The sequence below is a fragment of the Diplotaxodon limnothrissa genome, linkage group LG16, assembly GCF_057381915.1.
Source record: "Diplotaxodon limnothrissa isolate DT_005_m linkage group LG16, D_limnothrissa_male_GT1.1, whole genome shotgun sequence".
In the NCBI taxonomy this organism is placed as follows: Eukaryota; Metazoa; Chordata; class Actinopteri; order Cichliformes; family Cichlidae; genus Diplotaxodon; species Diplotaxodon limnothrissa.
Genome location: NC_140611.1, coordinates 13,610,787 through 13,681,471, shown reverse-complemented (window position 1 = coordinate 13,681,471; position 70,685 = coordinate 13,610,787). Strand labels below are relative to the sequence as shown.

General features: G+C 40.2%; 2 protein-coding genes across 2 annotated transcripts; both read left to right on the top strand.

Moving 5' to 3' along the window:
• The first annotated feature begins 15,289 nt into the window (after positions 1–15,289).
• On the top strand, positions 15,290–22,282 carry tnfaip6 (tumor necrosis factor, alpha-induced protein 6). Its single transcript, XM_085374733.1, has 6 exons — positions 15,290–15,389; positions 16,673–16,810; positions 17,530–17,691; positions 21,646–21,874; positions 22,051–22,091; positions 22,182–22,282. The coding sequence occupies exons 1-6, from the start codon at positions 15,290–15,292 to the stop codon at positions 22,280–22,282; spliced, it is 771 nt and encodes a 256-aa protein (XP_085230859.1).
• A 4,729-nt stretch (positions 22,283–27,011) lies between these two features.
• On the top strand, positions 27,012–48,076 carry rif1 (replication timing regulatory factor 1). Its single transcript, XM_085374198.1, has 37 exons — positions 27,012–27,169; positions 27,639–27,687; positions 28,566–28,700; positions 28,787–28,865; positions 28,956–29,052; positions 29,208–29,338; positions 29,499–29,593; positions 30,711–30,900; positions 30,999–31,091; positions 31,268–31,406; positions 31,495–31,646; positions 32,454–32,571; positions 32,649–32,828; positions 33,221–33,331; positions 33,821–33,883; positions 34,533–34,633; positions 35,829–35,915; positions 36,001–36,074; positions 37,417–37,597; positions 39,876–39,983; positions 40,082–40,231; positions 40,485–40,584; positions 40,668–40,957; positions 41,052–41,254; positions 41,406–41,499; positions 41,581–41,712; positions 41,935–42,077; positions 42,165–42,254; positions 42,338–42,392; positions 42,633–45,264; positions 45,379–45,545; positions 45,635–45,763; positions 45,841–45,927; positions 46,513–46,628; positions 46,739–46,889; positions 46,980–47,103; positions 47,220–48,076. Exons 3-37 carry the CDS (start codon positions 28,585–28,587, stop codon positions 47,507–47,509), a joined length of 7,068 nt encoding a protein of 2,355 aa, XP_085230324.1. The 5' UTR covers positions 27,012–27,169; positions 27,639–27,687; positions 28,566–28,584; the 3' UTR covers positions 47,510–48,076.
• Positions 48,077–70,685: the final 22,609 nt, after the last annotated feature.

Below are 70,685 nucleotides of genomic sequence, written 5' to 3'. Positions count from 1 at the left end.
GAGATCAGGAAGTACTCCTGCTGAGGAGTATATACACTCTTCACCATTTAAAGAGGGAGAGAGGGGGTTGCACCAGAGGAAACAAAAACTGAAATTAAAAATAAATAAATATATGGAGATGCACAGAGTAAGTAAATCTTCAAATTAAGACTGACAAGATTGACAAAATGGAAAACCCCCACAAAGTACAGAGTGAACACAAGAAAGAAAGTTAATCAGAAGCCATTAAGTTACTACAGAGAGAATTGCCCCCTAAGGTATCACTCCTGTGTTAGCTCAGTTGGCCACCTGTGAAACTGGGCTAATTTAAAATTTTTACCCCTCCAAGGAGTTGCTATAGCTCAGTTGGTTCAGCCAGTGATCTGCATGTTGTACATTTGCCTTGGATCAGTCCTGTAAGCCACCCCTCTGCCTGCTCTCTACTGTGGATGTCTAAAGATGGCCAAAAAGGTTTTATTATTATTTATGTGGATCAGCCCCACAGTATATCATGGCTCTTTAAAGTTCATATTTTGCCTCCTGGTCCCTGAGGTGTTGAGCCCCAGCGCCCTCGGTATGGGAGGCATGTACAATATCCACAGAAACCTCAGAATCTCAGCTAAAAGCTCATATAAACCATTTCTACGACCACCAAACACAGTGAAAATAACAACAATTAAAAGAGCAGGTATGTCACTTCACAAAATGTCCATAAACACAAACAACCGAGCCTTATGTGCACAGAACCATGGCTAACCAAGTGAACAATACATTTTCTAAAAGCAGAGATCTCACAGATTCCAACACTGGAAGTTTCATCACGCTCCGACCAAAATTCACTGAACCAGCTGCAAAAGAAGACCACAAATATGTTTGATGCTCGACAAAAATTAACGTGAAATCAGACTTACCTTTTCCACCACTTCCAATGCGGGGTATGATCCTTGGTCATGGCATGTAGTTACTACTTTAAGACACTCCAGGTACGTATAAATCAGCTGTGCAGACGTGAAACCAGTGATCGTTTGATCTCCACTTGAGAGTGAGCGTGTGTGACAGCTTGTGTGTGGTGCCTCTGTGTGGTACTGTGTGAGAGTGTTTGTGTGTGGCTCTAGCTGCTGGTGCCATGTCTCACGGTCTCATGGGTTGCACACGTAGCGCTCACCTAGGGTCCTGCAGCCAGCTGTTCACCTGCCGTGTTGCCTGTGGTCTCGCAGGTTCACGTAGTCATTGGGTCCCTTCTCTCCAGGGAAGAGTTGCTTCTGCACGCTGTATTCCCCTGGCGCATTGCCTGTGTTTCGCCAGTTTACGCAGCCAGCAGGGACCCGTTCGGTAGCTCAGTGAGCCCAGCTTCCTAGCTGTAAAGCACTTCACACAGTTCAGTACGAATAAAGAATAACAAGAGGGAAAAAGTGTTGTAGCTTGTAGCTGTTGCTTATCTGGTAGCTGGAGGAGAGTGTGTTTTTTTTGTTTGTTTTTTCCTTCTGGATTCGGCTGGCCCTGCCCCCTTGTTACACCAGAGTATGGCCACCCTAATGGGCCATAATGGTGTCGAGTGCAGCATATCCATGCCGTTGGAGGACGGGCAAGATAGATGCATTTTGTGCGTTGGTTCTGAAGATTCCTTATTAGCCAGGGAAGCTCCATAGTCCTGCTTAGACTGTTTATTTTGCCAGCATGGACTAGAGAGGCCGTTTTTTTGCCTCTAAGCACACCGGCCCCCCACTCACTAACGTTCGTAAGGCTAAAGCAGGGAGAGTGGCTACCTCACAGGTGTTTGCCCCTCCCTTGGCCCCGCGTCTGAGCTTGAGCTGGTGAAGAGTGAATATCATCAGGAGGATGTTGACGCTGGGTCTGTCCACTTGGCCCGCTTCTGGCTGGCTCCCTTTAGGTTTGACCTATATTGGTTTGACCTATTTGATATCATGGAGCTGCAGGGCCCTCGAATGGAGGTGCCACTGTTGCCTGATTTCCAAGACCTGGTGCACGGCCACCAACACCGGTGGTCCCCTGCCTGCATAGGGTTTGCTGCTATGCACGGCCAGGAGCAGATCGCCTGTGGGCCCCTTACCCGAGACAATCGCTGTGCTGCTCAGGATGTCACGGCTGTGCTGTGCGGCAGGCAGGATGAAGGACCCAAAATGCAGGACAAGGAAACAGAGAGTTAATTTAGGGTGCAGCTTTATTGCTGGATAAACCTCATTACTCATTACATTATTTGAGGTTCTCGAAAAGTGCTATATAAATGCAATCCATTATTACAACAAACGTGACAAAACAAACTTCAAATGCTGAATTAAAACCTAAACTGGGGAACAGATACCTAGAAACTAAGAATACTCTGGACACGAGGAGACGCCAAACAGATGAAAACACAGACAATAAATAGAAGAGGAAAACGAGGGAATGAGGACCGGACGGGGAACACAGCTGACACTAATTAACAGACGGGACCAGTGAGACGCAAAACTAGAAACATTAACATAGGGCAGACTGTCAAAGTAAAACAGGAAGTAATGAGAAGACACACACAGACGAGACCAGGAATAGCAGATATGAAAACATAACAGAAACATGAGATACAAAAGCACAGGGAAGGCACCGTAACAGAACTGTGAACTATAATTACAATACAAACAGAAAGCCATAATTCAGAAGCTATAACTTAACTCAAAAACCTGAGCACTAGATCACCAGACCCAGGACCGTGACACAGGAAATGTCACGAGGCCTGCTTAGGCGCTTTGCGAGTGTGTGGAGGCTGTGCCTATTATCCTGTTGATTCCTCTGTGTCAAAGACTGCTTCTGGCGGGGGATAGCTGAGGACTTTAAGGCTGCATGTTCTGAACCTTATTCTAGAACCCATTGTGCTTTTCAGCCGCAGAATCCAAAGATACGTCAGTCCTCTCTGAGACTGTTTTTTGTGTGACCAAACCAGCTGCCTCCGAGACTAAGACTTGTCATGGTCTGGTAAAAAATGTTTTCATAGACATTTGCATGGAAAATGCAAATGTCTATGAAAACATTTGGAAAATGCAAATGTGACAACCCTGCCTTCTTGCCGTAAACCCTGTCCGACTTCCACCTCTCCCAGTAGGGCGAGCTGCAGTAATCTCCCACTGAGGGCTTGAACTGAGAGTCAGCTTAGTATCTGGTGGCCTATCCGATCTTTGCCGCGGTATGTCAGGCGTACCCGGCCAATTCGGACAACGGATTAGCTGTTCATTGCCTTCCATGCCAGGATCCTGAGCAAGTCCAAATCCTGGTTGTCCCACTGGGTGGTAGAGGCAATCCAGCAGGCTTATGCCTCTGCAGGAGTTCCCCTCCCCTCGGGAGTGCGGGCCCATTCAATCCATGGGGTAGCCAGTTCTCTGGCCTTGTGAAGGGGCCCTCCCTCTCTGCCATTTGTGCGGCGGCAACATGGTCCTTGGCTACTGCCTTTACTAGGTTTTACCACTTGAACGTGGCAGCCAGCCCCTCTTTCGGGGAGCAGGTGCTGGGTGCCCGTCAGCAGTAACCTTTGTCTCCTCAGTCGGCCTAGCATTTTGCAGGCTACAATGAGCAGCTGCTTAATTGCAGTCCTTGTGTCTTGTGGGACTCGTTCACGTCAGTCTTGCGTGTGGCAGACTGATGCCTCTGCCCACCTTTGCATTTGGCGGGGCCTTGACAGCGGTGGCGTGTATATATTTGCATTTGTATATAGTTTGTCGGTACACTTTCACTCTAGGGTTTCGGTTGCACTGTCTCCTTGCGGGGGTGTCTTAAAGAGTTACCCCGTACATATGGAATATGTAACGGAGTGGAGAGATAGTCTTGATCTGATAGAGAATGTACGGTTACACTGTAACATTGGTTCTCTGAGTAAGAGCCTCTCGCTCCAGCTTCAGGCCACTCGGAGACGCGTTATGATCAAATTGTCACCAGTTTCACATCTGCACAGCTGATTTATACATAAGCTTTGGGGCGTGGCCAAGCTAGCCAGAGTGTCTTAACGAAGTATCCGCACGCTACAACCAAGGGGGGGGTGTCACACTCCATGCATATGGAATATGTAATGGAGTGGAGAGCTAGTCTCTCACTCAGATTAACTCCAGATTAACTTGAACACACCCATCAAAAATTATCGGCCCAGTTACAGACATTTGATTAGACGAGGGCAAGTGTCATAAATTTTGGGTGTGTTTGTCACCTTGCAAGTTCTTATTGGTGGAACTGATGTAAACATGGTGATTTTATTATGATTCTGTGGGCTCAAATGATTAAAAAGAGGGGTTAAATATTCCAAATCGGCTAATAGAAGCCGAAGTTACAGCCCTTCATTTTTTAAAGGGAAAAGGCCTATTTCCAAATTGCCATTACACAAAGGGAACTTTGCGTAAAAAGGGCCGATGTGTGCGTGTCTGGGTAATTCCTCCAAAAATATTCAAAATACAAGCATTTTTAGGCATGTAAATAAAGTTAAATCATTTCTGCTTTTCAATACCTATGAAATTTGAACTGACAGATGGTGCCAGAATGTGCTCAATGGCAAAATACCTGACTATGAGTTTATAAAACCCACTGTAACATTTCTGTTTCACTTCAGCAGTATCAATCTTTGCATGCATATTGTCCATTTGCTGACTCTTGGTTTTCTGGAGCCTATTGTTTTCTGAAGCATATTTTCAAAGTGGTTTTATCCGATAAAATCCAGCCTCAGTTACTTTGACACAGTAACATCTGTTGTAATATTACACCTCTGATAAAATCTCACAAGTGTTAGCTTTATTTTAAAACCAAGATTGTTTACACAGAGTTTAAAATTCCAGAGAAATGCATTTCATTTTAGACGTCATTTTCGAGCAGGAACCTCAGAAAGACCCTTGGGGCTTGAGAGGTTCTGCCAATCACCCCCCAGGACACTTGGAAAGCACTTATAAATATTCTACGTAAATAAAAATGACTCCACTCTCTTTCAAAGTCACTGATCAGTTGGTCCTGGCTTCACACACATCTGTTCATTCTAAATGTTTGATACAGATGATGAAGCAGTGAAGTTTTCCTAACAGAGGTGTGGACTCGAGTCACATGACTTGGACTCGAGTCAGACTCGAGTCATTAATTTTATGACTTTAGACTTGACTTGAAAAAATGTTCTAAGACTTGTGACTTGACTTGGACTTTTACACCAATGACTTGGGACTTGAATTGGACTTGAACCGGTTTACTTGAAAAGACTTGATATTTTACCCCAAATATAAAATTTAACATGCATATTATATAGAGATTGAAAATGTGACGTCATTCACGGGTAGAACCGCAAAGGATTCTGGGAACTCGTGGCAAGCGGTACTAGCGCACGCAGGCTTTCAATTGAAATCAGTCACACAGCGATAAAAAGAAACACAAAAATGTCAAGAAGCTGTTGTATTATTAACTGCAATAGCCGGTCGCATGACAGCCACGGGAAGCCGACGGGTAAAGAGATCGGTTGTTATCGGATTACGTCGTTGAAGAGAAATTGTTCAAGCCATGTTTCCAAAGTAACAAAGACGCGACGGATGGTCTGGATTGCAGCCATTCAAAGATCAAATATAACGTCCCAGAACCCTCCAGCTCACAGGTTAGTCTGCTCCAAGCATTTACACAAAGGTCAGTCTGCTGTTGTAGTTAACATAAGTGGTGATATAGGTTACAAGCAAGTCTGGCGCTGAACAGAAATTGTCGCTCCTTTGTTTATTGTGCATAAATAGTGAATTGTCCTGACACAATATTGCGTTTCGCTTCTGTTATTATGGTACATTGACAAAAACATATACTTTTATTCACAGGATAAAACAGGTTTTTTGTATCACTAATTGCCCAGTACGATTACAGCATACAATATTGTTGTCACTGCTACATTTCTGTGATGGGTACCAGAAATTATTTCCACTACTAATTAATTACCGTTGAGCTCAAAGGTCCTATTAATAAACGGTTAACGAATGTGTATTTATGACGACGATTTGTGAGACTGGTAAACTTATGATATGTACGATGGTCTTTCGTTCTACACGGTGCATTTCAAGGTCCTGCACCCATCCGGCGGTAAACTGTACCTGGGCTTGTTGCAGTGACCTGAAGTTACTAAACTTCATGAGTGTGTGCACTCACTCCAAGAAGCGTATGATTATAAATATGCATATAAATATGCTAAGATGAGATAGCTGACTTCATCTAACTAGCAAATGTTGTCCAGGCTACGTTGGTGATGCAGTTTTTTTTAATGTGTATGATATTTTTGTCATGCGATTTTAAAGCCGGTCCTACAACCGCATCCAAGAATAACATGCAGCTTATCTCAGAACTGTCGGTGAAAATTATTCTTGGAGCTAGGTTTAATTGAGCTGCATTTTAAAGAGGTGCAATTTCACAATTTGTGTATATTTTCTAAGTTCACTATTTTGTCATGTGTTGAGAAAAACACAGATTAAAAAATTACATGGTCTAATATTTACATTTAGCATAACTGCAACATTATTTTTTCGTTTTTTTTTTTTAAAGACTCGAAAGGACTTGAAATTCAAAGTTTCAGACTTGTGACTTGACTCGGACTTTTACACCAGTGACTTGAGACTCGACTCTGACTTGCCTGACATTACTTGAGACTTGACTTGAGACTTGAGGATAAAGACTTGAGACTTACTTGAGACTTGCAAAACAATGACTTGGTCCCACCTCTGTTTCCTAATCACTTCGTTGATGTAGATGGTGAATGCCACGAGGTCAGTGAAAGATGTGAGAGTTCATACAGACTGAGGAGAAGATAAATCAAATCAAATCAAATCACTTTTATTGTCACATCACATGTGCAGGTACATTGGTACAGCACATGTGAGTGAAATTCTTGTGTGCGAGCTTCACAAGCAACAGAGTTGTGCAAAATACAAGAATGTAAACAAGCAAAATACAAGAATGGCTACATCTGAAACTAATAAATATATGTACAATATATAATAGTGTATGCATTTCTGGATGTGTATACTAAATATTTTTCTACGTGTGTGTGTGTGTGTGTGTGTACACATATTTTACAAGTTAAATAGAGTAAACAATAAATAAAATATATAAAAAAATATACAGAGTTGAGACATGTGCAAAACAGTGGCATTACTGTACAGTATGGAGTGCATAATGTTAAAGTTCCAGCAGTGAAGCTGAGGTGTCTATGAAGTGTTCAGCAGTCTGATGGCCTGATGGAAAAAGCTGTCTCTCAGTCTGCTGGTACGGGACCGGATGCTGCAGAACCTCCTTCCTGATGGAAGTAGTCTGAACAGTTTATGGCTGGGGTGACTGGAGTCCTTGATGATCCTCCCCGCTTTCCTCAGGCAGCGCTTCCTGTAGATGTCTTGGAGGGAGGGAAGCTCACCTCCAATTATCCGTTCAGAGCACCGCACTACTCGCTGGAGAGCTTTGCAGTTGTAGGCGGTGCTGTTGCCATACCAGGTGGTGATGCATCCAGTGAGGATGCTCTCAATGGCACAGTGATAGAAGGTCCTGAGGATGCGGGGGCTCATGCCGAATCTTTTCAGTCTCCTGAGAAAGAAGAGGCGCTGCTGCGCCTTCTTCACTGTTTTGTTTGTGTGTACTGACCACGTAAGATCCTCAGCCAGGTGTACACCAAGGAACCGGAAGCTGCTCACTCTCTCCACAGCAGCGCCGTTGATGGTGATGGGGGTGTGTACTTCTCTGCACCTCCGGAAGTCCACTATCAACTCCTTTGTCTTTGCGACGTTGAGGGTGAGATGGTTGTCTTGACACCAGTGGGTCAGGGTGCTGACCTCCTCCCTGTAAGCCGTCTCATCACCGTTGGTGATAAGACCCACCACTGTAGTGTCGTCCGCAAACTTCACAATGATGTTGGAGCTGTTAGTGGCTGTGCAGTCGTAGCTGTAGAGTGAGTACAGGAGAGGGCTCAGTACACACCCCTGTGGAGCACCAGTGTTCAGTGTGACGGGGGATGAGGTGATGCTGCCCAGTCTGACCACTTGGCGTCTGTCAGACAGGAAGCTAAGGATCCAGCTGCAGAGGGAGCTGCTCAGTCCTAGATCCTGCAGTTTCCTGTCCAGCTTCGAGGGAACGATGGTATTGAATGCTGAGCTGTGATCTACAAACAGCATTCTCACATACGTGTCTCTCTTCTCCAGGTGTGACAGGGCAGTATGGAGTGTCAGGGCTATGGCATCATCAGTGGACCTGTTGTGGCGGTGTGCGAACTGTAGAGGGTCCAGTGAGTCGGGTAGTGCAGAGCAGATGAAGTCCCTGACCAGCTTCTCGAAGCATTTGCTTACGATGGGGGTCAGGGCTACAGGTCGCCAGTCGTTCAATGAGGAGATGGTGGAGGATTTGGGTACAGGGACGATGGTGGCCATTTTGAAGCAGGCTGGGACTACAGACAGAGAGAGGGAAAGGTTGAAGATGTGCGTGAACACTCCAGCCAGCTGAGCCGTGCATGACTTGAGGACGCGGCCGGGAATCCCGTCCGGACCAGTAGCTTTGCGTGCATTCACCTTCCTGAAGCACTTCCGCACATCCTCCTCAGACACAGTGTGCGCACTGACGTCATCCGCGGTGCGCACACTGTCCGGTCTCATGGTGTTCGCTGTGTCGAATCTAGCGTAGAATACGTTTAGATCCTCACACAGAGAGGCCGTGGTCTGCGGTGTGCTGGTTTTCCCTCTAAAGTCTGCGATCGTGTGGGAAAACCTAACCTAAGATAACCTAAGTATCCAGAGAATCTGGGTACTAAGGTCCATTGCTCCTCCCTTGTTGATCGGTGGAGGTTTAACTACACATTTAATCCTGGAGATAGCTTAATATAAGAAAAAGAAGTGCAAGTTCAACAGTATCTCTTAAATTTTTCCACATGCTGCTGTAGTAAAGGAAAGCACAACTTTCGGAGCTTACATTTTAAGAAATAAAATTACAGAAAAAGTGTGGTAGCTCATTGTCTAGACTGCCCTGTCATTATAAAACAGAACCTTTCTGTTAATTCAGAGAAATCTATTACTTAATTACTGTCCTGTAGTATGCATGGCCATTGTGGAGGTCTTTATTAGCAGAATAATCTGTAAAATGTATGAAAATACATCGACCATATCTTTGACACCTGTGGTATATGCTGTTTAAAGAAATGGTAAAGGAAACACTGAAGCATGTTTGCTCTTTTTATGGCTGCTATGCAGATACTTCTGGAACTTCACTCAGTTAGAACCTTCCTAACTGCCAAAATCACTGTTTTTTCTGGTTCCCTTCATTTTTTTGCTGTTTGAGTCGAACCAGTTAATCACTTCCACCACTCTAAGGACTCCCCTCTTTACCTTTGTCGGTGGCAGACTATTCTGTTAATAGTCACAGTCAGGCTTTCTGGCAATTTGCTGTTCTTCCTTGTGTCCAACCTACTGCCTGTCTGTGGACTAACTTGTGTATGAGTATTCATGCATAAGTGGCTGTGTGTCATAGACCACCAGAAAGAGGAACACCCTGACCACCACTAGCTGTATTTTGACATAAATTTTGCCAAAAAGTGAAGTCATGGAAGTCAGTTAGCACAGTCGTAAGAAAAACAGGGTGAATAAACCAGAAACAAAGCTTAATTGTCCTCCTGCGTCTGCCTCTCCATCACTCCATCTTTTACCAATCTGGGTCTGTTGTATTTGATGTACATGTGGAAGTAGTTGACAGTTATACAGACCTCTGAGAAATAAAACTACCTCTGTTCCAGAAATGTGTCTGACATGTGTGGAGAGGGTATAATGGAGTAATTACTCAACACGTCCTCAGGGACAAAATTTCCAGGAACTGCTGATCGTTTCCAAATTGAAGTTCCTCAGAAGGTCAGGTAACACCGTTTGACCTGATCTTTTGTTTTATGTTGGTGACAGCATGTTCTTAGTAACAACAGTAAGCTTGAAAACGCAGCACCAACACATCATCACTATGATCAACACATCATTGCTCAGCATTAGTACTACTGTATGTGTATTAAAGGTCGAAAAGACGTCAGCATCCTGGCCAAATGTCACTCCAGTGTTAACTCTCGTCTGAGAACACTTAGCAGTGAACAACATGCATAACCTTCATTTTTTTTAATAAACTTACTTCGGTTTTTCATTTCCAGTATCTCTGAGCCACTGGGAATCAAGCTGATGGACGCTTCTTCTTTTACACCTCCTTCAGCAGATCATCTGCCTCCATATCATCCTATCTCTGTCCCTCTCTCTAACATCTTCTTCTGTCACAGAAGCCTCTGTATCCACGAATCCTTTCCTCTTGATTGGCAACTCTACCTTCAGTCCAATATATCCCCCCTCTCCTCCTCGTCACATATCCAAACCAACTCAGCCTCACTTCTCTAACTTTGTCTCCAACTTGCTTAACCTGAGCGGTCCCTCTTACATATTCTTTTCTAATCTGCTCCATCTTGCCACCACTGTCACACTTTTATCTTTCAGATCATTAGACAGATTTTATTGTTAGATAAGGGTAACCTAAGTAACCCTTATCTAACCTAACCTAATACAAATTGTAGATTTTAAATAATAATCTCATTTATCAATGGAGAAAAACTGCTCAGACTTACCTGGCCCTGTGTGAAAGAGTAATTCATTCATTCATTTTTCAAATGAATGAATTCTACGTGGAATTAGCTCGTTTGTGATTTGTGTTTACAGCTTAATCAAAACAGATTTAAGTGACCAGTTTGCATTGAGTTAGATTTTTAAATTTTTTAAAATTGGTTATGTTTTTGTAGCATTTGTAGCATGTGTAAACACCATGGCCATATTATTTTCTGCTTTGGTCATGAAAAAAAAGATGCTTTAAGGTTTAGATACATGCTAAATTAAAAAAATAACTCTGTGTGGTCAGCATTGTGTTGCCCTTCCTTTTTTCTGTTTACATTTAACATGTTTTTTCGCCCTCATGACAGACATGATGTCAGTAGTCTAAATAATTTAGTACACTTTTATTGTTATTTCATCATGACGCAGACTACTCACTCTGAGCAGTGTAACCACTTTTGCTGCTGCAGTTGTAAAACACATGGAAATGATGATGAATCTCGTGGTTAAACGTGGCTGTGATGTACAGTATGACACAATTATGTTGCCTGAGAAGGACTTTCCATGTGTGGGATGGAATGGGAGGGGCACATGGAGAATTAAGACCTATACATGATTTCCTCCCAGATCTGGAATCCATTCAGACAATTTTGCCTGGAAGCCATTGGCGTGATTGTGTGTGTGATTCTGAGGTTAAGCGATATCATGTTGCTTATGGGGGTGTCAGTGACTGGATTCGGTGTAGAGTGCTTCCTGTAAACCATGGACTATGTTTAACTATACCTAACTATGTTTATTATATTTTAGTCAGTGAGTTGTCGCTTTGCCATTCAACACAAAAAAATCCTAAACAGATACCTTGTTTAACCCTTTAACGTCCCGTTCTTTTTCTAGTAGCAAACAATAATCTCGAATTTCTTCTTCGGAGTCTCATGATGCAACATTAACAAGCTAAGAGTAGCATTTACTTCCATAGATGACTAAAAAGGTAAAAGACCAGTACACTGCTAAGCAGGTATTGCCGTCATAAAGTAAGGAACTGTTTTGCTGTTGGATATCCTAAAATGATTTATGCATTGTGGTTTACAAAGATGTGTATCATTTGATTGAGAACTGACAATGCCATTCAGAGTGGACCATTAGGATTTCACTCCACTGTATTCAAGCTGGTGAGTATCAAAGAGAGGAAAAATGTCTCTCGGGGCATTTATTGTGGTAAGAAGGTCCCACAGCCAGCATGCAGGTATTTGGTTTCATCGTGTATTTGTAACTTTCCTTTTTTGTAAAGCTCAAAGTCAGGACTGTAAAACCTCCTTAGTTATGCACTTACATGCACTTTTTCTTTTTCACTGACCTCTTTTCACTCTATATGTGTTTATATGTCACTTCACCTTTAATCATTTGTTATTATTATTTTTCTCTGTCTTTAACAGTGTGTGTTTTGTCCTTTCTCCGCCAGCCTCAACAGATTGTGACAGACTGTAATTTTACACCCAAGTGCTTTCTGTCTAACATCTGCACAGTCATGAAAGTATTGGAGAGCAACTTGTGGTTCAGTATCTCAGTCAAGGATACTTTGGCGCGCAGACCGGAGCAGCCAGGAATCAAACTACCAACCTTCCAATTAGTAGATGACCTTGTCTACCTCCTGAGCTACAGCCACCCCAAGTTTACAGCAGCTAGTATTCCCAGGTGGTCTCGCATCAAAGCCTTCTCAAAGCCAGCTTGGCTTCCGAGATCAGACGAGATTGTGCGTGTTCTGGTTGGTAGGTTTTAAGCCTACAATAATTATTATTATTACAAAGTAAAGACCCTAGAGTAATACAAAGAAAACCCCAACAATCTGATACTCTCCTATTAGCAAGCGCTTGGTGACAGGGGGAAGAAAAAACTCCCTTTTAACAGAAAGAAATCTCCTGCAGGTTTAGGGAGGGGCAGCCATCTGGGGTGGTGGCAGGTGACCCCAAGTTGATCTCTGATGTGTTAACTGGAGTGTCAATGTTATATAGAAAGCACTAGGGTGTATAAGAAGTGCTTCTGTGCATGTGGGTGAAGTAGGGATGTTGTTTAAAGCACTATGTAAAAACCTGTCCTTTTACCATTAATATAAAGCACCACTGTTGCAGTGATTTGGTGATATGTATATAAAATAGAACTGAAAGTGAAATCAAATATATTAGGCCTACTATTACAGCTTTATGCTTTAATAGTAGTCAAAATAATAAATGTTACTAGGCAAATATTCAAATCCTCAAAATGCTCTAGGTTTCTAAAACTTCTTGGCTGTCCTTGATGTGGCTCTAAAGAAATGTATAAGAATTATTCCTAAATTGCTGTGAAAACACAATTCCAATTTTACTTCAGTGCCCATTGACTGAAGCTGTGCAAAACGAACATCTGGAAACCCCCACACAGGACTGTATGCTGTTACATCAAACTCCCCTCTGTGGCATGTGCTATTGAGCAACTTTCCTGACAGGACTGCAGAGAAACAGAACAAGAAATCCTTTTTCTATGTTGAATGAGTGAATATAAAAGATAGAGGCACCATCACGCAGGCCCGTGACACCACCCACTGGTTCTTGACACAGCATTTTAGGGGGAAAAAAAGCAGGTTTTGCTAAACTCAGAAAACTAACTAAAATATGATGGGTCCTGATCGCTTTGAAAAACTGGTGAATGGCCTCATCAGCAATTCATCATCAGTGCATCACAGGTATACGAGTTATTTTAACGTGCATCGAATGTAAAGTATACTTTTACCATTTCATAGCAACAGAAAGAAACAGAGCTGTGGTTTTACTCAGAATTTTCTGAAAATTAGTCCAGATAACCAGGAAGTGATTCATACGTCATGAATTACTTTGACCGTCAGTTACTAGTAAATATTACAGGCTCCAGTTGCCTAGGTAACCCATAAACGTTTTTACTACCCTGTCATCAGTCAACCAACCATATGCTTTACTTTAAATTGTCAGTTGTATCTCAACTGCGCACTTTTCGAAAAAACAGTTTACCTCGGGACTTGACCACTTCGTGTTGTGCTGCTCCATCACGTCTTTGACTTGCTGCGGACTTGGTCACCATGCAGCTGTGAATCATCTTCATTGTGGACTCTCCGCTTTAGTAAAGTATCTTCAGGGTAAAATAATTAAATAAATAAAACAAGTCTGTCTTATTTTTTATTGTTTGCAATTTGTGCATATATTTAATGGATACCTCCTGGGTACTGGTGTTTCTTTAATAAGGGTTACACTCACAAATGTTTTGGAAACTTTCACAGTAGGTTTGTGCTACTGTTAAACATAGTATTATACTTAAATTAAGCACTATATTTAACTCTGAGTGCTGATTTCATTGAATCCATTGGCCACTTTTTGTTAAAAAAACAAAATAAAGTACTTGTGGCCAGTGCAGTAATACTGAAGCTCCACAATGTGAGCCCAATGTGTCCTAAAACAATGTCTAATGTCACAGTGGCTACATGTTTTTGCAGGCTGGGACACCTACCAGTCAAGTAGTCACAACCTTAACATTAAGCCTTGCCACAACACAAATGTTTAAGTTATATACATATGTAGTTATCCCCCACTGTGCAGTTGTCTTATAGGAGGAAATTAGCGTTAAAGATCCAAACAGATTTTTTTTGTTCTTGAATTCAACATGCTGTAAAGTTGTGTATTTCTCTCACAAACACAACACACACAAACACAGAGTTCAGTGGAGACTGACTCAATTTTGAACCAGCCTTCAGCGGTCATTAGAGGAACTCTAGTTTTTGGCACTAAGTGTTGGAATTGATCCTGTACGTGAGAGTTGGGCTAAAATCTAAAAACACAGCACACAACTTTTCACGAAACTCTCATCTTTATAATTTAAAACTTTATAATTAGTTATTTAGTTCACTGTTCAATGAGAATACAAACACCTAGCTAATGCTGATGACACTCACAGAGAAATATACAGTATAATGGAGCATGACAGCCACATTAATAAAAATTAAAGCAACAATGTTAAAAGTGTTATCAGTTTGAATGACTCCTACATGTTTTCTAAGGCAGTGTAAGTCTTTCTCATAATGAATTCTTATATACAGTAATGTACAGTATTTTATTTATAAATGACTTTTAAAACTCAACAACTGTTTTGTTTAAATCATTAAATATACTGCTCAAAAAATAAAAGGAACACAAATCTGGTCTTTGTGGATTAAAAATTCATGTAAACAGTCCTTACTGACACACAAACTTGTTTAGAACAAAATGATATAACAAAGGTGACTGCAAACCAAAATAATCAACCCACATCAAAAATCAAAGGTAAGATGGTTCAAGTGCTCTCTGACTTTTTATTATGCAGTGTGTAAATATAACTTTACACGCTCCTCTGTTGTTAAACACATTTCCACAAAGTCTAACCCTTTACAAAACCTCTGAATTGACTTGCTTTATTTTTAAGAAGGTCTTTTTCTGACAACACAAACACCTGTTGTAGTGAACAGACAAACAGTACTAACTCCAGCATTTATCCTTATTTGTGCTGGATACTGTAAAAGTAGTCACTGGCTGCAGTTAATTATCTCACACCAGACTACTTGATACCTCCCACCTCTCCTGGGAGGCACCAGCAGTCAGCGTTTGGTATATAAAGCCAGAAGCAGCAGAGGGGCATAGGAGAGAACTACTGGAAACATCTGGAGAGAACAGCTGTGCACTGAGGGCTGCAGGATGCGTGTCTTGGCTCTTCTTTGGTTACTCGGGTTTGTGCTAAAGGAGGTGGAGGCATGGAGCTACAGTAACGGAATTTTTCATAATTCAATTTGGCTAGGTAAGACCGAAAGATTCCTTTTTTTCGTGCTGTGGTAGCTAGAAACATTGAAATGTTTTTTCAGAAACTGTTATCCAGTTCAGATAAGAATAACTGCATCCCCTTAGAGCTGCGAAGTCAGTTTTTGGTTATTCATAAAAACTAGTTCAACCTCCAGCTACCTGTGATTATTAGAAAGTTTTCTCCTGTGTTAATCCACAGCAGAGGTTATTTTCACATAAAGGCTTGTTGTCAGGAGGATTAATAGGCTATACAGTAGTCCAGCTGCTTCCCTTGTGCCAAACTGCACGTTTATGACCTGGCAGGAGTGCTGCAGGAGGCCAGTAAACAGGAGGAAATGACTTCATCTCTGGGCTTTCCAAAATGTCCAGATCACAAGAAAGTTCAATACTGTTTCTGCTAATCTGGGTATGTGATTGCTTTCCATTATTGTGACATTAATAATGTTACTGAGGAGTTTTGAGGAGTCTGCAATAATGCTAATCAAACAAACTGCTGTTTTAATATACATACATATATATGTGTGTGTGTGTGTGTGTGTGTGTGTGTGTGTGTGTGTGTGTGTGTATACCTGAACATTTGTTTGGAAAGAAAATATAGATTAATGAATTAAAAAAATTTAAATACATTAAATAAATTCAATATAATAAATGATAGATAAATGAATGATGAATTTGTATGCCATTTATTGTCTGTATATCTTCATAAAATAAAATCATAAAATTCTATTCATTTATATACTCATTTATTTCCTATGTTTCCAACTTTACTTAGTTTTGATTTAGGCAGTTTCAGTCCTTCATACAGAAGCAAGACTGAAGAAAAAGAATTCATGCAATATTTGTTACTTGGTTACATGTTTATATGAACTTTTAAGTCAGTCATTGTTACAGAACATACTGATAAATATATGCACAAAACATTACATTCATTAAAAAGATCAAAATATCAACTGTTGGCTAATTTAGAATGTTTTCTGCCAAGTTTTGCAGTCAAGCATGCGTAAAAGCACAGGATCAGCAGAAGACTCCCTGTTGATAGGACGAAATTGTTGGTGGCCTTCCAATTTCCAATTTGAAAAAGAAAGAGAGAAAGAATCACACAGTCTTTTTCATTCTCTCTCACAATAAAAACATGGTGTCCAAATTGGCTGTAACCACTGGGTCCTTTTAAACATGCCTCAGGCACAAAATGACTATGCTATGTAGATGACCTAGTCTTTATCTCTGTATGCAGAGAATCCCAAGGCTTAGACTTCCTTTTCTGTTCTCTGTCTTTGACAGAACAAGCAGCTGGAGTTTACCACCGGGAATCACGCAAAGGAAGATACCAGTTGACGTATAAAGAGGCCAAGGCTGTCTGCAAGTATGAGGGAGGGACGCTGGCCACTTACGAACAACTGGAGGCAGCTCGTCAAATAGGTCTGCAGCAGTTCATCCGCAAACACAACACACACACGGAGTTCCTTCCAGAGAAAGAAAGTGTGTGTGGACTGTAATTCATCAGAAGTGATTCACTCAAAACACATGCAGGCGCTTCCTTAATGTGTAGTCCATCAAACATCCTGATGTAACATCTTAACCGCCTGGAATGCTTTTAACTTGTAGGAAAAGTGGTGCATGTGCTGACATGGTAAAGGTCAAAAGGAAGAAGTGAGTGAAACAATTCTTTCCATGAGTGTTTCTATGGGTGCCTGTTGCCTTAATCCCATCTCCCATCTCGCCTAATTTTAAACACTCCCTGTATATTGTAAAAGTCTGTTAGCAACTTCTTTGGTGGGTAGTGTCACTGTTCCCACAGCACAGAAATGGACTCTGCCTCTGGCCTTACAATCAGCCTTACTGTCAGCTATTACAGCTGAGTTTCTCCACAGGAGTCTACCCAGGAGGCCATGTTTTATCTGGCCTGCTCTGGGGGGGCTGCTGATTGTGACTCTAACTTAAATTCCTCTGTGTGTGCACACATAGGAAAAACAGCCAAATCTTGGTCCCCAACAGGTTTTGACCAGCTGTTCTCTGGTTCTTAGCAGAGTTAAAAGACTTCTCATACTTTGTAGCATACAGTAGTTTCTTTGTGTCAGTATTATCAACAGCTCATGGGGGATAGTTGGGGAAAAAAACATATTTCTTCTCATGTTCAGGCTTTCATGTCTGCGCTGCTGGATGGTTTGACAAAGGACGCGTTGGCTACCCAATCGTTAAATCCGGATCCAACTGTGGTTTTGGGAAGGTTGGCATAATTGACTACGGATACAGGCTGAACAAAAGTGAGAAATGGGATGTTTACTGCTACAACCCAAACTGTGAGTATGACGTTCCCTTTCTGTTGTGCACTGTTTAATATTTTAACATCATTCATTAATCAAATGACTATGTATAATTGGAAAGGGTGGCTCTCAGTCCCGCATAGAATTATCACCAGGTTATGAAGCAGCAGCAGAGCTGCCAAAAAGATACAAATGTGCCAAAAACAATTCCTCTGGAGATCACTTGAGGTTGGCTCCAGAAGTGAGACAGACTCCTGTTAAAATAGAAAAAGTTTACAGTAGAAATAAACATTTTTACAGCCTTTAACCAAAACCAGTTTTATCATCAATAGCTAATTTTAACCTTCATAACAACTGCACAGTTTATAATTTTACTTAAACTCATCCATTTGGATACTGGTAAAACTTGCACCATGTTCCAGTAACCTCAAAACATGGAACAGGATTTGTATCACTACAGCACAATACTTGGTGCTTAAAAACACAGCTGCACATTCATGGATAGAGTCTGGTCAGTGCTCTGCATATTGTTTATTTAGTGAGTCAGTACAGATTAAAACCTTTACAGCTTTACCACTGTTTATCTTTACTGCTGTCATCTTGAGGTGCCTCAGATTTAGCACAGTTTTGTGTCAACCATGGAGGACCATAAAGGCAACTAGTGCAGATGAGACCATAGTGGGACCATTTTTTGTCTTGACTCACAGCCATAATTTCAGTCATGGTCAGAAAATGAATAAACCTGGTGGATGCCAGTGGAGCTGATGAATAACAGATAACTAAAACACATTCTGGCTTATGAGCTCTAACAGCTCAATGTTGACCCTGAATAATGCTGCATCATTTTCTATTGAAAGTTTAGTTTCTCTCCAGTTTAATGTCTCATTGTACTCTGAAATAAAAGGATAGTACAAATAAGCAATCGGAAAAACCCAAAAAACCAAATAAATTTGCACACTAAAACTTTTGACTCATCAAAGTAGCCACCTTTGGCAGATGTAACAGCTGAACACACCCGTGGCATTCTTTCTACAATAGACATCAAATATTCTTCATAAAGTTTTTCCGGTATCTCTAACAGAAGTTCCCATAAATGTGGCACTTGTAGGTTGCTTTGCTTTCACCCTTCTGTCCAGTTAATCCCAAACCAGCTCGATGAGGTTTAAGTCTGGAGACTGCGGTGACTGTTTGTTTAAGCATGTTTTCAAGCTTACCCTCTTGTTCTTTTTTCCTGAGGTAGTTCTGGCTTGGACTTATGTTTTGGGTCATTATCTTGCTGTAGGATGAACCCCTGACCAACTAAACGCATATCAGAGAGCATGCCAATGCAGAATGCTGTAGTAGCCGTTTTGGTTGAGTCTTTCTCTCAATCTGTAAGTTCACCGACCCTCAATCCAGCAAAACAGTCCCAGACCATCACAGTTCCTCCTCCATGTTCGACAGTTGACGCCGCACACTGTGGAACCATCCTTTCGCCTACTTCACGGGGTACAGAGATCCTGCATGATGAAATGAAGATTTCAAATTTTGATCCATCAGTCCATAATACCTTCTTCCAGTCTGCAGTAGTCCAATGATGGTGTTTCATGGCCCGGGCAAGCCTCTTTGCCTTACGTCTTAGTAATGGCTTTCTTGCTGCAACTCGTCCTGTCAAACCTGCAGCTCAAAGTCTTCTCTTCACAGCTGAAACTGAGACTTGCTTACTACGACCACTATTAAGCTGTGCTTGAAGCTGTTGTCCTGTGAGCCCGCCAATCATGTAAGCTGTTAACTCTCAGAAACTTGTCCTCTGATTCAGTGGTGTCTTTGGGTCTGTCAGACCTCTTCCTGTCACAGTTTGTTTCTGAGTGCCTTTTGATGGTGAAGGAAACTGTACTCACTGACACCTTGACTTTCTTTGAAATTTCTCTATAGAAAAGACCTTTTTAAGTGTCATGATGGCCTGCCTCTTTTCAATTTTTAATTGCCTTTTTTCTTGCCATTTTTGTAGCAACACACTACTTTCTGCAGTGGAGTACTGTTCAACTGATACAAGGGTTTGGTACCATAGTGTGTTCTAACACTGCTTTTATGCAGGCAAAGGGGTTGTAACTAACCCAGAAACGTAGGAAAACTGTAGGAATTAGCTGCTTTCAAGGCTTGATCAACCTCCATATTTGAGGAAATGTTCAGTTGCTCCATAATATATCTCACCTACTTACAGGTGTCACGATCAAGGGATAATTAGCGTCATTCATTTCACCTCTTGGTGGTCATGATGCCTGTGTATGTGTGTGTGTATATACACACACATCAAAATTTGTATCCTTGGTGAAATTTTGTTCAAGTCACCACTAAATACGTAATGAAGAATTGGAATTGAGACAACCTTAGAAAGAAGCAACACTTAAGTGGCACTTTAGTAGAAAACAAACTGTTGCAGGACTGTCTCTTGCTCTCTTACTCCTAGCTAAGAACATGTTGTCTTATATAATGTATATGACAATACACACACTAATATGCAGAATAATAACATACTGATGGAATTTAATGTTTCTTTTAGAAAATATTAATTTCATTTAAACCAGTTTATGAAACTGGTTATAGTTCTCTCATCCCAAAATTTGGCAGTTTAGATCACCAGGTCAGCCAGCTGTGGAATCCCTCTCACCATGTCTGGATCAGACATTTTGACTAAACTGTACCCTTTGATAGATGTTAGCTTACTGTTGCAAATCTGAACAAAAAACGAAAGATTCTGTAAGACATTAATTTTGTGTCGCTCAAAGCAGTGATTGTCACCGTCTCAACATGTGTGTTTGATTTTTGTCTTGCTCAACAACAGGATTCCTTTTCTCTGTTTTGAATTTATTCAGAGCTCACATGAAAGGGACATCCCAAACTTAAATGTTTCATATGCTGAGGCACAGTCCCAGCAACAGACTAAAAGAATAAATTGTTGACACTACATTCTTCCTCCCCATTGGGTTATATTACCCAGTTACCTTTTTGTAAAGTCAAATCCGTTTTTTTAAAGTAGGTAAAATCATATATTGCATGAGTATATTCTAGAATAGTCATGTGCTGCTTTTTACAGGTGTAAAATAAAGTATAGAAGGGAAATATGCAGCGAACATTGATTTTAATTTCAAAAGCCACCATATATCAATGTACTGCAAGAGCTCCTACCAGCCTTCTTCAGTGCTGGTGTACCCTACGATAACAGATGCTTGCCTTGCTATTAAAGTGATACAGAATTGCTATATTGAGGTTATGTTCTGTAGTGCCCAGCACAAGAATACCACCAAAGAACAGTTTTTACCAGTGGAACATTCAGCTGAGCTCGGTGAGCTTTCACAGATGTTGACTTAAAGTATTAAACTAACTGTAACCATGTTTGAGTAAATTCTCAAAAAAGTAATGAGTATAATAAAGTATTACACATCGCTTCTTACCTACACAACAGCTGTAGACTACTCCACTATTTTCCTTCTACTGAAAATGAACTGAAATCATTTGATTGTAGCCAAAGTGCAGGAAGAAAAAGGCTGATTTGTTTGAATTTTATTTCAGTCCACCCAGGGTTAAGATAACTGAAGAACCATTGTGATGCGAGTAAGGACATTTGTGACTGTAATGTAATTACTGAATTAAGTACGTGTACACATACATGTACTAAATACTGCATGCTGAAAAATATAATGTGATTAATGTTATGCATTACTTTAGAAAGCAAAGTGTAACTTTGTAACTAGCAAACATGGAGGGTTTAATAGTTTAGTCCCAGTTATAGTCAGCTAGCACTCTAAAGGTTCATGCAAAAAAGAAAGAAAGAAGAAGACAGTAATCTATTATGGTGAAGGTTGGGGATGTTTATAGCTGCTGGTTCTCAGACTGATTAAACAGAAATAAAAAATTTAGAGTAATAGCTGAATTTTATTTCCTTTATATAAATATATTCTCATATTATATTTTCTGAAAACCTTGATCCACTCATGTCACTTCTTATAGCCAAGGAGTGTGGCGGGGTCCTGACAGAGCAGCAGAAGATCATCCAGTCTCCTGGGTTCCCTGAGGAGTATGAAGATGAACAGATCTGCTACTGGCACATCCGAGTCCGCCTGGGCCAGAAGATCCGCCTCCACTTCATGGAGTTTGATGTAGAGGATGATACAGAGTGTCTGGCAGATTACTTGGAGGTTTACGACAGCTACGATGATGTATCGGGCTTTGCTGGGAGGTGAGAAAAACTAGCTGGGTAGTTATTTAGCACAGAAGATGTCCGAATTTAGGAAAAATGTCAGTTAAATGTTTTAAGAACCCAAGGTAACATTTTCACAGCCTCAAATGCCAAATCTTTTAATTACAAGAAAAACAATGCAAGAAAGTGTCTGACTTTATAAAATCTATTTCCAGGTTCTGTGGTGATTATTTGCCAGATGATATAATCAGCACAGGTGAGAGCCCTCACATTTTCACATCAAAAGAACACAAAGAAACATTTGGATTTAAAGCAATACAAAACATTTGTTTGTGATGTTTTCCAGGGAACGTGATGACACTGAAGTTCCTCTCTGATGCTTCGGTTACAGCTGGGGGCTTCCAGTTACAGTATATTGCTTTTAATGCATCTCTCCCACATAAATAAAGCCCCTCCTTTGACTGATGGTTTAATACACTGATATAATCCTGTTGCTGTATTTATGATGTTACCTTATGTACTTGATTAAAAATTCTCTGTAGCTGATTAAAGGAATAATTATTTGAGAAAAATAAGGATACATTCTTTTTTTTTGTCAGAGCTGGTGAAAGACAGGAGAAGATAATAACATAAAGACAAGAAGGAGGAATTGAAAAAGTAAAGGGACAAAAAGAGAGAGAGAGAAAGACAAAAGTCGTTGATAGACCAAACAGATCTGTGCCAAACACACAATAAACAAACAGCACCTAAAAGACAAAACTGAGACAGGTACACAACCAAACAGAATTTAGCTGTTGCAGTGAAGAGATGATTGAGACCGCAAGGTGAGGAAAGCAGACCCAGGACCCATGTCAACAGCCCCCACTGTCCCGACTGACGAGCCCAAATTGGGGGCCCAGCAGGACATGGGAACAGTAACCCACTCAATCGACAATGCTAAAATATTACATTTGCAGCATTCTTCATCTTTTCTAACCACTAATGGGTTCTGTGTTCATTCCAAGTTTAGTTTCAGGCATAAAATTTTATTCAAAAAACAAAAACAACACTGGCTGTTACATAGGGTGACTGTAACTCAGGTGGTAGAGCAGAAGGTTGCTGGTTTAAAACCTTGGCTACTCCAGACTGCATGCTTGGGCGAGACCCAATAAGCACAGATAAAGTGCTTTGAGTGCTCAGGAAGAATAAAAAAGCTCTATATAAGAACTACCTTAAAGTATAATGTTTTGTGCTGTCTGTTTTGTTTTTTTGTTTTTTTTGTCTGTATACTTAAATACAGCAACCCACCCCGGATAAGCAGAAGAAGATGGATGCATGGATAGTTAAATAAATATCTACCATATTAGCAAAACATTTTTATTATTAGCTGTCAATGTATTTTTTAGAACCATTCCTTAAAAAAAAAAGAACATAAAAGAATAAGCAATAAAACGCTACACTTAAAACTGCACATATGGAAAAGATATATATAAATCTTACAAAGTTTGTATCTGTCTTGTGTGAAACTTGTATGAAAAGCATACAAGAGTAAAAACAGATACAAGATCCCTTGAAAAATCATATCAATGAAACTTGTATGTTTTTGGATACTTACTAAAACAATATATAAAAATGTAATGAGAAAGTGGCCACTTTCATGAGTAAATCATATAAGTCTTATATGATTCACTATATGAAGTAGGCCTCATCTTATGTCAGTCTTTCATAAGTTTTTACTATTTCTTTTCCATATGGGTGTATTATTGGCAAAATGCACATAAATTATCAAAACTAAAAGGCTAAAACTATCACGTTTTTCCTTGATAATGTGCTAAAGGACTTATTAAGAGTTTCACACTGCACTCCAAATTGGTCAGGAAGGAAAAAACTGTCTATTTGCTAATGCTAGTTTTGTTCCACACAAAATGTGGTTTGTAACTGATCTCAGAACAGTGAAAACAGAGCCAGCTTTAGCTTTCCTAGCCTGCTAATCTCCCAACGTTTTCCTGTTAGACACTGATTTACAATGCACATGCTCAAACAAGGAAAAAGCTGCGAGCTGTTATCCTCTCGGCTTGACAAGCTGAAGTCATTGATTACAGGAGATGGACACTTTTATACAGTCACTGAGATGGAGATGCCCGTGAAATGGAGCCATGCTCCAGTTTCCAGTAAGAGCCAAGAGAAATATGCTTTCAGTGACAACAGTTAACTAAGGCAAAATAATAACAGTAATGTAAAGGACTGATAACGGACTCACACATTCCCACAGAGCTTAAAATATCAAACTGCTGTACAGAGCTTTTCCTCTCACACCACTTATTTATCTGCAGCAGCTGTCTTGCTTTCAAGCTGTGTGTGTAACGCTTCTATTTTTTTTAAATTCATTGTGCCAATGCAATTGCATTGAGGTGCACTACAATTATTTGTCAGACTTATTATTTGATTTATTATTATGGTCATTTTTTATTATTCTCCTTCTTTGAAGGTTCTGGCTTTTCTGGATATAATGAACTCCTCGTGCATTCTGTGGACAATATGGCATCACACTCTGGAATGCGAGTGCGTGCCTGAGTAGTTCCTGTTGGCTATTTCCAGTTTAAGCATTACTGCACTGCTTATAGAAACATGTAAGGATGAGCAGATTTAGGGTTAGAGGAAGGCAACTGGCATTTCAGCAAGTTAAAAAAAAAAGTTGTTGTCACAGTCTGGCTGCGAAGCTGACTGTGTGAGGAGTGGAAGAGGACCAAATTGCAGTCACGCAAAACTAAACTTGATATTGACAAAAAACGCGCAGTTTATTGAGGCTGATAGAACAGCACAAAATAAAAGGGTGAAACAATGCAAAGCTAAACAAAACCTAAACTGGGAAAACTTAAAAGAAAACATGAAGCATCCTAAACATGAAAAACTTGATGAAGAGGAAATAAACATGAAAACCCTTAAACGTGGTAACTTGACATGAATAGAAGGAGGCGTGGCAAATTCCTCTCTATATAATTTGGAGATTAGCGTTCATTAATTTCCTGTTGATACTGTTGTTAGAACACAGTGGCTAATCAACATCCACAAGGACAACTTTAGTACCACAAAAAATATCTGCGTACGTAGCAGGCACTTCAGTGAGGAGTCTTTGTTGTGACTGCTGGATGACTGAGGAAACTGAAAAAGGGAGCTCTATCACTCACTGTTTTCATGGGATGACTACAAAATACCCTCAGTGAATGTTTGGGAGCAGCGATCACTTCAATGGAACTGAATGTCGACTCTGAGGCAGAGATGGAAAAAGCAGGGCCTGATCACGATTACTGGGTGCCACCAAAAACAGCAGCGATGGCAAAGGAGATGGCTAATTAGAAACAAAGCCTTACAAACACCAGATAGAGGTGCTACAGCTGCAATCCCATTTTTTCATACAGCATTCTGCAAGCTCAGACGAAGACATTTGTTTTTACACCAGGTAGGTGGTGTAAATCTTTGGGACACCACATCAGAATTCAGTGGTTCTGTGGCTTCTGTAAATTTGTTTCATGAATTGGGGGCTTGTCCATTCTTTTTTGTTGTTTGTTCTTTTCGTCGTATGTTGAGTAAGTTGCTTATATTGTGTTGGGTAAGTTGCTTGTATTGACCTTTGTTCCCCACTACTTTTCTGGTTGGCAGTTTTTTCTTGTCTGTGAGGGTGTCATAATGGAGCTTAAGTTGGAAGACTTCACTTTAAATCCAACTTAAGTAAAGTTGAATAGATTTAAGAAGGGTGACTTACTTACACTTACTTACCCATCCCAGTTATTGAAGAGCCATTTCAGCATGTTTTTGTTGAATGTCTCGGACTACTTCTAAAAACAAAATCAGGAAACCAGTACGTTCTCACAATGATGTGTACTGCAAACCGGGAGTGTGACGAGGGGCTGCCTCTGCTGTTATTCGCTGTCAGAGAGACAAATCAGAAACCTTTAGGGTTCAGTCCCACTGACTGTTTGTGGCCACACTATACGTGGACCATTGCGTCTGTTAAAAGAAAAATTCCTCTTGGACAAGTTAAATTCCAAAGAGAACATACTTGATTACATTAGCTTGAGGCAGAGATGGAGCGACTGCATAATACCCGCAGTCTTGATTGTAATGTTTTTCATTGACCTACATGTCATCAGGACACTGCTCCCCAGCACACGGTAACATAAATGGTTTTAAACTAGTTTTATGTTCAATGACAATATTTGTCCTCGGTTCTATGTCTGGAATATACCAGGTGTACCAAAAGCATTATTATAACCTGTAGCAGCAGATTGTGAGCAGGACTCATGATAGCCAGCCGAAGGGCCCACTAGAGGCCCACTTGCAAATATTACAAATGACATATAATACTTAGCAAACACTGAGAATTAAAAAGTCATTTCAGTCTAACCTATTATGTCAGACATACTCTAAATCTGCAAAGAATGAACATTTAATCATAGCTTGAAGAGAAAGATCAAGAAAGATCTTTCTCTTCAAGAAAGATCTTTCTTGATCCAAACTCAAGAAAGAGTTGGGATCAAAGCATCAAAGCACGTCAGATGTACGTCCCAGTCATCTTGTAACAGTCACTACCACCCAGAGCTCCTGAACCCTATGCATCAGTCTTCCTTTTTTTAACTTCCACCATTTATTGCTTTGTTTTCCCTTTACTGGTTTTCTCTTCTTGATTTCCACAGGCATTCTAGAGACTACCATCCAATGCCATCCTCATATCAACTTTCAGCCTCCCATGTCTTTCAGATTGCATCTTGTGCACACAGTAGTCGACACAGGTCTTATACATCTCCCTGCTCCTCCCTCTTGCAATGTGTTCAAAAAAATCCATGTCCATTCTTTATGCAAAATCTACTAGTATCTGCACATCTCTCCTTAACACCATACCAACACCTCCCCATCACCTCTGTTCCTTCCATCTACATATGTGTTGAAGTCAGCTTCATTCAGCACTCTTCCCCCTGGGAACACTCTCTACCACTTTTAAAACGAGTCACAACTGTAAACAGCTATTCACAATAATAACTGTACGCTCTGTTGTCTCTCAGAGCCTTTTAAGCTGACGCTGTCAGCTCTGGGGCTCTCCTTATAAGTTCAAAGGGGCAGGCCGAGTGTGACGTAGCGGGGTCAAAGGTAATTTTGTACGTCGGCGTGGTGGTTTGGCGCCAGCAAATTTCGCGGGGTAACGGCACAAGACACAGAAAAGGAGGCTGAAATAGGAGCCATTAAAAGCTGCACTTCACAGAAAACAATCCAGACAGTGAAGCGTGGTGGCCGCTGAAGTGAAGCTTATTTGCTGCCGTCGGTGCTGTGTATGTGTCCCTTCTCATAACTCCGACCTAGGTGAGCAGTGAGTGTCAGCAGCGGGGACGTGCTGTGTGTGTTGGCTGAAACAAACAAACAAACAAGCAAGTGTAAACAGTCGTTTGGTTAGCCATGCAGGTTTGTGTTCTTGTTAGTGAGGCTAAATAAGGGCAGATGAGCAGGGACGTTTTAGCCGCAGCGTCGTCTGCCTGTGTGTGCGCCGGCGCGAAGGCAACTTTGCTAGCCGGAGACTCGACGTTTAGCCTGCTAGTGCTGCTAATTTGTTAAAGCTAGTTAGCAGGCTGCTAATTGTTCAGTCACGATTCAGAAAATGCGTCCAGAGGTTTTGATGTGTCATTTCAAAATAGTTGCTCTATTTGTGTAGAACCCAGCAATGGCATTAGTAGCGAGACACTGACAGACTGATTTGGGAGGCGTTTACATCGCCAGCTAAAACGAACATGTGTCGCAAGCCTGTATTTGAAGCCCATTCTTCACTGTGTTACAGCTGTATCTACAGTGGCGGGTGATCGCAGCTTCACCTACTTCTCACTGAGGTACGTAAATGCATCTTTTTACTTGTGTGATTATTTTGCAATGTGACAGTTCTGGGGTAGAAGCCCGCTGTTATAAACAGCTAGCTTATGCAGTGTGAAATAGTCAGACAAGGAAATTGCCCCCCCTTCAACCCCCCAGCACACATATAGACACACACAAACTAAATTCAAGTGGAAATCATCACTAGTACTAACGATGGAAAATTAGATAATTGGGATAAAAAAATATGTCAGAATATCAGTGATGCAAATATATGGTATTGACAAATATCTCCAGATATGGCGTCTGCCAGTGCTGTGTCACAACTGTGCCAGTTACAAATTTAACTTTGTATAATATTTATTAACACATCCAAACCCAATATCTGAATGAATGAGAGATGTGTTTACAGATGTGTTAGTAAAGAAACAGGAATTAAATGTGCGTTCTGAACAGAAATGTTTATTTTATGTATTTGTGTGTAGTTTTAAAAATTAAAAAACAAAAGCTAAAAACTAATCTCCATATAGCTGGAGGGCAAACGCAGTGTGTACGTACCCTCAGGTGGTAAATGAGAAACGTGGTTGAAGAGAGACACAGTGGACTGGATGTTGCTGTGGTTTAAAGACAGTGAATTTGATAAACTCCAGAGTCAAACAGAACAACAGACGTTTGGTTTAAATTAACTGCACTTTTGGGATTTTATTACAACTGTGAGTCTGATTTCTTCTTTTTCCGTTGAATTCTGACTTGAGCTGCCACTAGGCTGCACTTTTCAAGAAGATTCTGATCTAGGGTGCATAAACTCTGGACAGTCTATTACAGGGCAGTTCTATAAAAGTTTATTTTTATCCATTTTCCTCATGTTTCTCCTCCTTTTCTGCTCCTCCTCTTTAAGGGCGAGAAGGTGAGTAATAATGATGGCGACGGCAGGGCCTCTGAGCAACTCCAGCTTCCTCCCTCTCCTCGAGTCTCTGGAGGACAGCACTGCTGGACAGTCAGAGCAGACAGATGCCTACCTCACCATCGCCAAGTAAGTTACGAGCCCCAGTATGTCAGACTTTGACGTAAGTTAGGACTAGACCACAAGTGACAGAATATTCTATTGTTGCTGTACAGTCGGCTCAGTGGAGAGGAGGGGCGCCAGTTCCTCCCTGCAGTTGAAAAGCACTTTTCTCGTTTGGGTAAAGCCATCTTGGTGAGTCTTCTGTGCGCAAAATTGTCGGAAACTTACATTTTCCATGCTTATATTTAAATTTTAAGCCTTATTTTCTTATGCCACTTCCAGGCTCACATAACTAGTCCAAATGCTGAGCTGAGCCAAGCTGCCTTACAAGCCTTGGGGTTTTGCGTATACCATTCTCATGTTGTCTCTGGAGTGTCAGGTAACTTCATGTGTACATCAGACAGCATTTGTGTCTTGCACCGAGAAATGTTTTTCCTTCTTGTACATATGACCGTAAATGCTTTGAACCTTGACATCATCACTGCAGATCTGACTTGGCCAGATGGAACTGTTATTTTTGTTTGTTTTTTGCAGAAGTCTTTGCAGCGGAAATACTGTCAGCACTTTGCTTGCTGGTGTCGAAGGCGACTGATAAGAACACTTGCACCAGGGCATTGTGGGTGATTTCCAAACAGAGCTTTCCTGCAGAAGAAGTCTCTAAAAAAGTGAGCAGCACCTGAACCTTATGTGCTACAATTTCAGAAAGCATCATGGTGTACTGAAAATGTTGTCAGGTCAACACTGCTGAAAACGTAGCAGTGATTTCAGGAGCAGAGGCGTTTCCAAAGCTGCTGTATTGATCCGTGTTGCTTCTTCTACACTCAGGTGCCGTCCATACTGGGAACACTGGAGAGCGTGTGGAAAAGGGAAGACATCCACTCTGTGGTAATGGAGCATGAAGCCTTGAATGTCATAATCAGGTAAGATTTATTTGAAGCCAGACTTCTGGATAACCAGAGTATTTTATTCTGCCCTGTTTTCCTTTAATCATGCTCTGTGGGACATTCTCACTTTGGGTCGAGGGAAATGTCACACAAAATGGAATATTAACACTCCCTGCAGCTTTCTACAATAAGTAATTTTACATGATGATGAGAAATGCATTACATATTTTATTTGAAACTCCCAGCATTGCTTTTTAGTCTGGATAAATAGAAGTTGCCAATGTCCTTTCTTTAGTTGTCACACCTCTTTCATGTTAGCCTCTGGTGGAAGAAAACACATCTGCTTTTAGTGCTATTGCTTAGTGTAATATGAGTTAGAATACTGAGCGTCTGTTTGTGAACAGATGTTGGGCAGGTAACTTGTGCATTTTGTTCCCCTGCTGTGCATGTCAGGGGCCTTTGGCATAGACCAAGAAACATTCTTTCTAATGGCCAGCAGAGGGCAAAAAGTCCAGCTGTGTAGAAGTGTGACAAAACAGTCATTATGAACACTTTATGGATTCAGTTGCTAGTTTGAATTCCTTATATGAATACACATACTTAGTCAATAAAGCTCATTCTGATTATTGATTACAACATGAAGGCAATTTTGGAACTTGTGGTCTTCATTATGGCCAGAAGGCCAGAAAAAGAGGAGTATAGCTAAGGTTGTTACTGCCATATGAGCAGTGTTCCTCACTTACTTAGTCAGAGCTACCCCTCACTCTTCACATCCAGTTTCAAAACGCTAATATGGCATTGGCCACACAAAGAAGCTTCACAGTGGGACTCTGTGGACCAGAGCTCTGACTGCAGCTGATCGGCTCTCGCTGAAGTGCTTCACAAACCTTCAGCCAACTCCAGCAGGGAGAGAAATTACACATTTTGGATAATGAATGTTCCCCCAAGTCCGATGTTACAGCAGTGGTGGTACTCTCATTGGTGCAGCTTTCATTTCAGATCTAAAATTCTAGATTGTGTCATTCCAGATTTTATTGGTCAGCTTGTCTTGTTTGAAAGTGTGGCCTCTTTTGTGTCATAAGTACTGCACATGGATAGCTAAAATATTTATATTGGAAAATGAGATGGGGCTCTCTTTCCTTGGTGTTTATAGGATGCTGGAGCAGGTGCCCACCCAGATGGGCGAAGGAGCAGTACAGTGGGCAAAGCTGGTAATCCCTCTGGTGGTCCACTCTGCATCAAAGGTGCGTCTGCGGGCCGCCGCAGCCATGGAGATGGGCATGCCCCTTCTACTGGAAAAGCAGAATGAGGTGTCTGCTGTTATTGAAACAATGATGTCCACAGTGAGTAGTCTAACGTCTCTATGGAGTTTGATGCTTGGTGTTGCTTGTGAAAAGGGAATTGTAATAATCTCTGCTCAACTGTCTTTGTGTCTTCATAGAAACTGATACCAGAACTGCAGAAACTTTTCATGTCCAAGAACGAAACCAATGTCCTGAAGCTGTGGCCTTTGTTTGTGAAACTGCTTGGGAAGGTAAAGTCTGTATATTTGGTCTCCGATATTTAAATAAATGAGTGTAACTTAGTAGTCATTGCGTCCAGAAATTCTGAGAAAGGCCTGTTGGGTTTGCTTAAAACTTTGGAATTCCTTGTTCTTTTTGAATGATAAGAATGGCCTGATCAGCCAGGTTAACTGTGTCTCCTGCACAGCTGCTGCACAGAGGAGGTCCCTTCATCAACTCTCTCCTGCACCTGGAGGAGCTTGGTTTCCGCAGCTCGTCTCCTACCATTAAGAAGATCGCCTTTCTTGCCTGGAAGAGCCTCATTGATAACTTTGCTCTGAATCCAGGTGAGCCCCATTACACTCATCCTGTCTTTAATAGGAAGTTCAGTGGTCAAACTGAAATCTTAAACCTATACCCTTGGTGCTCCCGAAGACATCTTGTGCAGTGCCAAACGTATGAAGCTCTTGATGCAGCCGCTCACATCCATCAATGTCAGAACAGAAGCCCTGCTGCTCACCAAGGTGGAGGTGTGGTGGTACCTGGTGATCCAACTGGGGCCCAACCTGTCACCCAACTTTGATCAGGTTAGATTCCCGGTTTGTTTTTTCTAAAAACAAAAAACAAAACAAAGATTATTTTATAGAATTAATTTTCTTCCTTGCAGTTCTGCTTCTGTGGCAGAGTGGACTGGCTGCAGCGCCACACACTTGTCACACTGATTTGCTCTGTTCACAGTAAACTTGGTCATACATTATCCCTAATTCTCTGACTTTGTGCGACTTTTAGTGTGTGATTGCAGTCACTGGTGAAGCTATAGGGTAGTTTTTCTCAGTAATTAGTCATGTTTAAAAGGTACTGCAGACTTAAGCTAATTGACACTGCGGTAATAACTAGAGATCTGTTATAAGTGATTTTAAAGTGTTTAAGTGTGGGACAATTACAGTAAACAGTCAGACATCCTGCACTGTGCTTATTTATTTATTTAAATGCACCTTATTCCACATTCTTTTATCAGTTTAACTTTGACCAGTCTAAGATGAGCTAACCTTCAGTAGTACCACAGTTGGGAACTTAGCCCTCTTTCAGCAGTAGATACTAGTCCTACTTTAATACTTCATATGCATCATAGCTGTATAATAGTGTAATCAACTCTTTGGGTTACATGAGTCAATATTTAGACATCTTGGTAACAGAGTTTACTTCAACAGTGAACAGTCACGGAGGTCCTTTTTAATAATTTTATGTAACAGTACTGCATTCTTCTTACTTCTTAATTCATGCAGACACAACTTTATTTCCATCTACACAGAGTTTACTAGCTTGTCAGTTTTTCCTAACGTGTGATGAAGTGTGAAACTCTGGTGTGAGTGAAGTGTTTCTGTGTCTTTCAGGTTTCTGTACCTCTGCTCCAGTGCACAATCGGCTCCGACTCTTCCTCTTCTATACCAGGCACTCCTTCCAGAACTATCGCTCAAAATAGCGCTGCTGCTCCTGGTACACCCAAGACTGGTACGGTTACTCCTCCACATGTAATGCACTAATCCAGCTTACACAGACACTGATGTAGTGTTTGTTTCGGTCTGCAGCAAGTGCTCCAGGCTTCAACAGCCCAGCCAACACATCTCGGATGAGCCTGAACTCCAGCATCCAGCTCGCCTCCTCGATACCGTCGATTCAGCTGCTCGGACTAGAGATGCTGCTGCACTATTTTCGAGGTCCAGAGGTTGTTGCGACTGCAGCAAAACACAAACTCATCCTGAGTCTCGGTGGGTCAGAGTCACATGTTTTCTGCATTAGCCTGCTTTATAGTTGTTCCTTCAGGCTCCACACAAGGAGATGCAGAGATAAACCCACTGTTTCTAAAGAATATGCCTTTTAAATTTCAAATACTTTTTCTGTTTCATTTTCTCCATTGCTCTGTCCAGTTCCATTTTGGTCTTTTTTTCTGGCAATGGGACCACAGGGAAGAGAAAGTGTTTTACTGTAGATGCGGAAATGTCCCAGAAATGCTCATGTTTCTGCAAATTTGTCTCCAAGTGCAAATTTAAAAAAACCATTCACAGGAACACAGACAAGAAGATCTCATCCAGTTTGGTGTTTAAAGAAGTACTTGAGTTTAGTGTGTCTCCTCTATACCTTTTATTGTTTTTCTTTGTAGAGCCCCTGAACCACCCGCTCCTCTCTGGTGCTTCCTCCTTTACTAAACATGCTGCTGTGCTCATCTCGAATACCAGAGATGGCTTCATCAACATCGGAAAAGATGCTCCAGGTAAACCTCACAGAAACATCCACCGACTGACATTCACCTCGACTTTGATTTGGAGATGAATTTTCAAAACTAAATATATTTGAATGCATTAGAAGAAAAATGGCATTTTGTCACCAGTGCTTATTCACACTGGTCCAAACAAAGCCATTGCTGCTTTCAGGCGTGATGCGGAAGTGATGCATCATTTTGGCTGTAAAAATTGAGCCTCGCCACTTGTAAATGAGTCAGAGGGCTTTTTTCCCCTTAATGTTGTCACTGGGAATCTTGATGTTAATGAGGAAATCTTTTTAAGATGAGGAGTTGGAGAAAGGAAGTAGTGTTAGGGCGACAGACTGCTAATCATGTAGGTCTGTGATAAGAGGTCTAAAAGTTCTTTGTCACAGACTGTTGAAGGATTTGTTGGAAAATAGGGTGACTGATTACTTAAACCTGAAACCTGCTCTCCTAAGTCCATATAAACATAAGCTTATAAGCTCTTTTCTCCTGCAGAATCTCTTCTGACCCTCATATGGACAAGTCTTGTCCGGTTTGTTTCCCTGACCATAGAGTCCGGTAAGTAGTGAAGGTACCTGATTGATTTGACAGTGGAGCTAACTGGTTTGTGTGTAATGTTTATGGTGGGATAATCTAAAATGTTTAATTCGTTTGCATGTATTTATTTGTCTCGTTAACAAATGTAAGTTAGATTTTTGATAAAGAAGTAACAAAGCATGGAGAAAGCTGCGGGAGCCTTTATGCACACAGACTTTAGTAATCATTCATCTTTGCTGGCAAAACTGTGGCAGTGATTATCTGCAGAGAAACAGAAATGTCAGCAGTTTCCACTGCTCTTTGTTTTTGTTGTAGTTAAATAACTAATCATGGGTTAAATTTCTAGTTGTGTTGTGGCTGCTGCTCAGCAGGGTGGGCTCTTAAAGTCGTGGGTCTGACCTCAAAGCGCCACATAGAGCACTCAGATTGGGTCTGAGCTTTGTTCCATGGGAGGACGAGCGAGACCTCACTGTCCTCTTCTGCCTGACCCTGTCACATCTCATCATCAGTTTAAGTTGGAGCGTTCAGGTCTTCAGTCTGGACTGCTGTGACAAGACTACAATTCTGAGGGGATCTGTCCCCAATGATGACTCATCTCAAGCAGAGCCTGAAAAGACGACAATATTGATGTTGGACTCGCTGCTGAATAATACTTGTGCTCTGTCGTTAGGCAATAAGAAGGAGCGACAGGGAAGCGAAGTACTGACACTGATGCTTCAAGCTCTGCAGAGTATCATCGCCTCAGAATCTCTGCCTGCAGACAGAGTCCTGGTAAGGTTATGCAGAAAGCTTTAAGACTGACTCACTTACTGAAAATTTAACTAGAATTATTCTGTTCATAAGAAACGCAGAGCTTTACAGACTGTCACTTATAGAAATGATTTGAGAAGCAGCACCAAAGGATAGGTTTTTATGTCAGATTGTATCATTCCTTGAGTTGTTTCTGATATTGTTAGCGTTTTACCTGTTTTAATGAATCAGAATACTTTATTAATCCCGAAGTACATTATAGGTTACAGCAGGCAGCACGCTAATGGCGCATGCGCACTTACAAAGGAATCTTCTGACCAAACTTTACACAAACATCACATTGGGAAGTCATGTCAGAAAGGTAGGCTGATAGGAAAAAACAACGAAAATACATAACATGAGGTGAGAGGAGGAGAAAAAAAAACTCCACTCAGATTGAGCTCCTAATGGGAGAACAGTTTGAGAACAGAACAAAAAACGCCCCAGCACAAAAAGCACATGACTATCAATACACCATAGAAACACAAGACAAGCAACAGGGGCGGGTAAGGGTGAGAGAGAGCCGGTGTAGACAGCGCATCCGGTCCTGCAGCATGTCTGCGCTGGACATCTGCCCCGGGAGGGGACAAGCATCGAAGGCGTTTGGAAAGGGAGGGGGGATGAGTGTGTGTGTGTGTGTCCAGAGTTCAGCTGAGACGGTGTCCTTCGCCCTGCCAGGCTAAGTAAACAATCTTCCAGCCAACCCAGGTGGCCTTGCGTAGGATAGGAAGAAACAGTCTATGCACAGTCTGTTATCAGGGTGTTTTTGTTCGGCTACAGCCTTGAGACCACAGCTGGCTTCTCCAAGATGTTATCCAATTTTCGCTCAGCGGTCTTATTCTGAGTGTTCACGGTAGCCTCAAGCATCTCCAAGATCTTATCCGTGCTGCGTTCGATGAGCCCATTTTGAGAACTCACGACTTGTCCCATCGTTTCAATCACAGTGGGCAGCCTTGTGGGGTTTTGAACAGCTGATTCCGTTTTCTTTAATCTTCGATAAGCCAGGGCCAAGCCAGCTCCAATCAGCAAGAACCCTGTTATCATGGTTCCAAACAGGTACATGTCTTCGATAGACAGTCCCACCAGGCACTGGGCTGCTTCTTGAGGTGTTGGGTCTGATTCAGTGCTCAGAAGTTGTTACTGCACTGACTGTTTTTGTTTTTCTTCTTAACCTTAGGTTCTGTTTGAAGCCACAGTGAAAGGAATTCCTCAGAGAGTTCTCAGTTCTGCATCTTATCAAGTGGGCAAGATGGACGTGCTAAATGTGAGTGCTTCATGGTTCAACGATTAGCATAGCTCCATGGAAGTGCTTACACAGAATGTTGCTTAAATGTTGTTTAACTCCTCAGGGAACACCTGCTCTCTTCCTCATCCTCCTCCTCTACGACAGCAGCATGCTTCCAGCCTACGTTGAGGATGAGAGGTGGGTCTACTACTTAGTTTGATTCTCATTCCACAGGAACACAATAAAAGATACTGGTAACATCTTGTGCATTACTTCCAGTAATTTTACTGAAAACTGTATAAACTGGGGGGGGGACAAGATAGTTGGTCACTTAGTCAAGACCTGCTACAAATGGTAAATGAACTGGTTCTTGCATAGCGCTTTTCTACTCTTCCTGAGGACCATACATACAAGCACTTTCTATGATTAAGTGCCTTCTATCTACCACGAGAGCTGAAACGGCTCACCTGGCTCCTTTCAGTGTTGAGGAGAAGAGGCTCTACTTTAAGTCTTGAGTCCCAGCCAACATTCGATGGAAGGGAAAAAATAAATAAATTCCTCCTCTTGAATCTGAGACCTCCATTCTTTTGCTCACCACTCAGAACTCGGGACCACAGGTGAGGGTAGGAACGTATTAGACTTCTAAATTGACTGGGGCGGCATCCGCATCACTGCTCCAGTCCGTCAATCTCACGCTCCATTCTCACCTCACTGGTATACTTAAAACCGCTCCACCTGGGGTAGTTACTAATCCCTGACTCAGAGTAGGCACGTCACCCTTTTCTGGTCTCAGCCTCGGGAGGCCCAACAGTCACTACAAACAAGTCCGACTTACTGGTGGCAATACAACACAAGCTCTCGCTATGGTTGAACAGGGATCTAATTACCATAATGGGCCAGACACCCCATACTCCTGAAGCACCCTCCACAATGTCCCATTGGATGCTCCTTTCCTGCTGTGTCCTCCTGTGGAGGCATCAGTACAAGTAATTATAACCACCTAAATTCAAATGAAGTGTACAATAATTTTTCAGCCTGTCAGCCACTTCCTCTATCTGCCGGTGGTACTTACCGTGCAGGCGCTTGTCCTTCCATGATGGTTCCTCCTCTTTCTTCAGTTTATGCTGCCTGAGTTATTCACTGAACGTGCAGCTGGTTGTGGCCATCTTCCTGATGTATTCGTGGCTGTTCATCGTCTCATCCTGGACCGTGGTACTGGCACTCACTAGTCCCTGGCCTCCTTCCTTCTGCTAAGCATACAGCCTCAGGGTGCTGGACTTGGGGGTGAAACCCTCCTTGCATGGTAAAGAGCTTCCTTGTCTTGATGTCAGTGGGTTCGATTTCCTCCTTTGGCCAGGTTATTATCCAAGCAGGGGATCACAGGGCAGGGCGTAGGTGTTGATAGCCTGGATCTTGCCTAGGGACCCTTACTGGATACAGACCCCACCCCGATATCCAGTTGCTTATATATTAGATATCTATGTATGCACACACTCTCATCTTCTTTGCTTAATGCATTGCCTCCTGAATCTGTCTGCAGGTTTTATCACTGCCTTCAAACGCTGGTCAACTGTGGACTGTCAGGTCCAACCTCCCCTCTAGCATTTGCAGAATCGCTGTTGGGTGCCATCAGCCGCAGTGCCACGTCTCTGCAGAACAAGGAGCAGCTGCTGAGAATGTGGAGCGTGGTCGTCAGCTCCCTCACTGACATCGTCACACAAGTAGGAGCGGGATTATTGACAATCACTGCTGTTGTTTAATAGGAACATTTAAAAAATCTTTGTTTCACTTTGTCTGCAACAAGTCAACTTTGAGAAGACAATAGTTTTACCTGTCTGAATGTTGAAGTTTTAGTGCAGAGTTTAGAGGCTTGTTTGATCGGCAGAGGGGTTCTAAGCAACACATTAGCCTGCTTTATAAAGTGGAACACAGGCACCGCGTGTTACTTTTTTTTGAGGACTGGAGCCAGCACTGTTTAGATAAATGTAGGGGATAAACTAGATGGGGCCAAGGATAAACTCTGACACTAATGATACTGATACAACTGCCAAAAGCATGTTTAAAAATGATTACTTTTGATAGGGTCAAGGTTATTTAGTATCCTTTCATAATATCATGACAGTGTTAGTTTTTCTACCTGTGTCTGTGTGGTTTCTTCCAGCTTCCTCCCACAGTCCAAAGACATAGACAGAAAAACGCAACATAATTCTCCAAAGCTGGAAGCAACTTTAGGGTTTGCACTGCAATGGTGGAAACCCTGAGTATGAAGAACAAAGCCTTGCTTGGTGGCCCACTTATTAATATATGGATGTAGAAAAATGCAAGTTTAAGACCAAATAAGTTTAGAATATACACCGCGTTCCAAATTATTATGCCAATTGTGTTTAAGTGTCATAAAGGTTAAATAAGTTGTTTTTCAATTAAACCCATGGATGAAATTGTGTCTCAGGGCTCTTTGGATGACTAAACTCAATCTTGGACACCTGTGATCATTAGTTTGCCAGGTGAGCCCAATTAAAGGAAAAACTACTGAAGAAGGATGTTCCACATTATTAAGCAGACCACCATTTTCAAGCAATATAGGAAGGAAAAATGATCTCTCTGCTGCTGAAAAGCGTGAAATAGTTGAATGCCTTGGACACATAATGAAAACCTCAGATATTTCACGAAAACTTAAGCATGATCACCATAATGTAAGAAATTTGTGGCTGAGTCAGAGCACAAATGGGTTCGTGCAGATAAAGGCACAATGATGAAGGTTTCTGCCAGACAAATGCATCAGACTAAGAGAGCAGCTGCTAACAAAGCAGCAAACACATATTTGAAGCTGCTGGTGCCTCTGGAGCCCTGCGAACATCAAGGTGTAGGATCCTCCAGAGACTTGCAGTTGTGCATAAACCTTATATTTGGCCACCCCTAACCAATGCTCACAAGCAGAAACGGCTGCAGTGGGCCCAGAACTACATGAAGACTAATTTTCAAACAGTCCTGTTCACTGATGAGTGCAATGCAACCCAGGATGGTCCAGATGGATGCAGTGGTGGATGGTGGACAGCCACCATGTCTCAACAGGGCTGCAACGTCAGCAAGGACGTGGTGGAGTCATGTTTTGAGCTGGAATCACGGGGAGAGAGCTCGTTGGCCTCTTTTGGGTCCCTGAAGGTGTGAAAATGACCTCTGCAAAGTATGTGGAGTTTCTGACTGACCACTTTCTTCCATGGTAGAAAGAGAAGAACTGTGCCTTCTGCAACAAAACCATCTTCATGCAAGACAATGCACCATCTTATGCTACAGCGAACACCTCTGCATCATTGGCTGCTATCGGCATAAAAGGAGAGAAACTCATGGTGTGGTCCCCATTCCTCCCTGACCTCAATCCTATTGAGAACCTTTGGAGCATCCTCAAACCAAAAAATAAGAGGGTGGGAGGCAGTTCACATCCAAACAGCAGCTCTGGGAGGCTATTCTGACATCCTGCAAAGACATTCAAGAAGAAACTTTCCAAAAACTCACAAGTTCCATGGATGCAAGAATTGTAAAACTGCTATCAAATAAGGGGTCCTATGTTAATATGTAGCTTTGACCTGTTAAGATGTTTTTGATTTCAGTAAAATTGATCTAATGCTGCAAATTCAACAAATTACCATTTTCAATTCTCTACTATCTATAAAATGTTTTGAAACTCTGTGCGTAATAATTTGGAACAGTGCATTTTGAGTCTATTATTTTTGAAAAACATACTTTTTCATTGGCAGTTTTGTTGAGTAACATTTGAGTTGTACTCTAATGGTTGATGACTCTAAAATTATGCTGACTGTCATTTGAATCGACTATTCAGAGGAAAAAAAAAATCAGAGAAAAACATCATTTGCATAAAAATTTGGAACGCAGTGTAAAGTTTTTTTGTTTTGTTTTTTTGTACCTTAACGTCCTGTTAAAGTCTTATTTAACAAATGTAGCACCAGCGTTTAACTTCCTTTGACTCTTTTATTTTGACAGACTAATGAAGTGAACCAAGGTGACGCTCTGGAGCACAACTTCAGTGCTATGCACTCTGCCCTGATGCTCCCCATTACACATCTCTTACACGGCACACCACTGCCACAGGTCTGGTGCAAATGGAACAACCATAAAGAAATAACAAAGTCATGCTTTCCATTCAGTCCGCTTCAATGACCTCATTCTCATTCCTTTAATTTCTTCAGCTGGCTCAGAAGTCGATGCTTTCTTCATGGTCCAAGCTCTACAAAGTATTTGCTTGCTGCTCTGCATTGGTGGTCACAGCTGAGGAGAACATCTGCTGCGAGGAGCTCTGTGCAAAGATGGATGCTGCAATAGACAGAGAAGCCCTAAGGGTGAGTACATGGTGACGTATAAACAGCTTTACATAGAAGCTTTCCAGCCGAGTATAACAAGCTCAAACCTAATAAACATGACTTTATTTCATGTTCCATAACAAATATGGACAAAAAATAAACCTTTTCAGAGATGTGAATATTTGGAAAATAAGCTGATTCATCAATCTGTCATGATTTAAAAAAATTCCACAGAGGTAAGAATATTGCTTGCAGCCTTTAGAAGAACTCTAATCTGACTCTGATCCTTCAGGTTCCTTCGACGTGTAATGCTGTTGCCAGTATCCTCCATGTCATGGTCGAGTGTGTGGACTTCTCTCCGTACACGCCTCAGTTTCAGCAGAAGCTTAAGTGTAAGAACTGAAACGAGCTTTACTTCATCTTTTATACAAATTACACACATGCACTTAGTTTCTAAACCTGTCATTTCTTCCAGCCCCCCATACTCCTGTGAATTGGATGCGAAAGAGGAATAAAGCCCTGGGCAACCTGTCTATGTTCCAGTCCCTGCTGGTACAGTGTTTAGAGGTTTATCTGGAGGACCCTGAGACTTCCTCTGAGGCAGTAGGCTCGGCCCTGCTGTCCGTCCTTTCTGCTCTCTTCACAAACCTCGTTCTGGCAAATGTTGTCCAGGAGGCTCTGAACTCTCTGATTCATCCCCTCACTCTCCTTTATAAAAATGCAGCCAGTGAGCCATCCAAGTTCACCTCACAGCTTCTGGGAAAGGTGGGCTCCTCATCAGCTGACCAAGTAGGTTTTTAGCATTTGTCATTTTAGGGTTTAGTTTTAATGTCTGTCCTTTTCTCTTCCCTTCCTACAGTTGGAGAAGCTTCTTGGTGAGGTTTTCAACTGCTTGCAAAGCCGTTCCTCTCTGGCCCACAATGATGAACTCCTGGCTTTGCTCTCTCCTCTGCTTTGTGTGGTGTTTCCGCACAAGAACAAGCACCTCCGCACCTCAGTCACCCAGTTCTGGAACTCCACCTTTGCCAATGCAGTCAGCCTCACGTATCCTGATGAGATGAGGTGATTGTCTTCATTAATTTTTTTTAATGAGTTCACAATTTTTATTGCATTTAAAAACTACTACTGTGGAAAAAGTACTCCTACAGAGGCTCCTAGTCCCTGCAGGGGCATTCCTATGGCTTTAAGACTCTAATGTTTAATATAAACACAGGCCAGTACTGAGCCAGGTGAAACAGAAGACCCCGATCATTCTTCCTGGCTTCGAGGTCGTCAGTTATCCCGATGAGCTCAGTGGACAGTATTCAGTGAGTTGCCCTAGTTATCTTTGTTTTTCACTTTTGTGATTTCAGCTTTATTCAGCACTTTCTCTCTGTCTCTGTGTTCAGAGTGAGAATTCTCAGTTGGAGACAAAGCTCAGCGGGATGCCGGTTTCATCTGTGGGGAAGAGGGACTCGCTGCTGGGAAAGACTGCTGAGCTGAAGGAGAAGAGCTCAATGAAGACCAACAAGCCAGTTTCTGTAATTTTAGAATCAAACTTGATAATTTCCTGAGGGACATGTTGGATGAAATAAACACATTGGGGGGGAGGAAAAAAAAGACACAATTAACCAGCCAGCTTATCCATATTGATTTGTTTAGATACTCATATTAAAAACACAACATCAATTAGACATGTTATAATTAATAATCCCTTATTGTCGCCCTTAATTGCAAAACTGATTTCATCTGTTTCCCTTCAGACAAAACTGGACTTTGGTTCACCCAAGCCACCCCGCAGGGAGGTCTTGGAAGAAGAGGCATCCATCGACTTTGTGTTCATTCCTCCTGAGGCGAAGGAGAGAGTTCTGACAGAGCATCAGAAAGAGGTGAAAAGGACTAAAAGGTCAGGTTTGCCCTCTTCAGCCTGTTTTCATTTGCTCATTTGGATTTCACATGATTGTTTATGTAAAGCAAATGCTTTTTGTTAAAGAGTTGACATTCCTGCCATGTACAACAACCTTGATGCCTCTCTGGATACCACGGCCTTCACACAGTACACGCAGAGTCAAGAAGACTCTTTGTAAGTTCTCAGAATCACAATAAATCCCTGCAATAAAACATATTCAGAATTAACAGAGAATTTATTTATATTTTCCTCCACAGGGACAAATTGCCAACTGAACAAGTCGATGTTGTAAACAAAAAGACTACTGACAAGGTAACAAAACACACAACTCCACTTTTAGTTGACTACATAAGCTAACAGCAATGAGTACATACATAGATAACATAGACATTGTTTTGTTCTTTTCTATAGGCACCAAGCAGCTCAACATTGAAACCAAACTGTGCAATTGCCAAATGAACACTATATAGATATATTGATCAGTTAGTTCTGGTGTACATCTGTAGAGAGAGTTGATAACTTTTATATTTTTGTTTCTTTTACCTTCCTCAGATGGACACTGAAAAAGAAGATGCTGAAATTCAAACGAAAGAGACGCAAGACTATGCCAGCCCAACAGATGCAGAGAAGTTGACAGAAAATGGCAAGCAGCAAGAGACTATCCCAGAGTGTGCAGATGTTTCGATGGAGGAGCATGCAAAGAGTGACGATAGGGGTGAAGATGTAGACAAAGAGTCTAAAGAAGGCACAAGCCCTAACATCTCTCCCTCATCCGATTTGGTTTCAGGGACTCCCCAGAAACCCAACAGTCGTCGTCAGTCTTTCATTACTCTGGAGAAGTATGTTGAGGGAAAACCCGCCAGCCCCAGCACTGCGTCCTCATTTACAGGCCCTCTTTTAAAGATATCCAATAGCCAAGAACCCTCTAAAACCAGCAAGACATCAGCCTCTCGGGACTCATCTCCTGTCACTTGTCCAAACTCTCAGGATTCCCAATCCATTCAGACAGGAAAATCTAGCTCTCAGTGCTCAGTTAACAATGCCGACGAGTCCCCTCGAAGACCCAAAGACTGTAGAACAAAAACTGAGCCCGTAAAGCTGACTGAGAGACTGTCTAGTGACTCAATGGAGGATGAAAATGTCATCCCAGATACACAGACTGAAATGGAGAGCACAAAAAGACCTTCTATTTCACAGGATATAATTCCCTCAAGTCAGGAAGAGGAATCTCAATCAGCTCTGGAGGATTCTCAGTCATCTCCAAGTCAGACATCTCCCAGTGAACCCAGACGATCTGGACGCCAGAGAGTCAGACCTCAGCTCCCTGGAGAGGACCCTGAGGAACGGGAAGCCAAATACTCACATGTCAAAAAGAGACGTTCTGGAGAAGAGCCTATCAGTGATTCTCCAAAGTCTCTGATGCAGAGCAGACCAAACACAAGAAGTAAGCAAGCTGCAGAGGATACCGGTAGAGAAGGATTGCGCTCAAGAGCTCAGAGGGACTCGGGTGAGTCGAGCCAAACCAATTCTCAAGGTAGAGCTCGCAAGAAGATCAAACTGAACACCAGTTCACAGGAGTTACTTGATAAACCTGGACGTAAAAGGAGAAGCACCAATGAGTCCAGCCAAACTGATTTAAGATCAGACAAGCAGTCGAATCATGAAAGCCAATCACAGGGTGGGCTTAGTCAACAGAGCAAAGCATTCAGTGATGAAGATGGATTGGAAAAAAACGTTTTGCCTGACACAAAGGAGTCTTGTCAAACTGCCACAGATGAGCAAGTAAACCACATTGAAAAAGACAAGGAGTCAGATACAGACTCCCAAGCAATCATTCTTTCTCCTCAAACTGGCGGTGAGTCCCAAAAGTCAGAAAACAATGGCGAGAAACCGAAGGGCTCTGAAATGGTTATTTCTTCACCTCAAGTTAAAGGCCAGTCGCAGGAGTCTGAGCCTATTGGCGACGCCAAAAAGGATTCTCAAGTTGTCACTACTTCTCCAACTAATAAGTCCCAAGTTGGCTCAAGCACGACAAATATTTTAGGCAAAGAACTACTCAAGGATGAAGACAACGAACTAGAAAGTAGAGAAGACTCTCAAGTGATCACACCTTCATCTACTGATAGCCCATCTAAACGTAGATCAAGAAGAAGTAAGGTATCATCTGAAGTGTCAGAATCTGAAGACAAAAATGACGATACAATTTCATCAGGAAGGCAAATGAGGTCTAATTCTCACATAACAAATTCTGTAGTCGGCCAGGCAGACGCTCGAATTGGAGGAAGGACTAGAAGGAGCAAGTTATTAGAGGAGCAACTAAAATCAAGTCCTAGCTCTACACCAGAGAGTTCTCAGTCATTAGATCTTTCTGGTTCAGAGTCCTCTCAAGGCAGGGGCAGATATTCCAGACGAAGGTCCTCTCCAGCGTTAATGGCAAGTATGGAGTCCTCAGAATCTGAATCCTCTGAGGTCAGAGAACACTCAGTCATTCCCAAAAAGAAAAGAGGGAGGCCCCGAGCATCACTTCAGAGACTTCTTGCAGTCGAATCGAAGGACACTATTGAGAAAGATATGGAAAAGTTTGACACCGATGCCTCTCAGGAGTTGGATAGTCAAATCACCGAAGCAAAAGATGTCACTGATTTGGAGGAATCAAAAACCCAAGATTCACCTAGTTCTGAGTTGATCCAGCATACAAATACAATTGAAGCTCAAAGTAAAGAAGAGTTGCCGATGGAAGTAGATGATGTTCTAGGTCCAGAACCTCAAGCTGATGACTCAAAGCAAAGGACTGTGCCAGCTAGTGACACAGAGCAAAGAGACTCTGAAACAAATGGTGATGATTCCACCACACAAAATCACACAGGGGACTTGGAAATGATTGAATCTGTCGAAGTGTGTAATGAACAGACACTTGCACCTCCTAATGAGGCAACGCACAGTGTGCAAGTCAGGGAGTCACCAGAGGAGAAAGCTGATGAAGTGGTGACAGAAAAACAAATGTTGGATTTAAATTCAGGTCCCCGAGGACCTCCTGAGGAGAACACGGACACGCAAATGGAGAGTCTAAAAGTTACTGGTGACCTTTCTGAGGAACAACAACATGCTGCTTCAATTCAGCATTCAGAGGCCAGTGCTGAGAAAGAGACCACACCACCACAGGAGAATGAAAAAGATGGTCAAAGTGAGATTGTGGAGGATGAACAGAATACTGCCAGCACTGATGCTTTGACTGATGTTTGTAAGACTTCATTGCAATCAGAACCTACAAGTAAAGGCGATTTTCTTGATTCTCCAGTGAAACAGAAGGACCTGGAGACTGTAATGGCTCCAGATATTGGACATAGCCCCAGCAGTGGCAAGACCAAAGGTACCTGGTCTCCTTCTGCTTCACCCTCTACCAGTATTCTTAAGAAGGGCCAGAAGAGACCACTGGAAGTGGACACTCCTTCACCTCTTGTTAAAGTGAGTGATGAACACATTTTGGTAAAATGTATTTCAAATGAACATTGGCTTGAAATATTTGTAACTTTTTTTTTGTTGTCGACTTGTAGTCCAGGCGTGTGTCCTTTGCTAATCCAATCCAGCAGCAGGAAACTGCAGACGACATCGATCGTCGTAGCCCAGCCATCAGAACCAGCTCACCTAGAAGGTCAAGGGTTACTAATATTCCACAGCCAAAGGTATGTTTGAGCATCAGTGTTTGTAATTGCGATATTTTACAACCATGCAAACCCTGACGGTCTTCTGCTTCTTTTAGCATGTCACTACTCCAACAAAGGGCTTGGTGATACTGAATCCTAGAAATCTTCACAGCCCAGGTTACAAGAGCTCCAAGAAATGTCTGGTAAGCACACAAACGTGATATTTCTCACCAGTAAGCTGCCACACACAAACAACATTTTAGCCCAGTGTGTTCTTTACTTCTAAAGCTTAGTTTCAGACTTCTGAAAAATACATGTGGCTTTTCTTTTGGATTAGATGGTGCCAGTTAGCTGCCCAGGTAGCATGCTGGCTGGTCAGGTACAAATATGAAAGAACTTTAATGTACCAATCAGATTTCTTCTTAAAGAAGTTCAGAAAGGAGTGCTGTTGCCATTGGAGATTATTAATACTCTGGTCTTTAATAGTTATTGATAACGCTGATCTCTCTTTAAATTAGTCGTCAACGTAATTGCGACTAGTCGACTACGATTAGTCGACTAGTCGCAATTACGATTGGCAGCCCTAATCTGGAATCCTGCATGAGGCTTCACTCATGTTTTTAGAATCATTTTTGTTGTTGTTTTCTTACCAGAAAGAGAAGGAATGACCCAAAAAACGCTGGCATAGGTCCAGAATTTCAGTCCCAGTAGCATTAACATGTTGATTATTACAGCTTCACATAGGTATCAGACTTCATCCTAATGATACATAGAACCTTTTTTGTCAGATTTCTGAAATGGGCCAGGAACCTCGACCTGTCTCCAGAGACTGCATCTACCCTGCCCTGGTTGGCTGCTCTACACCTGTGGAAGCTGTGCTGCCTCAGATTTCCTCTAACATGTGGTGAGGACAGCACGGGGTTCACCAAAGGAAAATTTTGGTCAAATATTTATTCTCTGTTAATCTCTGACCAAAGTAACCAAGACTCATTTTACCTTCAATCTTCCTCATAGGTCTCGAGGTTTTGGGCAGCTTGTTCGTGCCCGAAACATTAAAACGATCGGTGACCTGAGTGCACTGACTCCCAGTGAAATCAAGACTCTGCCAATTCGCTCCCCGAAGATCTCTAATGTGAAAAAAGCACTCAAAATTTATGAACAACAGGTACCTCAGTAGGCTAACACCACCCAGCACAAACACTAACATTACTGCAGCTTTTCCACATGTGCCTGATGTCTCACTGTCATTTTCCAGCGTAAAGGACGGGGCGGGGATGAATTGAAGAGCTTTGATGAAACAGAGATGATGACTTCTGAACTGGAAGAGACAAGTGTCCCTCAAAACACAGAAGAGGATAAACCGTCAGGCGACACACTGGGTATGTAAAAATTGTGTATTACATCAGTGACAAGTTAATGTCCTGAGTGATGCCATGCAAATAATCTCTTGATCTCTTTAGAATTATGTAAACAGAATTCCCCTTTGTGTTTGTAGCAACAGAGCTGGTGGACGAGCCTGTCTGTGCAGATGAGAGACCTGAGCAGGACGCCTCTGGGAATCTGACACCAGAGGTGCCAGATGGAGATGAGACAATTGAATGCCAGCTACCCCGAGACAGTCTGTCATCAGAAATAGAGACACTGTCCTGCAGAATGACACCACAGGAACTGAGCGTCTGCTCACCACAGCAGCTTGTTGAGATGCACGATCAGTTGGGAGGCATGATGAGACGTGTCGTGGTTGAGCTGCAGACTCGCCTTTGCCAGACAGACGGCAAACACTGAAAGGACTGAAGCGTCAGACGGCTGTATCTGTTATGAAGCACACACCGAAGGGTTTCAAGGACTGCAACAAAAGATACAAATATTTGAGGATGGTTTAATGAGCCCATTGTACAAAGAAGATTTTAGGGTTTTAACTTAGTATCCCTTTCGGGGGGGGGGGGTTTCCCTCTTGCTTGAAGGATTTTTTAATAAATGCAAGCAACACATTTCACATCATCTCTCATGCTATGCTTGAGGTTGGGTTTATACATTTAAGAAACACTGAAAGGGAAGCACAGTTGCACAGTGATGATTTTTAATAGCTGCAGTCTCTGCATTTTACATTTAAACTTTCTCTGCACATTGTTTTAAAGGACTGAGACATTTATAAAGTAATTCAATGTTCCCCATGTGCAGCTGAAGCCTTCATGCCTTGTTCATATGCTTTCCTCCCATGTGCATATTCTACAGGCTGATAAATTCCTGTGTTGTGATGTTTTGTAGTTTCAGAGTTTCTTTGCCTTTTGTCATCTCACTTAAATATCCTGTTTTGTTTTGATTTGTTTTTTGTTTTTTTACGTAGACATTCAGCACTTCATTCTTTGTGATTTTTATTTTTTTTAATGCTTAAATAAAATAATTTGAATATGCTCATTAAATCCTTAAACAGGTCTACATCTCCTTCTGAAAAAGTACAAAGATATTCGGTGCATTTCTCAGTTTTCTTGACATGTCTCCACACTGTTTGCTGGTCACAGTAAAGTTTTCTGCGCAGATTGCTGACTTTAAACAAAAGTCATAGCATTGAAATATACTTTTAAATACTAGTACTGCTTGTTTTGCTTACATCTGATTTCACACTTCCTTCTATTATGGGATCATAGCCGTTGATATGCTACTGTTATACATTATTGCAGTTATGGATTCAAAGGAGGAGAGGAAAGGAACACTCGTAAATCCATAAGTTTCCAGCTCCAGTCTTGGCACAGGCATCATTTTAGCTTCTCCATTTGGATCAAACTGATCTGTTACTACGTGAAGTATTTTATCAATATGCCACACAGATGTGTGAATTAAAGTGAATGATCTCTGCTGTGTGCTCATGTTGTGTTTTTGATATCGGTCTTTGCTGGAAATTCAAAATGCATCCAATCAGCACCGTCGCTATTTCCAAGCACTTCTATCCACATTGTAAATGTTTCCCTGTCCCTTTGGTGCCTGTTGCACCTGAAGCCCCTGTCATAGTACAGTGATGACAAACCCTGACACACCATAGTAACCAGAACCCTAGAAAGAAGTTATTTAAAAAAAAAAAAAAAGACCTAGTCTTCCTCATAATGCTCTTCCCTCAACCCTCTGTTCTTCTCTACAACAAATCAAATTACAGGTAAACACATCTGCCCCCTACACGACTTCACACAGATTCTAATCCAATCTCTGAAGCTAGTATACACTTTAATACACTCACTGTAATAGAACCTGTTACAGGTAAACTAATAAGTTGGAAATTTGGTCTCAACAAAATGGCCATTTCCAGGGCTGAATGATGTCCATTTCGCAATCCTACTACTACTTGAGGCTGCTAAAATTACCGCCGGTGGGTTTATATTGGAGTCAATTGAGAACCCAGAGCAGATAATAAGGACGTGGAAAGGTACCCTTTGCTTCAGTATGAGACCCCTAGGGGTGCGACAAATCCCAGTATTTTACACGTTGGGAATGATAATGTTCTGGATCCCTGTTTCTCCCCAGCTAGCTCACTCTTGGACGTGTTTGTTGTTTTTTTGTTTCCTCTCTTGCTCTCTCTCTCACTGCCTCCTGTCTGTCTGGGCAGAGCTCATTATGGGCTCCTGCCCTTGGCCCACGCACCTGGACTGATTATCACCAACTGCTGGTCATTGACCTAGTTTCCCTAGCAACTACTTGTGACTCAGAGCGTCTCAATGCTGGATCGTTGTACAACCTGAGTTTGTGTAGCCCCGGCAAATTCCTCATCTTATTTCCTTGTGATTCTCTAGCTTTTTTCTAACTATTTGTCTCTGTAAATAGATTCCCTGGACCTGCCCCTGTAACCTGTCCCAGATTCCCGAGTTCGGCTGAGTGCCATGGAGTGAGAAGGAGTCAGTGGCAGAAGAGCAGTGTGTGTAAACAGAAGAGAGTGTGGTTGTGTGCAATTTCCTTCCTTTGGAGCCCTGAACCCCTGCACATTGTATATATTTTGCAAACACACACACACACACACACACACACACACACACACACATTATGTTTAAAAAAACATAAACAGACGGGCTGTTCTGACTATTTCACAAACTGATGATCTTTGAATTTTCACGCACAATCATTTGCACTTACAATGATCTGAAAATGAGAAAAAGAATCCAGTGATCATCAGTTCTCTAGGTAAAAACGCCCTGTTGATGTCTTATATATACAGTCTATATATACAGACAGAACATGTTTTGTTTTTTGTTTTTTTCTCTCATCCACATCGAAAGGAGCCAGTTAAAGTGGTTCTGGCATCTGACAAGGATTCCTCCTGGGCGTTTCCCAGGTGAGGTGTACTGGCCGTCTCCCACCAAGAGGAGGCCCTGAATCAGACCCAAGACATGATGGAGTTCCCGTAGATAAGCTGGATGTGGAGAAGGAGGTCTGGAGTTCTCTGCTTAGGCTGCTGCTCCCACAACCCGGCCACAGATAAATGAAATAAGTAGACCAAATATAACTTGGTGTTCTAAAGAATATTGTTGTTTCCTTGCAGGACACCAGGAGAGATGAGCTCTCGATCACAGATGGTGTGGTCACCTGCAGGTTCATTGCATCTCCAGCCCACATCTACTGCCACTGTACTTAAGGGAAGTTGGGACAGTGTTAAAGACTTTCTTCAGACAATTGCATTTTGATGAGCTAAATTCATGACAGGCATTCAAGCAGTAATGCCTCGACTGACAAACGAACATACCAAGCTTCTGTGTTGTTTGAGCCAGAGACTACACTTGTGGATGAACAATAAAAACATTTATATTTATTATATTAGTAATGTAACTTGCAATAAAAAGTTATGGGAAGCTTGAACTTAGTTTCAGAATAATTAAATCTGAGACTTTGTTTTATTGAAAGGTTATTAAAGTTTTAAATTGTGTGACAAATAAAATAATCAATTATTAAGTAACACCAGCTACAATATTGGAAATATGTGTGTTGTTCAGCAGAACAGTGTCCAATATGTTGGCTGAAATGCTTTATTTAAATTAAAAAATAAAAGTTGGGCTGATTTCAACGCATTACAAGGAGTGTTTTAATTATTATTTTTCAAAATAAGCATACAGTGTTTATATTACGTGTTGAATTAGAAATAAGTTAAGGTAATGTGATTTAGTTGCATTCAACTTATATGCAGCAAAACTAAAAATAAGTTACTGAAGTGTTCAAATAATATGTGCTTTTAAAAATGCTCGTCTATTTAAAGACTACACAATCTGTGTTAATTATAATTATACCACAATCCCTTGCCTGTTGTGTTAAATATACATAAACAGTATGTGTTATCAGATGAAAGTACAAAACTCTCAAGAACCCCCCTCCTTGCACTGGTTGCATAAATTTCAGGTGGCATTTTTAAAACATGCCACGACATAACACACAGCTGCTGTAATCATACAGGCTACATCCACACGTACCCGGTTATTTTTGAAAACGCAGATTTTTCTATGCGTTTACCACCTTTCGTCCACACATAAACGGCGTTTTTGGTCACTGAACATGGAGATTTTTAAAAACTCCGGCCAGGGTGGATATTTTTGAAAACTCAGTTTTTGCGTTTAGGTGTGGACGAGAAAAACCGAGAAAATGCAGTGTCAAAGGTGTGCGCATTTTTTGACGTCACACTGTGCTCCACATTATTGTTTCGGTGAAATTAATTTCTACAATACTATTACTGTTAATTGTACTCTCTGCAGTGTTTGAATGCTTACATATACACACACAGTTACTGTCCCTCCACACATACAACTAGGTTCTGCTTCAATGCCCCAGCTTTGTTTACTTTTTCCCACTGAGGCTTCTAGACTTCTGATTGGCCAACATTTCTGCACGGTTAGGAATATATCGCCACCTGTTGCTTTCCCATGTTCCTAGCAGCGTTTTCCTTAATTTCTGCCTTTACGTGTGGATGGGATTATTTTTTAAAACGAAAACGGAAAATCTCCGTTTCCAAAAATACCCGTGTATGTGTGGACGTAGCCCAAATGTCAATAATCTTTATAGGTTCTTGCTATGACATAAACACAGCACAGTGGTAAGAATAATAGTTTCTAGGTTCTAAGGATTTTTGTCAGCTGGAAACAAGACCTCAAGCAATCCTAAGGCTAATTAGCAGGGCTAGCATTTTAAAATACATTTGTTAAATGTTGTCATTGCTAGGATATACCTGTATTACAGCATGGTAAGTAGCGAGAACGCTAAGTTTTTGTTACCTTTGAAAAGAAAAATGTGAAAATGTAATATTAGCATGAGCTATGCTAATGATTTTCACTCAAGCAAACATCTCAGGCACTGACTTACTGCTTTCTAATATCTGTGTTTATTTCTGGATATACCTACATGGTTATTAGACATCCCACATAAAGGGTGACAAAGGCAGTAACTACAAATGACCATAACTTTACTGTAAATTACACTGCTATGGGCTCAATTCATATAGTTCTATCACGTGCACATGCATGTTAGCAACCGTAACTAAGGCCCGCTGTAGCTATATGAATGCTGCACAAGGTTCCAGTGGAACCGTTCCTGTCGTCCCTTTACACTTGCTCTTGGACTTGTCTTGACCTGCTCCAAGCTCAGCTTGTGGATAGACAACGTTTGGAGAATATTTCTACAGAAAGCGGATTTTTACTAGAAAGCGACAACAACTACTGCATCTTTGGATCTTTTGTACTTGTGTTTCATCATAACAGCAAAGCTTGAAGATGGCTCGTCGTGGACCCCCAGTCGTCGACAGTCACCAGGTACATTTCAAAATTTCTTCAGTTATTTTAAGAGTCACTAGATGACTATAATAATTTAACAAGTTCCAGTTTGAATATCAAGTTTTAATGTGATCAAAATAAGTGTATTCCAAGACTTTTCCGGTAAATTGCTTGTATGCTTAAAATTTTCCAGGAGAGGTGTATAATTTATTCCCGACTGGTGTATGAATGTGAAAAAAGGTGTTACTTTGATTTGAAGCCTTCAAATTTGACACTTTTTTCCAGTGCAATGGTTAAAATTAGCTTAAAATTCGTAAAATGCCCCCCTCCCCCAAATATACATATATATGTGTATATCGGTTTCTATGGTAACAGCATATCCTCACAATGGTAGAACATATAGGAGTGAACATACCAGGTCCCCTGTAGGTCCTAACATCATTTTCTTCTCTGGATCAAAGGCTTCATTTAAATAAACTATAACTTTTTCCCAGCTACATAATGCGATGATAAAAAAAAATAATACTGAAACTGTTACAAAAATGTGTTTTATTTTTAAAATTGTGCTTGGAGTTCTACTGCCTTTTTTGTATTGCAATATTTAGGACATGGAATTGGTACATGGGGAGTTTAAATGTTGCGTTATATTTTACATCGTTAATGAAAGAATTTAAAAAAAAAATAAGGGAATGAGCTGCGAAGTTAGTTATAAATTTACTATACTATATTTATATAATAAGCTATTCATGTCCAGTTCTTTACAAATCACTACCTATTATCCATTACCCTACTCCAACGTAGTGTTTGCATAAAGGTTTAAAGAGAACAAATAAACAAAATGAACATATACAAAATACAATGCTGTCACCTTAAAAGTGTAGTGTGCGCAGAGTGAGCTGCCTTGGCAGAGATTTGGTGCTCTTCTTTAAAAAATGGATCTTCACTTAATGATTGTGGACATAGTTGAAATCTTGTTTTCTTCTCACATGAACAAGTAAAGTGTCATTCAGTCTGACATAAATGAAGCCTGTAGCTTTAGCACTGGGTGTTTACTAATGTTATTTTAAACTCGTTTCCTTACAGGCTATCTTGACTACATTGTTGAACGTCCCGTGAACGAAGCATTTCTGAAGTCATCAAGATCCTTGATGACAGTCCCCTGAGTGCCATCTCTTCTGATGAAGCATGGGACACTGATACCGAGCGTGTCAGTAAAGGTGAGTACATCGTCCTCTCACCCTCCCCCTCTTCTCATGAAGAACTGGATGGTGAAGCAGGTCAGGGAAGTGGAAGGTGATCCCCCCCCCCCCCAAATTCCCTTTCTTAAACTGAGGTGAGGTCTGCTTATTGTAAATATCTTGTACTTGTTTGAACACACTGGCCCGGTGGCGCCAGTGTCCGGCAGCCTCGCCTCTGTCAGTGCGCCCCAGGGCAGCTGTGGCTACAATGTAGCTTGCCGTCGCCAGTGTGTGAATGTGTGTGTGAATGGGTGAATGACTGAATGTAGTGTGAAGCGCTTTGGGGTTCTTAGGGACTGAGTAAAGCGCTATACAAATGCAGGCCATTTACCATTTAACATTACCTGTTAATGTTAAAGTCGGCCTTTGTTTTTTTTTAGTGTTGGAAAGACTCTTTCTTGCACTGAGGTCTGCTTATTGTAAATATCTTGTACTTGTTTGAACACCTTTTAATGTTAAAGTCGGCCTTTGTGCTTTTCAGTGTTGGAAAGACTCTTTCTTGCACTGAGGTCTGCTTATAGTAAATATCTTGTACTTGTTTGAACACCTTTTAATGCTAAAGTCGGCCTTTGTGCTTTTCAGTGTTGGAAAGACTCTTTCTTGCACTGAGGTCTGCTTATTGTAAATATCTTGTACTTGTTTGAACACCTTTTAATGTTAAAGTCGGCTTCTGTTCATTTCAGTGTTGGAAAGACTCTTTCTTGCACTGAGGTCTGATTATTGTAAATATCTTGTACTTGTTTGAACACCTTTTAATGTTAAAGTCGGCCTTTGTGCTTTTCAGTGTTGGAAAGAGTCTTTCCTGCACTGAGGTCTGCTTATTGTAAATATCTTGTACTTGTTTGAACACCTTTTAATGTTAAAGTCGGCCTTTGTGCTTTTCAGTGTTGGAAAGAGTCTTTCCTGCACTGAGGTCTGCTTATTGTAAATATCTTGTACTTGTTTTTACACCTTTTAATGTTAAAGTCGGCCTCTGTTCATTTCAGTGTTGGAAAGACTCTTTCTTGCACTGAGGTCTGATTATTGTAAATATCTTGTACTTGTTTGAACACCTTTTAATGTTAAAGTCGGCCTTTGTGCTTTTCAGTGTTGGAAAGAGTCTTTCTTGCACTGAGGTCTACTTATTGTAAATATCTTGTACTTGTTTTTACACCTTTTAATGTTAAAGTCGGCCTTTGTGCTTTTCAGTGTTGGAAAGACTCTTTCTTGCACTGAGGTCTGCTTATTGTAAATATCTTGTACTTGTTTTTACACCTTTTAATGTTAAAGTCGGCCTTTGTGCTTTTCAGTGTTGGAAAGACTCTTTCTTGCACTGAGGTCTGCTTATTGTAAATATCTTGTACTTGTTTTTACACCTTTTAATGTTAAAGTCGGCCTCTGTTCATTTCAGTGTTGGAAAGAGTCTTTCTTGCACTGACGTCTGCTTATTGTAAATATCTTGTACTTGTTTTTACACCTTTTAATGTTAAAGTCGGCCTTTGTGCTTTTCAGTGTTGGAAAGAGTCTTTCTTGCACTGAGGTCTGCTTATTGTAAATATCTTGTACTTGTTTGAACACCTTTTAATGTTAAAGTCGGCCTTTGTGCTTTTCAGTGTTGGAAAGAGTCTTTCTTGCACTGAGGTCTACTTATTGTAAATATCTTGTACTTGTTTTTACACCTTTTAATGTTAAAGTCGGCCTCTGTTCATTTCAGTGTTGGAAAGAGTCTTTCTTGCACTGACGTCTGCTTATTGTAAATATCTTGTACTTGTTTGAACACCTTTTAATGTTAAAGTCGGCCTTTGTGCATTTCAGTGTTGGAAAGACTCTTTCTTGCACTGAGGTCTGCTTATTGTAAATATCTTGTACTTGTTTGAACACCTTTTAATGTTAAAGTCAGCCTCTGTGCTTTTCAGTGTTGGAAAGAGTCTTTCTTGCACTGAGGTCTACTTATTGTAAATATCTTTTACTTGTTTTTACACCTTTTAATGTTAAAGTCGGCCTCTGTTCATTTCAGTGTTGGAAAGACTCTTTCTTGCACTGAGGTCTGCTTATTGTAAATATCTTGTAGTTGTTTTTACAGCTTTTAATGTTAAAGTCGGCCTGTGTGCTTTTCAGTGTTGGAAAAACTCTTTCTTGCACTTAGGTCTGCTTATTGTAAATATCTTGTACTTGTTTGAACACCTTTTAATGTTAAAGTTGGCCTTTGTGCATTTCAGTGTTGGAAAGAGTCTTTCTTTTACTGAGGTCTGCTTATTGTAAATATCTTGTACTTGTTTGAACACCTTTTAATGTTAAAGTCGGCCTTTGTGCTTTTCAGTGTTGGAAAGACTCTTTCTTGCACTGAGGTCTGCTTATTGTAAATATCTTGTACTTGTTTGAACACCTTTTAATGTTAAAGTCGGCCTTTGTGCATTTCAGTGTTGGAAAGAGTCTTTCTTTTACTGAGGTCTGCTTATTGTAAATATCTTGTACTTGTTTGAACACCTTTTAATGTTAAAGTCGGCCTGTGTGCTTTTCAGTGTTGGAAAGACTCTTTCTTGCACTGAGGTCTGCTTATTGTAAATATCTTGTACTTGTTTTTACACCTTTTAATCTTAAAGTCGGCCTTTGTGCTTTTCAGTGTTGGAAAGACTCTTTCTTGCACTGAGGTCTGCTTATTGTAAATATCTTGTACTTGTTTGAACACCTTTTAATGTTAAAGTCAGCCTCTGTGCTTTTCAGTGTTGGAAAGAGTCTTTCTTGCACTGAGGTCTGCTTATTGTAAATATCTTGTACTTGTTTGAACACCTTTTAATGTTAAAGTCGGCCTTTGTGCTTTTCAGTGTTGGAAAGACTCTTTCTTGCACTGAGGTCTGCTTATTGTAAATATCTTGTACTTGTTTTTACACCTTTTAATGTTAAAGTCGGCCTTTGTGCTTTTCAGTGTTGGAAAGACTCTTTCTTGCACTGAGGTCTGCTTATTGTAAATATCTTGTAGTTGTTTTTACACATTTTAATGTTAAAGTCGGCCTTTGTGCATTTCAGTGTTGGAAAGACTCTTTCTTGCACTGAGGTCTGCTTATTGTAAATATCTTGTACTTGTTTGAACACCTTTTAATGTTAAAGTCAGCCTCTGTGCTTTTCAGTGTTGGAAAGAGTCTTTCTTGCACTGAGGTCTACTTATTGTAAATATCTTTTACTTGTTTTTACACCTTTTAATGTTAAAGTCGGCCTCTGTTCATTTCAGTGTTGGAAAGACTCTTTCTTGCACTGAGGTCTGCTTATTGTAAATATCTTGTAGTTGTTTTTACAGCTTTTAATGTTAAAGTCGGCCTGTGTGCTTTTCAGTGTTGGAAAAACTCTTTCTTGCACTTAGGTCTGCTTATTGTAAATATCTTGTACTTGTTTGAACACCTTTTAATGTTAAAGTTGGCCTTTGTGCATTTCAGTGTTGGAAAGAGTCTTTCTTTTACTGAGGTCTGCTTATTGTAAATATCTTGTACTTGTTTGAACACCTTTTAATGTTAAAGTCGGCCTTTGTGCTTTTCAGTGTTGGAAAGACTCTTTCTTGCACTGAGGTCTGCTTATTGTAAATATCTTGTACTTGTTTGAACACCTTTTAATGTTAAAGTCGGCCTTTGTGCATTTCAGTGTTGGAAAGAGTCTTTCTTTTACTGAGGTCTGCTTATTGTAAATATCTTGTACTTGTTTGAACACCTTTTAATGTTAAAGTCGGCCTTTGTGCTTTTCAGTGTTGGAAAGACTCTTTCTTGCACTGAGGTCTGCTTATTGTAAATATCTTGTACTTGTTTGAACACCTTTTAATGTTAAAGTCGGCCTGTGTGCTTTTCAGTGTTGGAAAGACTCTTTCTTGCACTGAGGTCTGCTTATTGTAAATATCTTGTACTTGTTTGAACACCTTTTAATGTTAAAGTCGGCCTTTGTGCATTTCAGTGTTGGAAAGACTCTTTCTTGCACTGAGGTCTGCTTATTGTAAATATCTTGTACTTGTTTGAACACCTTTTAATGTTAAAGTCGGCCTTTGTGCATTTCAGTGTTGGAAAGAGTCTTTCTTGCACTGAGGTCTGCTTATTGTAAATATCTTGTACTTGTTTTTACACCTTTTAATGTTAAAGTCGGCCTTTGTGCTTTTCAGTGTTGGAAAGACTCTTTCTTGCACTGAGGTCTGCTTATTGTAAATATCTTGTACTTGTTTGAACACCTTTTAATGTTAAAGTCGGCCTTTGTGCTTTTCAGTGTTGGAAAGACTCTTTCTTGCACTGAGGTCTGCTTATTGTAAATATCTTGTACTTGTTTGAACACCTTTTAATGTTAAAGTCGGCCTTTGTGCTTTTCAGTGTTGGAAAGACTCTTTCTTGCACTGAGGTCTGCTTATTGTAAATATCTTTTACTTGTTTTTACACCTTTTAATGTTAAAGTCGGCCTCTGTTCATTTCAGTGTTGGAAAGACTCTTTCTTGCACTGAGGTCTGCTTATTGTAAATATCTTGTAGTTGTTTTTACACCTTTTAATGTTAAAGTCGGCTTCTGTGCATTTCAGTGTTGGAAAGACTCTTTCTTGCACTGAGGTCTGATTATTGTAAATATCTTGTACTTGTTTTTACACCTTTTAATGTTAAAGTCGGCCTTTGTGCTTTTCAGTGTTGGAAAGACTCTTTCTTGCACTGAGGTCTGCTTATTGTAAATATCTTGTACTTGTTTGAACACCTTTTAATGTTAAAGTCGGCCTTTGTGCTTTTCAGTGTTGGAAAGACTCTTTCTTGCACTGAGGTCTGCTTATTGTAAATATCTTGTACTTGTTTGAACACCTTTTAATGTTAAAGTCGGCCTTTGTGCTTTTCAGTGTTGGAAAGACTCTTTCTTGCACTGAGGTCTGCTTGTTGTAAATATCTTGTACTTGTTTGAACACCTTTTAATGTTAAAGTCGGCCTTTGTGCTTTTCAGTGTTGGAAAGACTCTTTCTTGCACTGAGGTTTGCTTATTGTAAATATCTTGTACTTGTTTGAACACCTTTTAATGTTAAAGTCGGCCTTTGTGCTTTTCAGTGTTGGAAAGACTCTTTCTTGCACTGAGGTCTGCTTATTGTAAATATCTTGTACTTGTTTTCGCACCTTTTAATGTTAAAGTCGGCCTTTGTGCTTTTCAGTGTTGGAAAGACTCTTTCTTGCACTGAGGTCTGCTTATTGTAAATATCTTGTACTTGTTTTTACACCTTTTAATGTTAAAGTCGGCCTCTGTGCTTTTCAGTGTTGGAAAGACTCTTTCTTCTACTGAGGTCTGCTTATTGTAAATATCTTGTACTTGTTTGAACACCTTTTAATGTTAAAGTCGGCCTTTGTGCATTTCAGTGTTGGAAAGAGTCTTTCTTGCACTGAGGTCTGCTTATTGTAAATATCTTGTACTTGTTTTTACACCTTTTAATGTTAAAGTCGGCCTTTGTGCTTTTCAGTGTTGGAAAGACTCTTTCTTGCACTGAGGTCTGCTTATTGTAAATATCTTGTACTTGTTTTTACACCTTTTAATGTTAAAGTCGGCCTTTGTGCTTTTCAGTGTTGGAAAGACTCTTTCTTGCACTGAGGTCTGCTTATTGTAAATATCTTGTACTTGTTTGAACACCTTTTAATGTTAAAGTCGGCCTGTGTGCTTTTCAGTGTTGGAAAGACTCTTTCTTGCACTGAGGTCTGCTTATTGTAAATATCTTGTACTTGTTTGAACACCTTTTAATGTTAAAGTCGGCCTCTGTGCTTTTCAGTGTTGGAAAGAGTCTTTCTTGCACTGAGGTCTGCTTATTGTAAATATCTTGTAGTTGTTTTTACAGCTTTTAATGTTAAAGTCGGCCTGTGTGCTTTTCAGTGTTGGAAAAACTCTTTCTTGCACTTAGGTCTGCTTATTGTAAATATCTTGTACTTGTTTGAACACCTTTTAATGTTAAAGTCGGCCTTTGTGCTTTTCAGTGTTGGAAAGACTCTTTCTTGCACTGAGGTCTGCTTATTGTAAATATCTTGTACTTGTTTGAACACCTTTTAATGTTAAAGTCGGCCTTTGTGCTTTTCAGTGTTGGAAAGACTCTTTCTTGCACTGAGGTCTGCTTATTGTAAATATCTTGTACTTGTTTTTACACCTTTTAATGTTAAAGTCGGCCTTTGTGCTTTTCAGTGTTGGAAAAAGTCTTTCTTGCACTGAGGTCTGCTTATTGTAAATATCTTGTACTTGTTTGAACACCTTTTAATGTTAAAGTCGGCCTTTGTGCTTTTCAGTGTTGGAAAGACTCTTTCTTGCACTGAGGTCTGCTTGTTGTAAATATCTTGTACTTGTTTGAACACATTTTAATGTTAAAGCCGGACTTTGTTTTTTTTAGTGTTGGAGAAACGCTTTCTTGCACTGAGGTCTGCTTATTGTAAATATCTTGTACTTGTTTTTACACCTTTTAATGTTAAAGTCGGCCTTTGTGCTTTTCAGTGTTGGAAAAAGTCTTTCTTGCACTGAGGTCTGCTTATTGTAAATATCTTGTACTTGTTTGAACACCTTTTAATGTTAAAGTCGGCCTTTGTGCTTTTCAGTGTTGGAAAGACTCTTTCTTGCACTGAGGTCTGCTTATTGTAAATATCTTGTAGTTGTTTTTACACCTTTTAATGTTAAAGTCGGCCTCTGTTCATTTCAGTGTTGGAAAGACTCTTTCTTGCACTGAGGTCTGCTTATTGTAAATATCTTGTACTTGTTTGAACACCTTTTAATGTTAAAGTCGGCCTTTGTGCATTTCAGTGTTGGAAAGAGTCTTTCTTTTACTGAGGTCTGCTTATTGTAAATATCTTGTACTTGTTTGAACACCTTTTAATGTTAAAGTCGGCCTCTGTTCATTTCAGTGTTGGAAAGACTCTTTCTTGCACTGAGGTCTGCTTATTGTAAATATCTTGTACTTGTTTGAACACCTTTTAATGTTAAAGTCGGCCTTTGTGCATTTCAGTGTTGGAAAGAGTCTTTCTTTTACTGAGGTCTGCTTGTTGTAAATATCTTGTACTTGTTTGAACACCTTTTAATGTTAAAGTCGGCCTTTGTGCTTTTCAGTGTTGGAAAGACTCTTTCTTGCACTGAGGTCTGCTTATTGTAAATATCTTGTACTTGTTTTTACACCTTTTAATGTTAAAGTCGGCCTTTGTGCTTTTCAGTGTTGGAAAGACTCTTTCTTGCACTGAGGTCTACTTATTGTAAATATCTTGTACTTGTTTGAACACCTTTTAATGTTAAAGTCGGCCTCTGTTCATTTCAGTGTTGGAAAGAGTCTTTCCTGCACTGAGGTCTGCTTGTTGTAAATATCTTGTACTTGTTTTTACACCTTTTAATGTTAAAGTCGGCCTCTGTGCATTTCAGTGTTGGAAAGACTCTTTCTTGCACTGAGGTCTGCTTATTGTAAATATCTTGTACTTGTTTTTACACCTTTTAATGTTAAAGTCGGCCTCTGTGCATTTCAGTGTTGGAAAGACTCTTTCTTGCACTGAGGTCTGATTATTGTAAATATCTTGTACTTGTTTGAACACCTTTTAATGTTAAAGTCGGCCTTTGTGCTTTTCAGTGTTGGAAAGAGTCTTTCTTGCACTGAGGTCTGCTTATTGTAAATATCTTGTACTTGTTTTTACACCTTTTAATGTTAAAGTCGGCCTCTGTGCTTTTCAGTGTTGGAAAGACTCTTTCTTCTACTGAGGTCTGCTTATTGTAAATATCTTGTACTTGTTTGAACACCTTTTAATGTTAAAGTCGGCCTTTGTGCATTTCAGTGTTGGAAAGACTCTTTCTTGCACTGAGGTCTGCTTATTGTAAATATCTTGTACTTGTTTTTACACCTTTTAATGTTAAAGTCGGCCTTTGTGCTTTTCAGTGTTGGAAAGACTCTTTCTTGCACTGAGGTCTGCTTATTGTAAATATCTTGTACTTGTTTTTACACCTTTTAATGTTAAAGTCGGCCTTTGTGCTTTTCAGTGTTGGAAAAAGTCTTTCTTGCACTGAGGTCTGCTTATTGTAAATATCTTGTACTTGTTTGAACACCTTTTAATGTTAAAGTCGGCCTGTGTGCTTTTCAGTGTTGGAAAGACTCTTTCTTGCACTGAGGTCTGCTTATTGTAAATATCTTGTACTTGTTTGAACACCTTTTAATGTTAAAGTCGGCCTTTGTGCTTTTCAGTGTTGGAAAGACTCTTTCTTGCACTGAGGTCTGCTTATTGTAAATATCTTGTACTTGTTTGAACACCTTTTAATGTTAAAGTCGGCCTTTGTGCTTTTCAGTGTTGGAAAGACTCTTTCTTGCACTGAGGTCTGCTTATTGTAAATATCTTGTACTTGTTTGAACACCTTTTAATGTTAAAGTCGGCCTCTGTTCATTTCAGTGTTGGAAAGACTCTTTCTTGCACTGAGGTCTGCTTATTGTAAATATCTTGTAGTTGTTTTTACAGCTTTTAATGTTAAAGTCGGCCTGTGTGCTTTTCAGTGTTGGAAAAACTCTTTCTTGCACTTAGGTCTGCTTATTGTAAATATCTTGTACTTGTTTGAACACCTTTTAATGTTAAAGTCGGCCTTTGTGCATTTCAGTGTTGGAAAGAGTCTTTCTTTTACTGAGGTCTGCTTATTGTAAATATCTTGTACTTGTTTGAACACCTTTTAATGTTAAAGTCGGCCTTTGTGCTTTTCAGTGTTGGAAAGACTCTTTCTTGCACTGAGGTCTGCTTATTGTAAATATCTTGTACTTGTTTGAACACCTTTTAATGTTAAAGTCGGCCTTTGTGCTTTTCAGTGTTGGAAAGACTCTTTCTTGCACTGAGGTCTGCTTATTGTAAATATCTTGTACTTGTTTGAACACCTTTTAATGTTAAAGTCAGCCTTTGTGCTTTTCAGTGTTGGAAAGACTCTTTCTTGCACTGAGGTCTGCTTATTGTAAATATCTTGTACTTGTTTTTACACCTTTTAATGTTAAAGTCGGCCTTTGTGCTTTTCAGTGTTGGAGAGACTCTTTCTTGCACTGAGGTCTGCTTATTGTAAATATCTTGTACTTGTTTTTACACCTTTTAATGTTAAAGTCGGCCTTTGTGCTTTTCAGTGTTGGAAAGACTCTTTCTTGCACTGAGGTCTGCTTATTGTAAATATCTTGTACTTGTTTGAACACCTTTTAATGTTAAAGTCAGCCTTTGTGCTTTTCAGTGTTGGAAAGACTCTTTCTTGCACTGAGGTCTGCTTATTGTAAATATCTTGTACTTGTTTGAACACCTTTTAATGTTAAAGTCGGCCTTTGTGCTTTTCAGTGTTGGAAAGACTCTTTCTTGCACTGAGGTCTGCTTATTGTAAATATCTTGTACTTGTTTTTACACCTTTTAATCTTAAAGTCGGCCTTTGTGCTTTTCAGTGTTGGAGAGACTCTTTCTTGCACTGAGGTCTGCTTATTGTAAATATCTTGTACTTGTTTTTACACCTTTTAATGTTAAAGTCGGCCTTTGTGCTTTTCAGTGTTGGAAAGACTCTTTCTTCTACTGAGGTCTGCTTATTGTAAATATCTTGTACTTGTTTTTACACCTTTTAATGTTAAAGTCGGCCTCTGTTCATTTCAGTGTTGGAAAGAGTCTTTCTTTTACTGAGGTCTGCTTATTGTAAATATCTTGTACTTGTTTGAACACCTTTTAATGTTAAAGTCGGCCTTTGTGCTTTTCAGTGTTGGAAAGACTCTTTCTTGCACTGAGGTCTGCTTATTGTAAATATCTTGTAGTTGTTTTTACACCTTTTAATGTTAAAGTCGGCCTTTGTGCTTTTCAGTGTTGGAAAGACTCTTTCTTCTACTGAGGTCTGCTTATTGTAAATATCTTGTACTTGTTTGAACACCTTTTAATGTTAAAGTCGGCCTTTGTGCATTTCAGTGTTGGAAAGAGTCTTTCTTGCACTGAGGTCTGCTTATTGTAAATATCTTGTACTTGTTTTCGCACCTTTTAATCTTAAAGTCGGCCTTTGTGCTTTTCAGTGTTGGAAAGACTCTTTCTTGCACTGAGGTCTGCTTATTGTAAATATCTTGTACTTGTTTTTACACCTTTTAATGTTAAAGTCGGCCTCTGTGCTTTTCAGTGTTGGAAAGACTCTTTCTTCTACTGAGGTCTGCTTATTGTAAATATCTTGTACTTGTTTGAACACCTTTTAATGTTAAAGTCGGCCTTTGTGCATTTCAGTGTTGGAAAGACTCTTTCTTGCACTGAGGTCTGCTTATTGTAAATATCTTGTACTTGTTTTTACACCTTTTAATGTTAAAGTCGGCCTTTGTGCTTTTCAGTGTTGGAAAGACTCTTTCTTGCACTGAGGTCTGCTTATTGTAAATATCTTGTACTTGTTTTTACACCTTTTAATGTTAAAGTCGGCCTTTGTGCTTTTCAGTGTTGGAAAGACTCTTTCTTGCACTGAGGTCTGCTTATTGTAAATATCTTGTACTTGTTTGAACACCTTTTAATGTTAAAGTCGGCCTGTGTGCTTTTCAGTGTTGGAAAGACTCTTTCTTGCACTGAGGTCTGCTTATTGTAAATATCTTGTACTTGTTTGAACACCTTTTAATGTTAAAGTCGGCCTCTGTGCTTTTCAGTGTTGGAAAGACTCTTTCTTGCACTGAGGTCTGCTTATTGTAAATATCTTGTAGTTGTTTTTACAGCTTTTAATGTTAAAGTCGGCCTGTGTGCTTTTCAGTGTTGGAAAAACTCTTTCTTGCACTTAGGTCTGCTTATTGTAAATATCTTGTACTTGTTTGAACACCTTTTAATGTTAAAGTCGGCCTTTGTGCTTTTCAGTGTTGGAAAGACTCTTTCTTGCACTGAGGTCTGCTTATTGTAAATATCTTGTACTTGTTTGAACACCTTTTAATGTTAAAGTCGGCCTTTGTGCTTTTCAGTGTTGGAAAGACTCTTTCTTGCACTGAGGTCTGCTTATTGTAAATATCTTGTACTTGTTTTTACACCTTTTAATCTTAAAGTCGGCCTTTGTGCTTTTCAGTGTTGGAAAGACTCTTTCTTGCACTGAGGTCTGCTTATTGTAAATATCTTGTACTTGTTTTTACACCTTTTAATGTTAAAGTCGGCCTTTGTGCTTTTCAGTGTTGGAAAAAGTCTTTCTTGCACTGAGGTCTGCTTATTGTAAATATCTTGTACTTGTTTGAACACCTTTTAATGTTAAAGTCGGCCTGTGTGCTTTTCAGTGTTGGAAAGACTCTTTCTTGCACTGAGGTCTGCTTATTGTAAATATCTTGTACTTGTTTGAACACCTTTTAATGTTAAAGTCGGCCTTTGTGCTTTTCAGTGTTGGAAAGACTCTTTCTTGCACTGAGGTCTGCTTGTTGTAAATATCTTGTACTTGTTTGAACACATTTTAATGTTAAAGCCGGACTTTGTTTTTTTTAGTGTTGGAGAAACGCTTTCTTGCACTGAGGTCTGCTTATTGTAAATATCTTGTACTTGTTTTTACACCTTTTAATGTTAAAGTCGGCCTCTGTGCTTTTCAGTGTTGGAAAGACTCTTTCTTGCACTGAGGTCTGCTTATTGTAAATATCTTGTAGTTGTTTTTACAGCTTTTAATGTTAAAGTCGGCCTGTGTGCTTTTCAGTGTTGGAAAAACTCTTTCTTGCACTTAGGTCTGCTTATTGTAAATATCTTGTACTTGTTTGAACACCTTTTAATGTTAAAGTCGGCCTTTGTGCTTTTCAGTGTTGGAAAGACTCTTTCTTGCACTGAGGTCTGCTTATTGTAAATATCTTGTACTTGTTTGAACACCTTTTAATGTTAAAGTCGGCCTTTGTGCTTTTCAGTGTTGGAAAGACTCTTTCTTGCACTGAGGTCTGCTTATTGTAAATATCTTGTACTTGTTTGAACACCTTTTAATGTTAAAGTCGGCCTGTGTGCTTTTCAGTGTTGGAAAGACTCTTTCTTGCACTGAGGTCTGCTTATTGTAAATATCTTGTACTTGTTTTTACACCTTTTAATGTTAAAGTCGGCCTTTGTGCTTTTCAGTGTTGGAAAGACTCTTTCTTGCACTGAGGTCTGCTTATTGTAAATATCTTGTACTTGTTTGAACACCTTTTAATGTTAAAGTCAGCCTCTGTGCTTTTCAGTGTTGGAAAGAGTCTTTCTTGCACTGAGGTCTGCTTATTGTAAATATCTTGTACTTGTTTGAACACCTTTTAATGTTAAAGTCGGCCTTTGTGCTTTTCAGTGTTGGAAAGACTCTTTCTTGCACTGAGGTCTGCTTATTGTAAATATCTTGTACTTGTTTTTACACCTTTTAATGTTAAAGTCGGCCTTTGTGCTTTTCAGTGTTGGAAAGACTCTTTCTTGCACTGAGGTCTGCTTATTGTAAATATCTTGTAGTTGTTTTTACACATTTTAATGTTAAAGTCGGCCTTTGTGCATTTCAGTGTTGGAAAGACTCTTTCTTGCACTGAGGTCTGCTTATTGTAAATATCTTGTACTTGTTTGAACACCTTTTAATGTTAAAGTCAGCCTCTGTGCTTTTCAGTGTTGGAAAGAGTCTTTCTTGCACTGAGGTCTACTTATTGTAAATATCTTTTACTTGTTTTTACACCTTTTAATGTTAAAGTCGGCCTCTGTTCATTTCAGTGTTGGAAAGACTCTTTCTTGCACTGAGGTCTGCTTATTGTAAATATCTTGTAGTTGTTTTTACAGCTTTTAATGTTAAAGTCGGCCTGTGTGCTTTTCAGTGTTGGAAAAACTCTTTCTTGCACTGAGGTCTGCTTATTGTAAATATCTTGTACTTGTTTGAACACCTTTTAATGTTAAAGTTGGCCTTTGTGCATTTCAGTGTTGGAAAGAGTCTTTCTTTTACTGAGGTCTGCTTATTGTAAATATCTTGTACTTGTTTGAACACCTTTTAATGTTAAAGTCGGCCTTTGTGCTTTTCAGTGTTGGAAAGACTCTTTCTTGCACTGAGGTCTGCTTATTGTAAATATCTTGTACTTGTTTGAACACCTTTTAATGTTAAAGTCGGCCTTTGTGCATTTCAGTGTTGGAAAGAGTCTTTCTTTTACTGAGGTCTGCTTATTGTAAATATCTTGTACTTGTTTGAACACCTTTTAATGTTAAAGTCGGCCTTTGTGCTTTTCAGTGTTGGAAAGACTCTTTCTTGCACTGAGGTCTGCTTATTGTAAATATCTTGTACTTGTTTGAACACCTTTTAATGTTAAAGTCGGCCTGTGTGCTTTTCAGTGTTGGAAAGACTCTTTCTTGCACTGAGGTCTGCTTATTGTAAATATCTTGTACTTGTTTGAACACCTTTTAATGTTAAAGTCGGCCTTTGTGCATTTCAGTGTTGGAAAGAGTCTTTCTTGCACTGAGGTCTGCTTATTGTAAATATCTTGTACTTGTTTGAACACCTTTTAATGTTAAAGTCGGCCTGTGTGCTTTTCAGTGTTGGAAAAACTCTTTCTTGCACTGAGGTCTGCTTATTGTAAATATCTTGTACTTGTTTGAACACCTTTTAATGTTAAAGTCGGCCTGTGTGCTTTTCAGTGTTGGAAAGACTCTTTCTTGCACTGAGGTCTGCTTATTGTAAATATCTTGTACTTGTTTGAACACCTTTTAATGTTAAAGTCAGCCTCTGTGCTTTTCAGTGTTGGAAAGAGTCTTTCTTGCACTGAGGTCTGCTTATTGTAAATATCTTGTACTTGTTTCAACACCTTTTAATGTTAAAGTCGGCCTTTGTGCTTTTCAGTGTTGGAAAGACTCTTTCTTGCACTGAGGTCTGCTTATTGTAAATATCTTGTACTTGTTTTTACACCTTTTAATGTTAAAGTCGGCCTTTGTGCTTTTCAGTGTTGGAAAGACTCTTTCTTGCACTGAGGTCTGCTTATTGTAAATATCTTGTACTTGTTTTTACACATTTTAATGTTAAAGTCGGCCTTTGTGCATTTCAGTGTTGGAAAGACTCTTTCTTGCACTGAGGTCTGCTTATTGTAAATATCTTGTACTTGTTTTTACACATTTTAATGTTAAAGTCGGCCTTTGTGCATTTCAGTGTTGGAAAGACTCTTTCTTGCACTGAGGTCTGCTTATTGTAAATATCTTGTACTTGTTTGAACACCTTTTAATGTTAAAGTCAGCCTCTGTGCTTTTCAGTGTTGGAAAGAGTCTTTCTTGCACTGAGGTCTACTTATTGTAAATATCTTTTACTTGTTTTTACACCTTTTAATGTTAAAGTCGGCCTCTGTTCATTTCAGTGTTGGAAAGACTCTTTCTTGCACTGAGGTCTGCTTATTGTAAATATCTTGTAGTTGTTTTTACAGCTTTTAATGTTAAAGTCGGCCTGTGTGCTTTTCAGTGTTGGAAAAACTCTTTCTTGCACTTAGGTCTGCTTATTGTAAATATCTTGTACTTGTTTGAACACCTTTTAATGTTAAAGTTGGCCTTTGTGCATTTCAGTGTTGGAAAGAGTCTTTCTTTTACTGAGGTCTGCTTATTGTAAATATCTTGTACTTGTTTGAACACCTTTTAATGTTAAAGTCGGCCTTTGTGCTTTTCAGTGTTGGAAAGACTCTTTCTTGCACTGAGGTCTGCTTATTGTAAATATCTTGTACTTGTTTGAACACCTTTTAATGTTAAAGTCGGCCTTTGTGCATTTCAGTGTTGGAAAGAGTCTTTCTTTTACTGAGGTCTGCTTATTGTAAATATCTTGTACTTGTTTGAACACCTTTTAATGTTAAAGTCGGCCTGTGTGCTTTTCAGTGTTGGAAAGACTCTTTCTTGCACTGAGGTCTGCTTATTGTAAATATCTTGTACTTGTTTTTACACCTTTTAATCTTAAAGTCGGCCTTTGTGCTTTTCAGTGTTGGAAAGACTCTTTCTTGCACTGAGGTCTGCTTATTGTAAATATCTTGTACTTGTTTGAACACCTTTTAATGTTAAAGTCAGCCTCTGTGCTTTTCAGTGTTGGAAAGAGTCTTTCTTGCACTGAGGTCTGCTTATTGTAAATATCTTGTACTTGTTTGAACACCTTTTAATGTTAAAGTCGGCCTTTGTGCTTTTCAGTGTTGGAAAGACTCTTTCTTGCACTGAGGTCTGCTTATTGTAAATATCTTGTACTTGTTTTTACACCTTTTAATGTTAAAGTCGGCCTTTGTGCTTTTCAGTGTTGGAAAGACTCTTTCTTGCACTGAGGTCTGCTTATTGTAAATATCTTGTAGTTGTTTTTACACATTTTAATGTTAAAGTCGGCCTTTGTGCATTTCAGTGTTGGAAAGACTCTTTCTTGCACTGAGGTCTGCTTATTGTAAATATCTTGTACTTGTTTGAACACCTTTTAATGTTAAAGTCAGCCTCTGTGCTTTTCAGTGTTGGAAAGAGTCTTTCTTGCACTGAGGTCTACTTATTGTAAATATCTTTTACTTGTTTTTACACCTTTTAATGTTAAAGTCGGCCTCTGTTCATTTCAGTGTTGGAAAGACTCTTTCTTGCACTGAGGTCTGCTTATTGTAAATATCTTGTAGTTGTTTTTACAGCTTTTAATGTTAAAGTCGGCCTGTGTGCTTTTCAGTGTTGGAAAAACTCTTTCTTGCACTTAGGTCTGCTTATTGTAAATATCTTGTACTTGTTTGAACACCTTTTAATGTTAAAGTTGGCCTTTGTGCATTTCAGTGTTGGAAAGAGTCTTTCTTTTACTGAGGTCTGCTTATTGTAAATATCTTGTACTTGTTTGAACACCTTTTAATGTTAAAGTCGGCCTTTGTGCTTTTCAGTGTTGGAAAGACTCTTTCTTGCACTGAGGTCTGCTTATTGTAAATATCTTGTACTTGTTTGAACACCTTTTAATGTTAAAGTCGGCCTTTGTGCATTTCAGTGTTGGAAAGAGTCTTTCTTTTACTGAGGTCTGCTTATTGTAAATATCTTGTACTTGTTTGAACACCTTTTAATGTTAAAGTCGGCCTTTGTGCTTTTCAGTGTTGGAAAGACTCTTTCTTGCACTGAGGTCTGCTTATTGTAAATATCTTGTACTTGTTTGAACACCTTTTAATGTTAAAGTCGGCCTGTGTGCTTTTCAGTGTTGGAAAGACTCTTTCTTGCACTGAGGTCTGCTTATTGTAAATATCTTGTACTTGTTTGAACACCTTTTAATGTTAAAGTCGGCCTTTGTGCATTTCAGTGTTGGAAAGAGTCTTTCTTGCACTGAGGTCTGCTTATTGTAAATATCTTGTACTTGTTTTTACACCTTTTAATGTTAAAGTCGGCCTTTGTGCTTTTCAGTGTTGGAAAGACTCTTTCTTGCACTGAGGTCTGCTTATTGTAAATATCTTGTACTTGTTTGAACACCTTTTAATGTTAAAGTCGGCCTTTGTGCTTTTCAGTGTTGGAAAGACTCTTTCTTGCACTGAGGTCTGCTTATTGTAAATATCTTGTACTTGTTTGAACACCTTTTAATGTTAAAGTCGGCCTTTGTGCTTTTCAGTGTTGGAAAGACTCTTTCTTGCACTGAGGTCTGCTTATTGTAAATATCTTTTACTTGTTTTTACACCTTTTAATGTTAAAGTCGGCCTCTGTTCATTTCAGTGTTGGAAAGACTCTTTCTTGCACTGAGGTCTGCTTATTGTAAATATCTTGTACTTGTTTGAACACATTTTAATGTTAAAGTCGGCCTCTGTTCATTTCAGTGTTGGAAAGACTCTTTCTTGCACTGAGGTTTGCTTATTGTAAATATCTTGTACTTGTTTGAACACCTTTTAATGTTAAAGTCGGCCTTTGTGCTTTTCAGTGTTGGAAAGACTCTTTCTTGCACTGAGGTCTGCTTATTGTAAATATCTTGTACTTGTTTTCGCACCTTTTAATGTTAAAGTCGGCCTTTGTGCTTTTCAGTGTTGGAAAGACTCTTTCTTGCACTGAGGTCTGCTTATTGTAAATATCTTGTACTTGTTTTTACACCTTTTAATGTTAAAGTCGGCCTCTGTGCTTTTCAGTGTTGGAAAGACTCTTTCTTCTACTGAGGTCTGCTTATTGTAAAT

Coding starts and splice junctions, on each gene's coding strand:
- tnfaip6 (XM_085374733.1), top strand. CDS start 15,290: ATGCGTGTCTTGGCTCTTCTTTGGTTACTCGGGTTTGTGCTAAAGGAG. Junction 15,390..16,672: donor TCATAATTCAATTTGGCTAG/GTAAGACCGAAA, acceptor TGTCTTTGACAG/AACAAGCAGCTGGAGTTTAC. Junction 21,875..22,050: donor GTATCGGGCTTTGCTGGGAG/GTGAGAAAAACT, acceptor ATCTATTTCCAG/GTTCTGTGGTGATTATTTGC.
- rif1 (XM_085374198.1), top strand. CDS start 28,585: ATGATGGCGACGGCAGGGCCTCTGAGCAACTCCAGCTTCCTCCCTCTC. Junction 31,092..31,267: donor TTGTGAAACTGCTTGGGAAG/GTAAAGTCTGTA, acceptor TCTCCTGCACAG/CTGCTGCACAGAGGAGGTCC. Junction 45,265..45,378: donor GAATGAAAAAGATGGTCAAA/GTGAGATTGTGG, acceptor TTGATTCTCCAG/TGAAACAGAAGGACCTGGAG.